Here is a 72,089-nt window from a genome sequence, read left to right on the forward strand (position 1 = left end):
ACTTCATGTTCCAATCTCCAAAAACAAGAGCTTCAGCCACTGGGGAGCTGGAGTACAAGCTAGCTTAGACAGAAACTACTGTCTGCCCCTCCTGTTGAAAAGGTGCATGAAAATACAAAATCTGTTTGATCCTCAAATGAACAAAAGCAAGGGCATACTTCTGAGTGGCTGGCTCACCAGGAGAGTGGCAGAGTTGACCCATGTTCCTGCCATCAGGTCTCCGTATATGACACATACTCTTGCTATGCTATGTGAACTGTGTGAGGAGTCCTGGGTGTGGGGTTGCAATCGCACCCTGTCACTGCAGAGTCAGCCTTGTGGCTCCAAGTCTCTTGAGCACTCATGAGCAAGTGGTCAAAACGTTGTAGCCAGAAGGCTGTTCACGGTGGTGCTGGAGGAAAGAGCGAGCACCCCTGCCTCACATAGCTAATGCACGGGGCTGCACTTCTACAGCTCGGAGGGAGGTGTTTTGGAAGGGAGTCGTTACCCTGCAGCCCCATGATTCCCAGACACGACCAGTTTATCCACACGCGCTGCACCGTGAGGTCCTTTCCAAGCCCCCCATGAGCTGCCTGACTTTGCAGGTGTAGTATGAAGGCTGCTTAGGGGTTTTCCAGAGCTATTGATTTTCCTGTGATGATCTGTTTAGGTGTCCAGGTCCTGTGCTATCTCTGACCCTTGCCATCAACAATTCAGTAGCAAGGGATATAAAGGAAATTTTGAAATAAAACCTGTTTGGAACTAATTTATAAAAGCAGTGAATTTAGAAATAACCCAAAACTTAAAAGAGTTAAAATCTTTGCATATTGCAAACTGAGCCAGTCTGTGGCTTCTCATTCAGAAAGGTCTGTCAGTAAAGCCCTGTTCATATCTCAATCCCCATGAAGCCTTTACCAAATTAGAGTATTAACTTGTGGAGAGTCAAGTATTGGTTTGCATCTTCCTCCTATTTTATTTCCTCTACAGTCTACCTCACACCAGTAAAAGCTCTGTCCCCTGAGCTCGGGAAATACAGGAGTGTTTCTAAAATGGGAATGTTCTAGATGCTGAGCTGGAGTCAAGGGACAGAGACAGTCTTTGCTTATTGAACACTTTTTTCCAACAGTAAAAAAGTAAGCAATTCATGAATCATACAAATGCTGGCAAAAATAAATACACTTGATCCAATAGTGATGAGCTCATTCACTGCCATACTGACACAGGATCTTTTCAGCAGCTGCCTTCCTGCAAGCTGAATCTGTTTGTCTGCAGGGATACCGGGTTGCCTGCAAGGCACGGGGGCCTCTTTGGTGTGAGGTGCTGTAAAGGCAGATGCTGCTGGGGAAAGCAGAGTACCCTTAGCATCCCAGCAGGAGCTACTGTACTGGGGGCACAGGAGATGGGGTTACGGCATGGGACCTGCCCCAGCCTTGGCAGCAAGCCCCCAGAACTGCTCCTCCCAACCCCACCAAAATGTGATTGTGAGTGTTGCCATCACAATGCTGTATAAAAGGCACTCCTGGGCATCTGAAGGAGGCTTTGACATCATTTCACTTAGGAACTCAAAGAGTATCTTCCATCAAAATTAAAAGGGTGGGGAGAAAATGTCCAGGCTGGTAATATATTGATGTTCCTGGTGAAGTGTGACACAGCTGCTTTGATTTGTTAGCATGTATATGTTATTTATTAACATGATATTTATTTGGACTTAAACTATAGAAAGACATTAGTTGTCCTATCATGCAACAGTGATTACCCCAGCAGCATTATAATAATCACGCAAAAAGTGACTCAGTCAGACAAATAAGAAGAAAACCCTTCCCAAGTCTTTATTGTTCCAGGAATTAATATAATCCTAATCCCCCTTTTGGACAAACACGGCTGGTTACAATTTTTTTATTAAATACTGTGTTTGTTGAAAACTTCAGTTTTGGGATATCAGCGGCTATATATCAAATGGGAAGGAGACACACACTGACAGCTGGATTTCAGCATACAAAAAAAATCTTAGCTTTTATTTTCAAGGTGGCTTTGCCAATTTTATCTGAGAACATCTTTACAGATGAGAAGATTTGAAAGCAAAAAAAAAATCCAGATCAAAATATTTTATTTAACTGCTACATTTTATTTTGATTCATCTGGAGAACCCAAAGTCAACTCATTCAACTGTTCTGATGAAGCTGCTATTTTGCTAGAGTTCAGAAAAGGACTGGGATATTTAGGACCTGAGGCTATTGATTCTCTACTTGTACAAATATCCTTACAGTGTTTTCATTAAAGTAAGCAGAATTATTACATAAGGATTGCATTAAAAGCCTTAATTATCCAAATCCTCACTGAGACAAAATACATTATCCTCAGCTGACAGATGGGAAAATGAAGGCAGAAAAGTAATCTTAAGAGAGGGTTGCTCAGGACAAGTGAGTATTTCAGTCCAGACTAGGAAACAATGGCATTCCTGTTTTCACTCTCATACTTTTATTCTTCAAGACTATGACATATCTCACACTGTTATACTGTCCCCCTCTTGAGGCCAAAAGGATGGAGTAAATTAATAGAGCACAGAAACCCCACAATAACAGGTAGAATGATGTTTCATAAGTTTAGTCTGCACAGAGAGAAGAGGTGAAAGCATTGCCAGTGAGCACCAGCTCTATGCAAGAGAAGCTGACAGCAAAATTCTGGGAAACATAAAGAAATGCACTATAAAGGGAAAGCTTTAAAGTCACAAATGTTACTTTAAGCAGAATAAGAAAAGGATGAGTTTTTTTGTTTTCTTTCGATGAAGAGTCTGTTGTGTTGCAAGTGGGTACAAACTCTGTTTTCAGAGAGGAGATTAATTAACCTTACTTGCCTCAGATATTTAAACTATAAATTAGACAGCAAAAGTAAGGGTGAGGTGAACTTATGAAAGCTCTAAGGAGGTTGCGTAATTCAGTAGTATTTCAGAAAACTTATTGATTGAAATTTTCACTAAGAACTGGAGAAAAAAAAAGGGAGCAGCTCTCAGTTTTGATCTCTCTGCATGAGAAGTTGTGTGCTTTCTGAATACTAATACAGCACACATTGCAGTTAGTTTGATGTTGCATACTTTTTAAATGATGTTGGCCTCATACTTCTCCAAAAACTATATGCAATGTGTTTAATATGTAAACTAGTATGAAAAAAAATACATATGGATGAAATTAATTAAATCAAAAAAGGAAAAATAAATTAACTTGTGTTAGTGTGGACATAAGTTTCTGCTATTTCTGCCAAATCAGTATTTAAAAACCTATACAAGAAGGTTAAAAAATGAAGCTAATATTTTTCAGCAGAGTATCTGTAAAGTAGATATTAATGGTGAATGTGTTTGTAAAATGTATTTGATTAGATACTTCTTGTCCTTGAAAGCTTCTTAGAGTGGGATCCTTCTTAGCAGCAACCTCAAAGTGAGGCATTTCATCCCAGGTAGCCGTGTAGCTTCCTCCTGGAGCCAACATAGAGAAATAGTCAGCTCCACAGAATGGCTCATCCACAGAAACCTGTGTCTGAGCTGTGGGGAAGGAGCTGCTCTCCAGAACATCCTTCCCTCTTCTTCACATTAGGTGGAACCTCCATGTTCAGCTTTTACCTTTTAGGCATCAGGAGTACGGCTCTTAAAGAATGAAGACAACAGCTTAATGCTAGCATTTCGTATTTCCTCCTATAATCCCTGGTAATGGAGTGATACTCTTTTTGTAATGATTCTCAAAAAAATGGTTTTGTTTTTAGTAAGGGTAATGGATACGAAATAGAAGGTACATATGAATGTACATCAGTTTAGTGTCTACAATTCCTCTACAAGGACAAATGTTTTTTTACGCATGTTAAACAATGAAGACCCTGTGCAGAAATTTGTTCACAATTCCATTCCAGTTATAGTCAACTAGATAGGCTATTTTCTCCATTACCAACTGAAGGTCTTTCAGGATATCTGGTCTCTTTGCAAAATTAACATCTAGGATATTTAAATCACAAGTCCATATTTCCTTGCACAGAGAAGGAATTTGGTAAGAAAAGACATAACCTAGAAGCTATTAGGTGCTTCTGTAGCTGATGTGTAAATATATACTAACAATGGATAGTTAAAGAAGCCCCAAAGCTGTGGACCTACTTAATTATCTGATTTGAGCTACTCCTATAGTTACAGATATTATAAAGGAGGAGAAAGTCTTTAGCTGACTTCTCTGTTTCTCCTTGCCTTGTGTCAGGGTTTCCTAGGGATAGTCACAACAACCACACACCTTTCACCTGGTGACAATAACTGGGAAGTATTGGTGCTGCTTACATTTTAAATGAAGGAGAGGCAGGTGTTCAGAGTACTTTTTGTGCCGCTGCCAAGGTGTTCTTAGAATCAAAACTAGAGACTTTCTGTCACCTTAGTAGTTTAATCAAGAGTTTTGCAAATACAGTGAATGACAGGGATGAGAAGACTGGAGTTTGTAGAACAACGCAGTTCATGACATCTCCCATCAAGAAGTGATGGAGATGGGAGGCAGCAGTGCCAAAAGTTGCAGAAGTTTCCATGGGGACCTCCACCCCGATTTTATAAGCTGTGGATGGGATAGTCACCTACAAAAACAGAGGAATCCCAACAAATGAAAACTACCCTAGAAGCCAGTTGCTGACAGTTTGCTAACTAGGTTGCTCAGATCCTGTGTGGAAACTCAGCAGCTGGCTTTTTTAGTACAGGTGTAACGACTGGGTGGTTTGGAGAGGTAAGTCATGGACTCTTCCCAAAGGAAGGGCCATCTATGAAGGTATTTGCTTTTTGCCTTTTCATTTATATGTGTAGAAATTCGAAATGTCATGATAGTTATGTTTTGTCAAATGACCTGTGGCCGTCTCTGGTTTGGATAGCTGTAAAGGGAAGTAATTCACCTCACCCGGGCAACTGGAGAATTGGCAGCAGCAACAGCTTCAGAAAAATCTGTGTTCACATTTTACTTCAGGGGTATTAATTCAGAGGGAAGAATAAATGTTTGTGTCATATGCAAATGTTTTCAGACTGATAAAAAGAAAATAAACTATATATAATTATGATCTTATTTAAATTCTAATGACTTTACGAAGTAGATAATAATTTGCATCTGGAGATAGTTTCAGACCTGGAGTGCAAAAACCTGAGGTCCTATATAGTTGGTAAACAAGAAGGAGTTTTTGCTACCCTTTACCCTCCCATAGTTCTCTGTTTTTTACATACTACTTGTTCTCTAATGCCGACAGGTTAGAAAGTTTGTGAAGTTTCCAACCATTTGTTTTCTAAACAATTTACACAAAGGTGCTAATTGTGGTGGCAGGTATCTTGATGCGAAAATCTGGCTCACCAGACTGGGACCTCTCAGCTGTTTCACAAGTGCTCCAAGCTGCTGCAAATTGTCATGGTTTTGTGGCTTTGTGGTTACTTCAGTTACTCATGATCCAGAATCCTTTAAGCCAGTGACCTATAGAGAATGGATATTAATCTCTTTGACTATGATGGACACATTGTCTGTCAAGAGGGAAATTGCAGTGTCCTGATGAGCAGTGGTCAGCATAGATATGTAATGCCATGGTATCACATTGGACCATCCTACAAGATAGCAGATCTGTAAACCAGGAGTTGATAGCCAAACCAAGTACCCCACTAGTACCCAAACTAACAGTTTTCAGTTTCCTATTATTTCCTCTGTATTGGAGCTCCAGGCTTTTTGTTCATTTGGGAATGAGGAGGGCAAATTCCCTTTTTATGTTCATTGGTGACTAATAACATACAAGTGCCTGAGGCAGCCTTTTCTTAGGCAGAACCATGCAGACTCACAGGATTGCCTTGTTTTCCCCAGCTGCCTGTTTCCATTACATTTTTAAGAACTTAATGTTTGTCAAAAACGTATGAGTGTACTCTCATATACAGGCACACACACATGCTTTGTGATTGTTTTTTCCGTTGGAAAAGACGCCAACAAGATGTAGAGATCCTGACTAGCTTTAAAAATCCAACCCAATCAAATCAATCAAATGAGAAACAGACAGGGAACGACAAGGAAGAAATCTGGTTTGGTGCTACACTCAGAGCAACAACTCTGCCACTGTACTCAACAAAAGAAATGGGCCCTGTATATTTATTAATTACGTAATATTTGATGGATAGACTTAAAATTTAAAACTGACATTACATGAAATGCAGATTGGTTTTAAAATAAATACACGTATGCAGATGGAAAATAAATATAAACTTTAGCCTGGTAAATTAAACAGTGTCCTGGAATATACTTGGGCACTGGAACCCGATTGTTGCCTTCTGCTTGGCTGCAAGGTCTGCCCATGCTTGGCATACTGCCAGCCTCTTCCCAAGCAGCTGTGAGGTCCAACCTTATAGGTCTTTTGTATTTATCCTGCTTTTGCAGAGGAAGAGAATTTAACAGGTTTTAAGTGTACTGTTCTCTGCCCTCTGATTAGAAAATGGTTTTGGACCTGTTTGATTTACTATTATAGCTATATATTCCTTTATATACATGCATTAAAATTTTTCGTGCATGGAAAAAGCTTGGTCTAAGACCTGATTTAACTTTGAAGTAAATACAAGGTATTTGTTGCACTGGTGCTAAAGAGGTAATCAGAATCTAGTATGTCAATCTTCAATTTTCCACAGACGGTCTAGATCCTCAGAGAAATCCATGAGTGAATTTGGAGATACCATGGTAGGTAATACTGTAGGAGAAATAAGGACATTTTAAATTTTGTTTTATTTCACTCCACAGGGGTTTGCACTGCTCTGGAAAAAAGAGTAAGTTTTTTCCCAAGAGTAAGATTTGCACACCTTAATTATCAGAGCTGTGTTCTATATACCCTGGAAGGCTCAAAACCCCAAGCTTGTCTGCTATAAAGACTACCAGACCGCAATGTAGCTGCAGGCACTGCCAGAACCTGCGTTTTAAAGCACAATCAATCCCGTGCACTTGAGTTCAGTGCATTGCTAGTGCCCTTCCCAGCACCCTGGGGAGGCACCTGGGAGCCACTCTGCAAATGTGATGAAGGATGAGCTGGCAGAGACAGAATGCCAGGCCTTCTGCTTCCCTTGAACTGCCTTACAAGGTGCTGTCAAGGTCCCAAGCTACCTTCTTCACGTACAAGCACGAACCAGTCTGTCTTCAAGTTGTTGCAGCCAGGTGGCTTTTAGTAGACAGACTTGCTCATTTGAAGTAGGCTGAGCTGCCATTCCATGTGCAGTATGGACTTATCTATGCCCTTGGAGCAAGCACCATGTCCACCTTTGCTGACACGTAAAGCTCTGGAAAAAACCAGCCCAGGGGCGGTCTGAAGGACTCATAGTGAGCTTAAGTCTGCTGACAAAGAACCTTCCCTAGTCACTTTTCACGCATCTCTTAGAAATGTTTCCTAGGTACAGAAAAGGAAAAGTAATGTATTGGCATGTTTATACTTGCTTCTGCAAATTTCCAACCAGTTTTAAGTCTTTGGAAAAGTTTAATAATTTTTGCTTAGTTCTTTTAATTGGCCATTATTTTTTAAATGATGGCATAATACTGACCAGAAAAAGACCTGTTGTCTTCCACATAAATGAAAGGTTGTTTGTAAGTATGAATCCCTCACTCTGGGCCAGTTGGAGAGGCCACTGTCTACATGCTGAATTGCCACCTTCTCAGGACACTTCTCAATTTGTAGTGAACTCAGTGAGAGTAAGTGTACTTCAGGACTTCATAGGATCCTCTCTTTTGTTTTGAAAAAACATCCATATTGTGACATGGATCAGTTTTTCTGAACAAAAAGGTTGGTTATGAATATGATTGATGCCCCAATTTGACTAATGCTTAGTTTAATCTGGGATAATGGTTACACAAATTATAATAATTTTACAAACATCTTCCATCTGTTGCTTACTTCCTTTGAGGATCTTCCACTCCATCTCTGTTATAACACAATTGGGAACAAATCAGCAAGAAGGAAATGTACTCTCTGGTTTAGCTAAAGCTATAGTGTTTGTTAAAGTTAGCGATGCGTGAGTAGTTTGCTAAAGATTATTTTTAAAGGTCACTTCCTACTTGGAAAGGAGCCTGTAATAAGCTTCTCTTCAAGTGAAGAGATCTTTTTCTTTAAAATTCTGGTTTTGGGTGGTCTAGTTTATTCCCAGGTCCCACAGAAGGCTACGGGAAGGGATGCTCCATTGCCACCTAGGGACAGTTCTGGCTTTTTGTGAAAACACACAGTGTATTTCAAGGAGAGAAGGTAAGAATGTAATTATTGTACAGTTAGCACATATATAAAGGGTGCTTTTGCCAGTCTTGTTATAAAAAGAATAATCTGGACCCTTTAATTATGTACAGTCAGAAGAAATTAAATAAATCATTAAGAAAACGGGTGAACTGGGAGTGGATTAGCTAATTATAAGTATTCTTCCTGGTTTATGTGTAGCATAACATCAGGAGAGTCCTGACAGGTGTTTGCATCTTACACTTATTGTGGAAAATGTTACTCAAATTAGCATGCTTGTTTCATAATGAAGGGGCCTCACAAAAACGCATAGCATATATTCAGTGCAAAAAGGAGGGAAAGACCTTCTAGCATGTTTAGATTTGGGAGAAAAAGAAAACCTTCTGAAGAGCATGGACAGAAATTTTCCAGTTAGTTTTTAAAAGAGTCAGAACTGTTGAAAAACCCTTTAATCAAATGTAAAAGCTGAGCTTCAGATCTAGTGTTTAGAAGAAAATTTGGTATAGTTAGGTCACAAGGCAGGGCAGCTAGATCAACAGTGATTCTGAAACGGTTATGTCATAAGTCTGTTGAACAGAAAGGGATCATAAAAGATCACACAGGCTATAGTTTGGGGCCAAAAATGCCATACCAGCAGGTATGAAGCACATGGCAGCTGGGGAGGCATTTGGGGAAGGCAAAAAAATTTCAAGCTGAGTGCAATCTGGGGTCTCCTGCTCCCACCCAGACAGCCGCTGTCAGATGCATCATGGCCCTACGCGAGGCAGCAAATCCTGATCCTGCGGAGCCTGGGCAGCTGCTGCCCGTCGGGGACGGGGACGAGAGCCACTGCTTGGGCACTGCTGCTGGCTAGAGATCCAGCCCCACCTTCCGCACCCAGAGGCAACGCGGCATACCCAGACCATCCCTGACTTACTGTCACCTAATCACTTCTCCTGTCAGGATATTTCACACCTCTAGGCAGCCTGTGGCATTTCAGAAAACTTGTTCTTCCTTAGCCTTCTCCTTCCCCAGACTAAAGAAGGCCAGTCCCCTCAATCCTTGTAAGGCACCGTTTCCTATTTGATCTTTCTTTCCCTTGACTTTTTGTCTTAATTACCTTCTACCTTTATCTTCCCAGAGTTTATCTCCATATTAATCAGAACTAAAACTCAGCTACAAGCTTGTATATTCCTTCATTTTTTGAGGCAAAATCTCTCCCATGAGAAACACAGAAAAAGTTCTTGGGAATGGCAGTTTACATAGGAAAGTGAATGTCTTGCTAAAAAAAAAAAGAAAATCGAAAGAAACAAACAAACAAGCAAACATATCTCTTCCCTAAAAAATCTGAGACTCTTGCTATGCAAATAAGATCCAACCATTTTAGGATGCAGATTTAAAAAAAACAACAACCAACCAAAACACACAGATTTTCAACACTCTCCAGAACAAAGTTACAGTCCTAAGGTGTTATGACAATTTCTGCAAAAGCTGAATTTTCCATGGGTGTTTCCAAAGACAGTTCCTTGAATGCTAAATTAGAAATTGAATCTAGGTTTTTCTGCATTCAAAAATGAGTATCAGAATATTTTCTAGAATACCTTGCTGTTGTTATTGAACAGTTGCAGTTTCGTATCTTTATGGGAAGGTAAAATCAGCATTCGTGTTGCCAGAATTGGAAAGATCTGACAAATAGAAATGTTTAAAAATATGAACACAAAATAAATTTAGGTGGCCTCAGACATAGAAGCAGACTATGTACATTCCAATATGATTTTAAAAGCCTGCCCAGAGTTCTGATGTATTCTGGATAATTATACAGCATATAAGAAGACCTCTCTTGGACTGAAAAATGTAACAGAGGGTCAGACATGCAAATGTTTATAACAATAAGGAAATTCACAGGATTATCGTATTTATCAAAAAGAAAGTATGTCAAAAGAAGAAGGTGTCTGTTTTGATGGTGCAGGAGAAGTTGACCACATCTTAAGCAACACAGGAATAGATTTGTTTATGCTGGCTGAAGAAACTCCAAAAAACCTGTGTACTTGTCTAGGCTGTTTTTCTAACTTCCCCAAATTAGTGTTATTGGAGAGTACCACACAAAAAAGGCAATCCTGCATATCTCCAAGGAGCTTAATGAGCATGAGCATGCAGTCAAGATTTTGAGGTGCCCCTCCAAACAGTTACTATCCTTGATGCAATGAGTTGTTGCAAAATGCCACAAAAATAGTAAAGCATTAACCAGAAAGAATGCAGGTTCAGACTGATCTGTATTTAGCACAAGGTAAATTAAATATTGCTTGATGAAATCTTGTTCAATGGAAAACAAAAACCAGAGTCTTCTCTATTTAGAAGCTCATTTCAGTGTTGATGGATCTTTATAAATAGGGATATGTGTAAAGCAAAACAAAAATTTGACTTGTACAAAAGAAAAAGCATATGACTTGGTATACAAAGTCATCATCAAATGGTGACTTCCCTTCCCAGCAAGGGAAACTGAGGAAGTGCATATGGTACCTTCTACAAAATCTACATAGTAAGGGAGAAAGGGAGTGTGATGGGCAGGAAAAAGCAGAAATAAGTGTTGAATTGGTGATTTTGTCTAAATCTTTTTTGGCAGGCCACAAAAAGACAACGCTGAGCTGGCTGAGCCCTGAGCATGACATGACCAAAGCCACTAGTTTTGTTTGCCCAAGGTATTCATACCTTAGGAGTAACTGCTCTTGAGACTCTGAACATTACTAACTAGTTTGTACTGATTGATTTTAAGTGTTTGAATTTCCATTTCATGTTTCTATGGACTTTTCCAGTTCATGTCTAACTGGGAAAAGAGATGTTATTCCTGTAAAAGCCCCCATTATGACCCCTAGAAACTGTTGATAAGGCAGAAGGGGACCAGTGTTTGGTGCTGATCAACTCATACCAGGTCTTTACTGAGATATATGTGACAGTAATCAATAAACTCTTTGGTCCCGTCAACTTGCCTGATGAAGGCATTAATTAGTTTTTCCCCTCAAATCTCAGGGTGGAAATAGCACTGTTTCTTCCATACCAAACAATCTTGCCCAAGTACAGAAGATCAGTAAGACATTTAAGGGCAACCCTAACATTTGAAAGTTACTTGTTTGAAATCAGGCACGTATTTAAGCCTTTAGGTAAATCAACCATTTGTCTCATGCTAGATCTATATTTTATATGCAGTTTGGACTCAAATGATTTTCTGAGAGCTCTGCTCTTTGAATCTCACTGTTTTATGTGAGCGATCCCTTTGCTTTCCAAGGTCCCGTTCTCTCTTTACCATGCATATTCACATTAATGCCAAGATACAAGTTGCCCATGTATCATCATCATAATATTTGCTGCAAATAATGTGATGTTTGTGGAATTTCTTAAAAGAACATTACAGAATTTAAGCCACCCAGTGTATATCTGTACATTATGCTCAAATTGTCGGGTACTGTGACTAGATTTTCATCAACAAAATGTGTCAGAAGACTCCTGGTTTGCCACCAACAAACCAAAATAAAACCCCAACCCTCCAAAAAAGAAATCATGGGGAATCTGCATTTCAGTACTCCCTTTTCTTCAACGGTAGTTTCTGTATTACTCCTTCCAATGAATTGAATATTGTGCATTTCTTTCGTAGGTGTTAGGTATTCAACTCTCTTCAACCACTGTACAGGAAATTTTCATGCCTCTTTCAGAACAGGTAACGACTGGCAATTAGCTAACTTTTTGCACTTGTGAACCTGAACATTTCAATGCCTAAGCCCATTTCAGACCTAGCTCTGAGTAATTTTTAAAAATAGGAGTCAAGTTACTTGTCTGAATGTATTATCTTTACTCCAAGAGTTTTTAATATCTAAAAAAGCTTGATTTTGAGCTGAATTTTGAACTAAGACATTTGTACTTGCACAACTTTGTGCTTGCAATTGTAGTTACAGACATAGTGGCAAAGCTGTTGCAATAGAGAAGCCTGAGTCTGCAATGTGTCCATTTACTGAAATTACTGAGTTTTTTGTGCTGTGGTTTAAATCATGGATAAGACACTGGATCAGGCCCTTCTTACTTATGAAAGACAAATGAACCCATAAGCTGGTCTTGCAACATCAATTTTAAAACTTGTTCTCAAAAACAATGCGCTGAATGTGTGAAAGATGGGATTTATCATACCACGCTTCCCAGTCCTCAAAAGCTCTCGCCAGTTCAGCCAGTGTGTTTTATCACTGCTAAACGTACACTTTGTGTTGCTGGAAGAGGAAATCCAAAATGGTGATCATGCTTAGCATGAGAATATTACATGTTTGTTCAACCATGCTTCAGTCTGTAACAAAGCTTTTGAAGTTTTTGCAGTAATAAAATTATTCATAACTTTTTTGACAACAGGTAAAACATTTGGATAATATGAACTATGGAATATGCATTATAAAATCAGTGGCAAAATTTATGTTGTAACTTTATCAGTTTTGCTGATGTATTTTCGTATTGTTGATTTGTGGATTATATAGCAAAAGTCATTATGTATCTTCCATTGACATGGGGTAGACTTTTGAAGTTCCCACATCTCTTTTACACCTCTCCTTGACCAATATAATTGTAGATACTGTATTCTCAGGTGAAATTCACAAACTTTTGGATATAAGGTTGTTGCGATGGTGGTCATAACATTATAAAATGGAATGAAACACATAGAAAATCCCTGTTCAAGTAATGTTTAGTCTGGGATATAAAGTATAGTGTTAACAGAAATATCCCCAGGTTTTTTAATTACCTCCAAATGCATTGCCTTAAGAGTATGTGGGTTTATACACCGGTGATGCCAGAGCACTTCACTTACAGACCCAGTGAAATGAGTACCACATACAAAGCATCCAGTCCTGTGAAAACATTGGGAATCTACTGTTTTGTTAAGCAGGAGAAGAAGTTTTATGTAAAATTCCTTTATTTCCCATAGTGCATTTGAAGTCTGACAGAGATGTGTTTCACTCAGGGATGTAGCTGAGCCCCTGAAGGAGGTAACCTGCACAGCAAGCTCAAATACAACCATGGGCAGAAGGACTTGCTGAAAAACAGGGAACTGCACTGTAATACCAAACCTGCACAGCACTTGGCACCAGCCCAAACCTCTGCATATGCCAGTAATTCATTATTTCCTCTTGTCCTTCCTGCCCCAAAACCCTTAATCCAGACCATTCGCATTCATCAGGCAGGAGATTATTCCTAGTCTGCACAGTGAGAAAACCATAAATAAAGCTGACAAATGACTAAAGCTGATTGTGAAAGTAGTTGTCTAAGCCTTTTCACCATTTATTACACAATAAGAGGATTTTACATCAGTGGTTCACTGCATTTTGTAAGCTGTTATTATCCCTCCCCTACAAATCCTGTACCTAAGAAACGCTTTTCCCCAGATAGGTATAATGTATGCTCAAACATGACAAGCTGCAATTATTAGCAAGTGAATTTTACTGTCTTCACGTTAAAACAGCTGAAGGTTATGGAGAGAGGTGAAAATCAAATGCTGTCTTAGCCAAGGCTGTTGTTTCCTTTTTTCCAAGAGTATAATACTCGAAGATTATTTGAATACATTTGAAAACATTGTATAAGGTATGTGTATTACTATCCTCTCAGATTGTAAATATCTGCCTTCACATTTGTCATGAAGAGATTTTTTTCATATCTAACTCAAACTTAGCAAATAGTTTAGATCAGTACATTTAAGATATTTTTTTTTTACATGAACATTCTACAAGAAAAAAAACAATCTACTGTACTGGTTCATCCACACCTAATATTTATAAATCAGTATAAGAGAGATAAATTCCAGCCCTGCCAGGGGAACATGATAGGGACCCTGACAAGGACCTGTCATTCACTGTCAACTAAATCACCCCATTAAATGTTAGGTTTTTCAGTTGGAGGAAATACTGAGCCATAATAAACAGCTAACATCCCAAGTGTGTAGGAGGTAGACTACTTCATGTCTTAGTCTGACAGCTCAAACTTTGGACCTGTGAAAAATGTAATTACTGATAAAGAGCCACCAATTTTTTCCTGCATCCTCAACTTTCCCTCTCTCAAAGTGACAGGTTGCCTATTAGAGGCAAAAACTTCTGTGACAAAATCTGGATTCAATGAATAATGATGAGGTACCAGTTCTTATTGTTGCCCAGGCTGACTGCTTTTCGAGGTAGTAATTTTTATAACCTGACCTGCAAATTTCTTAGGGTCTTTGCGTAGAAAGCAAACTTCAGCAAAGAGATAAAGCTCTTCCCCTCACTTAAATGGTCTGACAGGACCGAGAAGCAATCTGCATTTGATGAGGACTTGAGCCAAAAATCCTGGTGAGGGATAATTGTACTAAACATTGTCAGCTACTAGATCTATTTTTTTAATTATTATTTTTATTAATTTATTTATTCTTCTAATCAACACTTCTTTGCCAGCAACCCTCCCGTAGTCTGTCATTGTCAGGGAACATGAATATCTACCCATTGTACTATGGGTGCTGTTGCCACAGCGGCTCTGTGCAGGGCTCCTCTGTTTTCATCTGATATGAGTCAGACGTGATTAGTGCAACCAGAAAGGAGCCTGACAGCTTGCTGCTTCCCGAGGGGGCTTTGAACTGTGGCAGGAGAAGCCTACACCCAGACTCTGCAGGGGAAAGCAGAGCATTAGAAGCGATGTTATTCATTTCATGCACTTGCGGGCAAGCCAGGAATTGTCTTGGACTGCCCTTAAGATTAGATTTTTCCATCATAATGCAGGGTATTGTGGCAATTCGATTTCCTTATATAAAGTTGTGAGGATTAAATAAATCTGTTTTTCTGCATCCAGTTTTTAATAAAAGAAAAGGCTCTGGAGTTGGTGGACATTATTAGCAGCATAATAATAAAAAGACATTGACATCACCTCAACTCCACCAGTGCCTAAGTGAAGAAAATCATTAGACCATTTTAATACCAGAGTTCAAAGTACAGTACATGTGAGCTCTGCAGGTTCAGCTGACAGCAAACATAGCCTGAGTGTATCTGTTAGGGGGAGAAGCAGCCTGCCACAGGGGATTAGCTTGCCAGCAGTGAGCAGGCTATAGCCAAACAGTACGTTTCCTTTCACAATGACCAGAGGGAAAGGATCTACAGCGTGGGTAGCTGTGTCCATGATCTGGTGCAGGTTAGCATGTTGTGGGTCAGACTTCTCCCTGCTACATGACACTGATCGCAGCAGGCTGCGGTAATGGGGAATTCCATCTTGCTCCTCTGGCAAATCTGTCTGCTGAAGGCATGTTTTTCAAAAACATGCTATAAACATCCACTTTTCAGTGTCTGCTTGTCAGTAATATAGTCCCACTTCAGAAAAAAAGAAGGGGTGCATGCTTTACGTGTTTCAGTTCCACACCAGATTTCTTCAACGCTCTAATCAAAGCCATGTTACTGAAGACAGGGAAGTCAGCCTTTTTTTTTTTTTTTTTTTGGTACCATTTCCTTAAATTCTGGTCATTTTTTATTTAAGTAAAAGTAGGTGCATTTTTTTTTTTTCTGCCTTTTGAATTGCCATTGCAACAAAACACTTTTTAACCACAGAGATCCAGGACTTCAGTTATTTTTTCTCTTATCTTACAAAACCTGACCCTACAGAAAAGCTTTAAGGAGTGTTCTAGAGAGGAACCAAAACATGGAGGAGCAGAACTCTGAGCAAAGTGCACCCTACAGCTTTTTCCTAAAGCCAACATAAATAAAGGATGCAGGGTTAATCATGGACATATCTCAGTTTGGCAAAGGAATGTTCTTCCATTTTGAAAACACATGGCGTAAAAAGAAATAAATCTAGATTGGAAATAAATATGGTCTCCACCTTGAGTCTTAAAGCTAAGAGGTCCTCTAAGAGATCTGAGCTGCAGCTGGCTCTATAGAGTCCCAGGGATTTACAGCTTGATCAAACTGAGTCAAACCATATTGTGTCCAACCCTACAGTTTCATTTTCATAGTACGGATGCTATACTGCAAATTATACAATTTATCTCATAAATCATGGATTTTATGATGATTCATAGGCACTGGAAGGAGATTAAAGTCTTCTTGATAAATGAATTAATTTTGTAGGTTGCTAAGAATTTGTGGTATAAGAAGTTTGAACCTGTCATTTTGTTAACTGTGAACTGGTATTTAAAAATCAATGTGTGTATGCAGACAGGACATCTCAAGTGAGGTTTTCATGATTTTAATGGTGCCCCTGGCTTTGTGGTTAAGGTTGAGTCAGTGTTTCCATCATGAAGTGTATTTCTCTTGTATGTACTTTGCCACAAAAATTCATTCTTGAGTAGATTAGAGTGTTTCTAAATAATAATAGTAAATTAAAATCTTTCTAAATTTTAGAATTAAAAACGGATTTTTAGGAGTGGATTTCCCAATGGAAAAGTTTTCTGGAACTGGCATAGCCTTTACATACAAGATACTGAATTCAAAGTTTATCATTTTAGACACTTTATGACTCTGAAATAACTAAAAATGAGTCCAATTTGAAATCATATTTATTAAGTCCATATGGTCTAATCCATTTGGTGTTTTCAAAACAAAATATAAACACAATGAAATAATTAGACTTAAATATGTACTTTTCTTCTTCATTCTGTTACAGACTACAATCTGGCCAAAATCTTATGGACAAATCTGATCCATATTTTAGTGTTACTGATACATTACTGTTGACTTTTGTGCATCCGTATGGTGATAACTTTCCCTTAAGGATATGTTTACACTGCAGCCAAATGTTTAACCACAGAGTTTATAGAGTTTAAACTCTCTAGCCTGGGGAATAATCACTGTATAGTTGTGGCAGTGCAGACCTCTGCTCATGTTAATCTTAAAAAAACATGTATGTAGAGATAGCTTTGCCATAGCCTATGAAAAACCATGCAACTGCCAGATACCCTGTTTCTCACACTTGTTCTGGTTGATATAGACTGGATGGGTCTACAAACGCTGTATCCAACACTTTGATGGAAACGACCTTCTAATTCTATTAACAAATACCTCAAGATACACTTTAAGGAATATTTTTATGCAAGATATTGCTCGGCTATTTCTGGACATGACTAAATTGTGCAAAGTATAGGATATGTGCATGACTGTTCAGTTATAGAGAATGGAGGGGTTATTAATTAGTCATAAATATATTTCTCCAAATATGCATTTAGCTTTGGTATGAACAATTAGAAATATTAAGGCATTCTTTTTAAAAATCTTAATTTTAATAATATACTTTTGAAAATGGCTTGGAAATACTTGGGGAAAAATATTACGAGCAAGTGGTTTATAATTATGATACATATAATTATACCTATAATTATAATGGCTGTTAATGGCAATGAAAACTGTTCCTATTTTCCTAGTAACTACCTAAATATACAGAAAATGACATCTTCTACCTTAAAAAAGGTTATAATTCAAATAATGTCAACCTTATTCTCCATGGTCATGTATTCTGTATGGTCAAGCAGGGGTTTAAGAAAGTATTGTTCTTTGAGAGCACCTCATGCTCTCTTCCTGTATCCGTAATGTACACACAAGCGTGTGTAGACAGTCAAATCAGGGGTATTTGTATAAATACATGTAGTCCTTTCAAATAGTGTGTGAATTGAAAGATGCTTGCAACACTATGTTTACTCATTTTTCATTGGTAGGACCAGGATGGTTTTCTAGGCTTGTGAAGGATCATGCGACATCTTTTTGTCTGAAACAGAGATAACCTGAGGCACTTTCCATTTCTGTGAGCCTCCTCTAATCATGTCTGGTTAAGGCAGTTGTTCTGCTTAAGGGAGCTTGGCAAGTGACTGTGAAGCAGCTCACTGGGAATTTAGGGTAGATTAGCTTCCACTGACACAGGTCAATGTTGAGAGAGTTTCATGATACCAAAACACTGATGAATTTTACACGTTAACCACTTCATATTTTAGCATCCATATTTTTAATTTCATCAGCATTTATGTAACTTTTCCTGGTCACTCCTTGACAGTTGGAAGAGTCTGTCCTGTCATCTCCTACTGCTTTTATTTCCATATGGACTTAGGAGATGACAGAGAAAGAAGACAGGTTCTTCATTCAAAGTTTTCAATCTGAGATTCAGGGATCCCCTCTAGAAATTCAGAAACTGTACAAAGGTAATTCTACACATTACAGATGATGAAGAGCTGCTCGACTCAGGGAGAATTTTGGCAAGGCAAACACATTAAGTTTGTAAGAACAGGGCGTTTTGGTTTTTCTGACAAAGTTATTTTCTTATCTGATGGGATCTCATTTCCAAATAGCTGCCAAAATCTGGGTATGATCCAAACTGAGTTCTCGTTTTGGTGGGGTCTAAATGCAGATCTAGACATTGCAACTTTTGCCCATTGCTAAAAATGTTACATATTCTTCGGACATGTCTGTGTGTCTTGGAGAGAGTTTCTCACTCCTGAAAATCAGGCCACTGATATTTGGCACACACACTTGAGAACCTGGGCCAAATTATATCATTACCAATCATTATCTAACGCATTCAGTGAGGAGAATAAGTAATGGACTGGGAAAAGTTAAGCTTTCTCATTTCTTGTTCTTTTTATAGTCAATTTTCTTATTCCATATCCTGTGCTAATATTGAGAATCAGCACTGGACATAGCCCACATACATTTGTGTGTGAGAATAAGAAGCAATTCTGGAGCAGATGGATTTATTTAGAAAACTTATGTGTCCTAAGGAACAAAATAAATAAACAAATAAAATCTAAGACAAGAGAAAGTCTGGGGTGGGGAAAGATAACAAGGGAGAAAGAAAGAATATAAGTATTTCCTGGCTGATATGCCCATGTTGACACTTTTTTTTCCATGAAATGTACTTCTCTTTTCCCTCTATATTCAGATCAGCTCAGTATAATACTGTGGCTTGCTAGAAATGTTAATGTACCTGACTTTTCCAATGTAAACTATGGTAGGGGTGACTCTTTCCCCTCAACATCCTAACGTTAATTCAACAGCAAGGTATTATTCATGGGGAAATTCCTCCTGCCTTTGGATTCTATAATTGAATGGCATTGTTAACTGCATGATTTAGCCTCTTAATGGATATTTGTCTTGGTTTCAAAGAATTCTGATCCACGAAGCCTCTGGAGTGTATCAAGGGTGCTAACTTAATGAAAATACTGCAGAAATTGCTTTCTATATGAGAAAAATGTTGTAGTACTTCAAAACATATTCTCATATTAAAACAATTTGCAGTTCCAAAATGCTTGTCACTTTCTGGCCTTCTCATTTTATGTAATGTCTCAAAGTGATCTTGTGTGTGTGTGGAACTCCCTTCATTTAAGAATGTATCATAACTGACACAAGGTACCAGGAAAAAAAAATCAAACCCAAACATTTCACCTGACCTTTTTGCAATTAGATTTTGCTTATTTCTTTTCCAACACGCTACACTCAAATGAACAAGCAAAGCTTTGCAGACACTGTCACCACCTGCATATTCAAGCTAAAGACTGTTAATATTTGCTGTGTGTGTGCTTTCTAAGATACTTGAATTACACAGAGAATGACACTTCTCTGCTATAGAGCTAAGGTTACAACAACCACTTATGAGGAATGCAAAATACTTTTCCCTCAGTAACATCAAGGATACTGTATAAAATCTGAGTTCTGATATTTAATGAACACAGGGAAGGATAGCTTCTGTCCATAACAGGAAAAGATTTTGTTGTCCAGATAGATAAGTAATTTGAAAAAAATTTTAGTTAAGGCTCTGTATTGCCTTTTTTCTTTAAATATTGAAAATCCATTTGTCCTACCTGATCTCACTGATAGCACACACTCAGATTCACACTTGACCATATAATTTATCCTTTTCACACGCCTAATTTCTGAACTGAATATCAGATGGACCTGCTGTGAACAGCCAAAATCTGATGGTTAAGGTCAGCAGCAGTTTATCATAGGCTGTGGGTTAAGATCTAGCATAAACTACAAAATTTTGGAAAACTTGTATTTTTATCACCATTTTTTACAGCTTTGAATGAACATGTTTGCCATTTCTTAGGATGAATAAAGACTAGTTAATTCTGAAAACTTCCAGTGTCAGAACAGTCAGAACAATTTATCACATGATGACAAGGATATACAAAAGTGAGGAAAAGCTACTTTTTCCAGTTAGGGCTCAGAAGGCTGCTAGTTGTGGACAGATGTTCCATTTTCATTTACCAAAACAAGCTTTTGAGACCCCCCTGCTTGACCCACAGCCGTGTTTGGTTGAAGATCAGAAAGGAGCTATGTGTGCATTAGCCAGTGTTACCACCTTATTATGACAGAAGAACTCGTTATGTAGACCAGAACAGAAGCACTAGGAAAAAATGTGTATTTACAACTCTGCTCTCCTTTTGATTTGTTTTGTTGTTTTTTTGTTGTTGTTTTGGGTTTGTTTTGTTTTGTTTTTTTGCTGGGGGAAGTATAATCTACTACTACTAACAGTGACTTTGGGACAAAATCTTCCTCAGGAAATTATCTGACAGCAACTCTGGGTTGGAACCTCTCTGGGTTAGCAGCCCAGTTTCTGAAATTTTATTGTCAAATTTGTGACTTTATTGGCTCACTTTGTGGTAATAGGTTGCTCCTTTTCATTTAAATGGTTTTCTTTGCAGCATTTCCTTCAGGGGCCACAGCCTGCATTGAGAGTATGGAAACTATTTCCCCAGATGGAGCCAATGAATGTTCTGAGGCCTAATAATATACATATCCTCTTGCAATTCACAGCAGATTCCAGTAAACACTGGCCTTCATTTGAATGCTTGAGTACACCACTTTCCAGAGCTCTTGGCAAGAGTGACATGGGTGTGAGGGGAGCATATCCATATCTTGTCATTTATCTGAGCGGGAGGAATCTGTGCTGATTTTCTGAACCTTACTTGACCACTGACCACAACAGATGGTTTTGTATTTAACTCTGCCAGAGAGCTATAGAGATTAAATACTCATTTTTTCATCTCTTTTTTTTTTTATTATTATTTTTTTCACAAGCAGTATCCAAAATCTTCTTTAGCTGCTGGATCCCAATCTTGCACTTTGTGCTTTATGTTTGGGTACACTGGCAGCAGTAGCAGTCTTAGAAGAGTGATGTGGTTTAGATAGCACCATGCTGCAATTCTAGCTCTGACTTGCAGATGTCCAGGTGGCCCAGAATGTCCTTTGCTTATGGTATTTTGAAAGGAAAAAGCTCACAGTGACCTAGGTATCAAGAACTGGATGTATTGCACTAGGTTCTCACCTATGGAAGTGTAAACCAGAGCTTATTCTGGCCTGGACTCAGACATTCAAACGAAACCTCTCAAAGGCAGCTAAAACATCATAAATTTTCATTGGAGTAGCCGCAGCCCCTGAAGGAGGCTTTACTCTAGTGCAATACCATGCATGCAGAGGGAAGAATTATGTATAATTGCCTCCAGATAGACAGTGCTCCGTGTCCATGGGCAACAGATGTGCAGGTTTCTGAAGACAGGTCCAAAGGGAGAAATGGATCAGAGTGTGACAAGCCACTGTCCAAGAGCCCCTGCTTCAAATAAACCTGATATGGTTGGGTTGTGGCCCTGAAAATGATCCAAATGACTTGCTGCTGATACCCTTTAGAACTGTGTGGTTCTGCTGTTTGTAGCCCCAACATTTTATTTCATTAAAAATTACAGAGACAGAATATTGCATTATCGAGCTCTTAAAAGCTCAGAGAATTTTCCTAAATGGCACCTTAAGTACCGATATAGGATGTGTGCAAAAGGGTTTACACTTAAATCCAAATTTTGGGTTGGTCAGGTGGCCAGTTTACCTTTCACAAATCATCCTCTGTTGGTTAATAACAGAGCTACAGACTGACTTTGTCAAAACATAAGATTTGTTTATCGAGGTTGTACGTGGGTGGAACTGCTGAAACTAATTCACTACAACTTGTGAGTGAGGTATGCTATTTTATGCAAATTGCTCTGTGCTGAGAACCTGAGTCCATTTTGCTGGTGGAGAAGTAAATAATTTCTGCTTTCAGACAAGTGCCCTCAGCTTATGTCTAAATTCTTCATTATGACAGACCCTGTGGTTTCAATTAACTTGGCAGGCTCCTTATTGTCTATGTAGTTTGCCTTTGGCAGAGTGCCAGACTTCTCCCTAGCTGTAACCTTCCACCTGTCTTTGTGACAACTCTCTCACCTTCTCATTTACTCTTATATGCAGTACCATTGAATGTAAGTGATGGTAAAGTGTTAAAGTGATGGTGCATGTTAGTCAGCTTGCAGTGTAATACTGTAAAGCGTCTGATGGTTCAGGGGTTGAGGATGCTATATATTAGTAAATCAAATGAATGATAATTAATTGACTCTACTTGTATACATGGTCTATTCCTTTTTTGCAGAGAGGAAAGTAAAAATAGCAGATGGAAGTTCTATATAAGAAGAGTTTATATTGGTATTTCATGGTAATTTTCATAGTGTGGTGCCATTTCTGTCATGTCTCTTTTCGTTATATTAAAATGAAATACTTGAGTGTAATATAATGTGTAACAATATAGTTGCACCAAAATAGATGTCTCTTCCCATTCAGTTTAGATATAACTGTTGCCTTTAACTGTATTATCATGATAGTGCTAGATCTTTATTTGTCTTCCTGCTCTGGGCTTCAGTGAAATGAGTTCCTGTATTTAATGACTTTGCAGGTTTGTGATATTTGTTCAGCATGTTTGCTAAGCAAGGAGCACTTAGCATTTGTCATCTGTCATCTTTCAATTTCTTTCCCCAGAGCACTTTAAAAAGGCTGCATTTTGTTTGGGGGTGGGGAAAAAAGACATTGGCATATTTTGTGTACTTTCAGAGATACTCTGCATTTAGCCACACACGTGTGTGGGAGACTCTTGTATGTTTAGCCTGTTGCAACAAAAGAATAGATCTTCTCTCTTGTCTTCAGCCATCATAGTGAGTAGCAGTATTATTGAATAAAATCAGAATAAAAAGTGAATGAATCAACATCACCACTCCTGTTGTCTGACAGCCGTCAGAGCAATGTATAAAGTTTGTTTTAAAGTAATCCCTGGTACCTGCACACTAAAAAAATGAAGTCAGTACTGGCGGGACATCTGTTCCTGTGTATAAAATAGCCATGCCAATTAGCCACAGTTAATGGTCCAAAGTCGGAGCTTCCATGAGACTTTTCATTTAGGCTGGCACACCTGGCTCTTAGGAACACTGCTCATTAATTTTATTGTGCGGAAGCTGACTTACACTTTAGAGGACTATGGACACAGTATAATTTACAGCTTAGGAAGACATTAGAGGAAGAGGGAGCAGTTAAGTGTATGCATTTAGGATCATCTTACGTAGGAAACAGGTAAACAGACAAATGTAGCTTTTGAAGTCCATAAGAAGGCATACTCTTGCTACAGCCGGTGCTTTGTAACTGAGTTCCTTTTTACAAATATAGGAAAAATGTTTTTTGCTTTTTGTTTACATTGATTAAAAGTCAGAGTCTACCTTTATGCATTTCCTTGCACTATGTTCCTTGATCACACACGGAATGGGATGATGAGGTCACCGAGGGAAGATTTTTGTAATTTTGACTGGATTTCTATTGGTTTCAGAGTGGGAGTTACAATTGCCTTTACAAGTCCCTGCTTTCTGTGGTCCAGATGTTCTCTGTTCTTCAACCATGCACAAAGCACAGGGTCAAAATCTTAGTCCTGCTCACTGTTAATGGCACCGTGGGTTTTGGCTTCTAGATCAGATTCCTGGATGAAGAAAGTGTGCTTCTGATTTTGCTTCTAACTTGTTGCTCTTAGTGTCCTCAGGCTATCGACAAAAATGCTCAATGTATCTTTATAGATTAAGACAGTCCCTTGCAGAAGAATACACCACATTGTACAGAGGACCGGCAGTTTTATAAAATAATTTACAAATTAGATTGGAAAGTCAGAGGAAGATCTTGTTCTGTTGATCATGGGACAAATGAACTTTCTTTTATTTGCCTTCACTTTTCTTCCTTCATGACAAACGAAAACTTCCATTCCCAATACTGCTTCCTAGACTTTCCAGATGTTTTCTTCCAGCTCTCTCACTTTCTTATATGAGCATTGTTCTTGTGATTCAGATACTTGAAATGGATTGAAAGGAGTCTGACTCCAAACTGCTAGGCGTGTTTTACCGATCTCTAGACTGCACCCTTATGAGTGGTTAAAAACATAATATTTCCTTAATTCATAAAAAGCTAAACATAAATATATTAATGTCTGGTCAACTTTATTTTGATCAGTCCTTCTCATTAAATATTTTTATCACCTTTACCTCCAAGTTGCCCTCTGCTTTGGATAAACTGTGCTGTAGATTTTGGAATTTGTGGGGAATTCACAGAGATTAATTGCATGAAGACTCTCTTCTCACAGTTTTCTGACTTCTGCCTGAAGGGAAATATAGACCAGAGTTTCCCATGTTTCCCATGTTTCCCATCTCCAAACCCTGCTTTGGGCTCTGTTTCTTTCTTCTGAAGCTGTCCAAGACAAGGTTAAAGTATAGGCCTATTGATAAACCTTCCTTTAATTCTTGGTAATTACAATTTTGAGTACCACTTGTTGACACTGAGCCTAGGAATGGCATGCAAGTATGCTCTAAAATACATATCCTCATTTAAAAAACCCCATAAATTAAAACCTGCAGGATGTTTGAATATACTTTTTTAATGTATGAGACAATGAAGGTATATTTCTATGAGAAAAAAATGAATGTTTCTGAAAACACCCTATTGTATAGTTTAATGTCAAATCATACTTGATTGTCAGCTTTGAAATACAGACCAATTAAAATGAGACATCATTATGGTGAGTATTAAGTATTTTACTTTTGCCATCCATACTGTGCTTTTTCCATCTGCTTCTGCTTGTATTTTGACCTATGTTTCCTGTAAAGGAACAACAGTTGATTAACAAATTGTGCACAAGTTAGAAGTATTTTTATGGGAAGAAAGCAATGGAATTAATTCAGGTCCTTGGTTTTAAAAAAAGAAATATCACTTGGAAAAAATGTCTGATGGGACTAATGGTTTTACAGAATGGAGCTGAACACCTTAGAGTTTGGTCCTGAACTGCTTTTCACCTCTCTCTGAAAACTCTTCTGTGGTCAAACAACATTTTATCTGCATATTTCATAACTAGTCTGTCTGTACTTTTCACCACTTTTTTACATTTTGATCTGATAACTCCAGAAGCAGTCTGGTTTTCTGGGGTTACTGTGTTCCAGCTGCACTTTGGCAATGGGGAGTCAGCCCTGTTTCTTGACTTATCAGCCATTTATTTTAGTTGAACCCAGCTGAAATGAGTACCACTGAAAAGCTGTTCAGCTGATGATGTAAGTTTAGAACAAAAGTAAATAAAGGTCTTAAGCAGGTGGCTGCAGGTCAGCCCTGGTGCTGCTCTCAGGTACGTGGGGTGCAGAGCAGGCTGCCTGCACAGAAGATGGGTACCCACATCACCTTGTCTACATCAGCCTCCTCTGGCCCCTGATCTACCTATGAAGTTCCCAACATTGGCTTTTTAAATCCCAGAGAAGTGTGAGCTAAGGGGAGTAAGACTTTAAAGCAGTTATATTAAAATCCTGATTGCCCTGAAGTCAGCAAGTCCTTTGACTCCCTGGCTCCACAGAGGCAGGGGGGTTCCTGCACTTTTCAAACTGCTAACCAAAAACCTGACTGAACTCTGGGATCTTCATCTATCTGTTTCTTCTCAAGCACATGCTTAGATTAACTTTTACTAACAAATTGTAATATATGAAAATATTACTGTACATATACCTGGATAGGCTGTACCTAGGGTTCTTCTCACTTTAAAAAGAAAACAAATATTCCAAATATCTTTTTAGGGAACTCAACTAACTTTGGAATTAACAGATATATTCAGTACATTTTGAAAAGGTGTTGTTTTACAAGAGATTTGTCAGATATTGAGAGGTCAATACTTCTGATGTAAACATAAATAATGGCAAACAGAAAGATACTTAAACTTGACTTTAGTTTTACAGGTTGAGATAATCTATATCCCTAAATATCCCATAAACTGCAACACAAGCCATCTCCACTAGCTTTCGTTTATACAAACACTGACTAGTTTTCATAGATACAAAGAAAACTTCATGGATCTAATGATAATATCCTATTCTATACTAATTAATTTTGATTTGGTTTAGATCATTAAAATCCCACACATAAAACGTAAATCCTTCATGAACTCTCACATAAAAATCTCACTTTCTTCAGTTTGTTTGAAATTATTCAGAGGGGTCAGACCACTAAACAACTGCAGTTTTCTGTGTTGCTGACAATATTCTACTTTGGCTGAAAAAAGTGGAGTCCTCCCAGTTCTCAATTTTTTTTGTTAAGTATTTCCGTGAGATGATTTCATTTGAAATGCACAAAGATAGCACAAAATCTTGACCATATACAACCTGCTAAACACTCAGAACAATCAGTATTTGGTTTCTGGTTTGCAGCATGAAAAATGTGTAGAATAATCTGGTTTGTGTATTCTTTCATCCTTGAGCATTGCAGCACATAGTATCTGTTGAAAGCATCGAATCATGAGAAAGTCTGAAACACCATTAGCAGTGAATCCCTGCTAGTGCTAATTTGAAGTGCATGCTCTAGAGACTTCATATGCTTTTCCATGGTATTTTGGCCCCCTTGGGTACACTCCATGCTAGCTAGCTTGCCCAAAATTGAATTTCTTCAATCACTCTTTGAGTGCTCCAAAGTACCTACAAGCTATTTAGCTGTTTGTGATGACTTCTGCTGCACAAACTCTATACATAATGAAATACAGACTTAACATCTGGGAATCTCTACTTGTCATACAATTAGAACAATATGATGGTTCACGGCAAATGGGGATAGGGTCACTGAAACATAAGCTATATTTCTTTAGAAAGTTTTAAACTCTGTTAACATCTTTTTTCACAAATTGTGGCATTTCAAGTTATAAATATTACAAGTAAAGTAAAGGACATGCAAGGACTAAGGTAAAATCTAAAGTTTTGGCTTCCTTGTGAATATGTTTATTTTAATTAGATGAACCCAGACTATATTTCTTTAGTGTGTAAGAACTTGGGGGGGGCGGGCGGGGGGGGGGAATAAACATTTTTGTTACCTGCAGTCTGGAGATTTTATCATTTTTATTTATTTCTCCATCAGCTAAAAACACATTCTCAGATATTTATCTAATTCTGATAAAGCTTCAGTGTATACCACTTTTTAAAGAGCCAAATGGTCTGAAGAGGGCCACCTTCTCCATAATGGCATGACACACATTCAGATTCCACAGTTGAGGTTAAGTAATTTTTTGGACATTTTTCCAATCAAGAAGAAAAGTTCACATTTTTGTAGAAACTGATGAGTCTGTCATATTTACCAGATGGCTCAATATTCAAGAATTTAGTTTATCACCCATCACTTTTCAAAGAAGAGGTCAAGAAAGAGTAGTGGATAGGTTTAATGATAAAGATTTTCCACTCTATTTTGATATATGCATGATAAAAACTGTGCCATATCAGAATTCTTCAGCACAGAAGCTAAAAAATGTAATACATCACTGGACCACTGTAATTGCTAATACGTTTTCCAACAAAATAATATGGAATGATTGCATACACTCCTCATCGGATAACTTCTATCAGCGTTCTGTATTTCAAAATCAAGGCACAAAATTTCACTTTTCAGGGTCCTGTTAATATATCCCTAAAGTTTAATTGCTGAGATCAGGGAATCACCGTTCCACCTTTTGACCTCTCCTGCAACTTTATTGCTTGACATTGGAATTTTTTCAGGGAAGTTTTAAGGATACCATTTAAACCACTACTTGATATCTTCCACTCATTGCTAATAGTGAGAGTCTACAAAAATGTATCTTGTTCATCTTTGGCTTTCTAATACTAGTTACTAAAGCAATACTTTATTATTTTCCCAGTCTTCCATAACAGCTCCTGCAACTTCATCTGCCTTATGATTTTGGTTTTGAGTCCCAGGACTTATGTTTAGGCCCACAGGCATGTGATATAAATTAAATGGCATTAATACAAATTACAGGGTATTTTGTTTTAAGGGAATGTGATAGAAATATAATTTTAGGGAGGGGAAGAAAAAGAAAATACACTGGAGCTTTTCTGAAGCTGTAATAGCAGTGGCAGAGCCATTTTCTTAATTCCTTTTCCTTTGTTCAACTCAAAGACATGTTCTTTATCTTACCCTAAACATGGGGATGAATAATCTCCTCCTGTAATGAGGTACATGTTTGTTACTCATACTCAGCCATAGGCAAGGCAAGAATAACTCTCAGGATATAGGGGACATATGGAATTTACCTCCTTCCCTTTGGTGAGAGGTATTTCTATGGGAAGAGTTGCATTTCAGGGACTGTGGACACTGTATCTCTTGGGTTACCCAACAGCAACACAAACATTCATTGTGGTGTGGCCCTAAATTCTGCAAAAGAGTACAGAAGCCATTGGCAAACAAAAAATACATTATTCCTATGTAGGGCATGAACAATAGAATTAGACAAAAGTTCTAATGGATTGATTTTCCCTGGAAAATTCTGATTCAGTAAAATTAAATCATTTTGCAGGAACACATCAATTTTGCTGAAATCTCTGACAGACTCCAGTCTGCCAGCTGGGCAAACTGCACCTCCCTGCTGGTTTATGGGGCTCCCCACTCCGAGGAGCAGCTGAATCTATGGTCTGGTGTGATTTCTGTCTAAGATATTTAGCCAGCTGGCTTTGTGGCTTGGAATTTTTTAAATATTCCATTTCATTCTCCCAAAGCAAAATATTTTGAAAATTTCCGTTCCATGGAAAAGCTCAAATTTATGAATTTTGTTCTGATTTGGGGTAAACACCCTTTTGCTGAAAAGGAAATTTGTTACTGAAAGGGTATGCCAATTCTCCCAGAGCCCCCCAAAACAAAGGGGCTTGACTGCAAGTGCCATCAGGTGGCAGATTTTACAAATCCCTTACCCAGCTTTATTGACAAGATGCATACTTGTCACCACTGCATAATCCTGTGTTGAATTTCTGCCTATAGCTTGAAATAAAATCTACTCAGAGGAAATGCAAATGTAGACCTGGGAATTAGTTTCCACCTTTCTAAGGAAAAGGAGTGTTCTCTTTAAATATTCATCTTATAAACTGTACTGAAACTATTGATGTTCTCTTTTGTTTCTAATATTCCCCAGCTCTATTTTATTAATCCCATGTGGAGTGAATAGTGACATTCAGGAAGTAGCAAAGCTTTTGCAGAAAATCCTTTATGGAAAGCCATAAAAAATACTACTCCAATTGGTAAGTTTGACAGCTGAGCACTGAAGTCCACAACATCATTGTAGTCTATTCTACATCAGTTGCAATGTAATAAGCTCTGCACTTTTTTCAGTGCAGTCTTTCATATGTTGTAAGATGTGGCAGGCTTCCTAACACATGGAATTCTCATTTTATCTTTTCTGACAAATAATAATAATAATAATAAATATATATACATAGAGACAGTCCTACGATAAAACCAATGAGATCTGAAGTTATATCTCACACATCTAGTTTTATCTATTCCTTTAGAAGACACAGACCAGAACTGAAGATTCCAGACTAAAAAGTAAAGACTAGATGTTAAAAAAAAAAACAACAACAAACCAAAACCAACAAACCCCACCACACCATCCTAAGGTGATAGAGAAAATAATAATAATAATAATAAATATATATACATAGAGACAGTCCTACGATAAAACCAATGAGATCTGAAGTTATATCTCACACATCTAGTTTTATCTATTCCTTTAGAAGACACAGACCAGAACTGAAGATTCCAGACTAAAAAGTAAAGACTAGATGTTAAAAAAAAAAACAACAACAAACCAAAACCAAAAAACCCCACCACACCATCCTAAGGTGATAGAGAAAAATAGTTAATGAAAAAAGTGAAGAACAAACCTAGGAAAACACTTGCTGTATTTTCAATCCTAACAGAATTCAACTTCAAAGTTTTTCTGGTGGTTTTGTGGATGGGAAGAAATACCATATCTATCTGAGAGTCTAGTTTTTTGTGAGAATCAAAATTAGCATTTTCACTTTGACAATAGAAAACCCAAACACTCATGAGAATATTCTATGAACACAGAACTGTAGTTTAATTAAAACAACAGGAGAATGTTACCCGGAAAGCAACAACAGAAAAGTTTTAATATTTGCCAAATTCTATTCCCCCTCTCCCCAGTTTATCATAAAAAATATCAAGATGTCAAGCCAGATTGTTTTGGATGGCTTGATAAACTTCCCGGTACTGTTCTCCATAATCATAATGCAGGTGGGAGTTCAATCCCTGAACAAGATGTTGTGATGCTCTGGTTCGCAGTGATCTGAACATACCCACCCCGTTGACTCCTGTGCCTGGTTAAAAACCGTTACTGCTTAATTCCTACAAGAGCTCCAGCCAGACGCAACACATCCCATCCTTCCTGCTGGGACCTGAACTCAAACAGCTCTGAAAAAACAATAATAGGTGCCCACCCCCATTGTTAGGCATCTGTTACAAAGTTCCCAGGTATATAAGGTCTCCTACTGCTTTAGTGTTTGCATAGATACTCTAGAAAGGAAATCTTTGGACTCAATTTAGACTAAATAGCACTGGACCTGCATATTCTGAATGCAAATATTATGAGAGATAAACAGTGGTGGTGTCTTTTCTGTGAAGTATAGAGGGAATTGATAAGGTATATATTTAATGAAATCTCCTCTGGTAGTACTAGAACCACCATTCAAAATATCATTTAATATACACACACTGTTGCCATTATACCACCATCTGTGTCAGATATGATAAGAACAATAGTTATTTTACTAAATAGTGAAAAACAAAAAACTATTTAGAAGTTGAGAGGCATGGGGTCTAATTCCTCTGTCATTAGTACGTACAAACCCGCAATGCAGTGCTGCTGACTGTTTTTCCTTGTGCACTACAGTAGAAGTGTGAGAAGAATATGGCCCAGTTAACCCATCATTTCTCTTTGTTGCTTCTCCCCTTTGGACCAGTTATAAACAAAGTCTTACACATCTGCTGTAATCTTTATAACCTTCTATTGGAATGGAAATACACAAAGCAGAAATGCATTAAAGTATCAAGTCTAGGAAAAGAAAGGTAAGGGAAAGTTTGGTTATTTTTTAGTAGCTTTGAATCAGTTCTTTTCTCTGATCACTGGAACACTTTCTACATCATTAGTGCAATAGGTTTTGAGCTGTTTCTTTTCAAAAATACTTTAAATGTAATATGCTGGAAAAAGGACATTGTGTCAATTTAAGCAGGAGTGGGTGTGTTTAAGATTCTGGGAATGTATCTGTTGTTTGGGGCACATTAGAGCTTACCTTGTTAGTGCTTGTTAAAACCGGAGGTGATGTCAATTTTGGAAATAATTACAAAGCTGACAAAACAAGTTAGTAGTCTCTGAAATGATTCCAAAATGAGATATTGGGGAAAGATCTTATTTATAAAGACAGTAGAAAGAAACTTCTTTATCATAAACAGGGAGTGTGTGTGGATAGTCTCTAATCTCCTTCAGCATTGTCAGTAAATTTGTTGCTCTTTGTATCTTTTTTTTCATTCACACATTGCTATCTGTGTATCTTGGGGTGGGGTGGGGTGGGGGTGGGGGGTGTGTGCCTATAGGTTTCTTGCTATTACCTTCAATCCTGTCAAGAGCACTCCCCTGAGGAGCTATGCAGAAGGCTTAATGCTTTCAGTTCGTAACTTATTACTTGATTTGTGAGTTTTGTGCCACTTGTCCAAGATAAATTTTCCTAAGTTTCAGACAATTGGCCTGCTTAATTCTCTTGATGTGTAATGTGTTGTGACGAAGGTGCAACTTCCTCTGCTGATACGAGTTGATACTCAGGGCTACTAGAATGCCCCAGATGTCCTTGTGGATGCAGACAGATGCCACATACTGGTTTTACCTAATCCAGGATTCTTTGTTATCTTTGGAAATTTTTCTCTTCACAGCCCACTGTCTCTAAAGTCAGGTATTAGGGTAGAATACACTATTTACATGTACTGATGATGTAAAGTGTCAATTAATCGCAATTCCCATGTTGATAAACACTGTACATGCCTGACCCAGGTCAGAGGCATGCAGAAAGGCAGTGTTACAGAATCACACAGATTGGTCAAGGTTGGCAGGAACCTCCAGAGGTCATCTTCTCCAACCCTTCCTGCACAAGCAGGGCCACCTAGAGCCAGTTACCCAGGACCACATCTGCATGGCTTTTGAACATCTCCAAGGACAGAGACACCACAACCTCCCTGAGCAACCTGTCCCAGTGTTTGCTCATCCTCACAATAAAAAAATATCTCCTGATGTTCAGACAGAATCTTCTACATTTCAGTTTGTGCCCATTGTGTCCCTCAAAACCGTTCAATGTCAAAGCTTAGCACTTCTCTGCGTCATTTATACGGCTTCTTTTTGGCAAATTGTTCATATCCCTTAGCCCAGAGTAAAGCCTGAGGAAGGTGTCAGGAAGAGGAATTCTGGGAAAAAAGTATCAAAGGTAGCTTTAGCTCCTCTAGGCAGAAGACTTCCATAGCTCTTTTCAACCTGACGGTGATGAAAAACACGAATATGTTTATTTGTGGAGGGTTGTACCACATGTGCAGTATCCCTTGTAAAACACAATTTCCAGCTAGGTTGCCTGCTACATCAACAATTAAACAAGTGTCCACTGGAGGTGTGCTATGAAGTTGATCTGTGTAACATATCTATTGTGTTTAGAATGTACTGGGTGCACTGCTCACTAATTCACTATTTTTGTATCTCACACACTCCTAGCTTTTATCGGGATTTCCCAGAAAATAATAGAGAAGTCTTAGGTAGGAGCCATATTTCACATAGGTGACAGGGATGCGTCCAGAAATGGGGTGGCGGTGCAGCAGCTCTCTGCTCCAGTAGATGAGGATCCTGGTGCTGTGCTAAATGTACCTCATCCTTCAGACAGCTTAAACTAAAAATGGCAAGGATACCTAGAAACAGAAGTAAAAAAATACTTGGCTGCTGCAGTCAGGGTTGCTTTACAGAACAGAGCAGCAAACTCCATTGTTATGGCTGGCGTCCCGTGAGCCACCTCTGGGAATCAGTGCTGCCTACTCTAGAAAATTATCCATGCTTTCTAGTGATAACCAAAATATTCCTTATAGTAGAGAACAGAGCTGGACAAGTTAATTTGGAGGCTGCATGCTATAAGCATAAAAACAATGTGTCAGTTAATAAGGTAAGAATGGCAGTTTCACAAGAAGTGTAGTAAATCTGTGTAGTTTACTTACTATGCTTTTGTTAATTGATTCTCTCACCTTTTCACATTGCAAATAAAATTAACAAAATGGATCAGGGCTAACAGTACAAACCCAAACTGTCAGTCAACTTTATCCGTAAGTAAAAAGAATTACATTTTACATGTAATATGGTACCTGACAGTCAAAATAGAAGCAATTCTTCCTGCATCTAATCATGCATTTCCTACTGATAGGATTTGCTGGAATTATTTAGTTTATGTTCCTTTCTCACATGCATCACATTAATTTTCTGCGTACAGAAAAATATGCCAGCCTTATCAACTTTAAAAATATATATGTTTATGCAGATATATGTGTGTTTTGAGATTGTACCCCATATGTGCAATTTTCAGATATTGCTGTAACCTTTAATGGAATCTGGATATCTCTTTTCATTTTCAAATCACTTCCATTAACATTATTCTGCACAGCAGATGCTCAAAAGCAATTATTCAAGAAGAGCAAGAAAAAAGTGTCTTGCTTGCCGTAAGTCATGCTACAGTGCTCTGACCCTGGAATGCACTGCAGCACAACGTGATGTGTCTGCATCCTGAAGGTATAAAAGAAAAAAGCTTCAACAAAATGGTAAGCCAAGTGTAATGATGAATTGTGATGATAGGAATCTCTCTGATTCATGTCTTCAGACCCGCATAAAGCCCCAGGAAAAGTCATTCAAAGTCCATTTTCTCTCCACAGTTTTGTGGATTCATTTTTATCAACAAAATTTACATTGAGAGAAATATGAGAAGGATCTTGGAGCCAACTAAAAGACCAGAAAAGGAACAGCTCACATTCTTCTGTGTAGTAAATGTTAGAAAAAAACATAATTCGGGGCAAGATGTTTCTTAAAGCTACTGCTTAATAGAAGGTTATCCAAAACATAGGTGCTGAATGTCAGAACAGGCTGGTGTCATCGAAGCATGCCTTCTTTGAAAGGGAATGGGTAAACGTTTGCTTCATCAGTATGTTCAGCAAGCATCATAACTGTGGCAATTCTTGTCTGCCCTTGTAGTTGACTGCCAAGGATTTTTAACATAGATGATGAAAGCTATAGCTGGAATTAGATTGCTCCATGGGTGGAAAATGTCGCTTACTGAAGGACCGGCTGGTGAGAGACCTGTTTTTCTGTTTTGCCAGGTTCTCCACCACAAAACCAGGCTCATTTCTGCTGCAGCTGAAAGAATTTGCATTTCTAAATTGTTCTGTGCTGATAAGAGTGAGCCATTGGACATGGGCAGGCAGCTTCTGCCAAAATAAATCTCTAACCAGTCCTTTGTCCATCTCTGAAAACTGAAAAATGCGACCATTCAACAGTCAGTTTACATTCCTCTCTCCCTCTGCTTTAGGATCACAGGCAGCTTTGCCTGCTATAGAGGCTTTTATGTGTTGAGCTACACAAGATGAAGGAATCACTGCTGAAATACACCTCACTTACAGAAGTGATCAAATTTGAAGCACCATGTTAGGGCTGTGGCTGGGCAGATGGAGAATATATTTTTTCCAGGACCTTTGTGGGAAATCTGTGGATTTTAATGAAAATCCAACATAAAACAGAAGCTTGTTGATCCCATAAATCAATCTTTCCTCCCTATTTTATAGAAATAGGAGGTACACAGTCCATGCACCCTAATGTGTGTACATGGTTATAGTGTAAAAAAGAACAGAAAGATTTCATGTAACCTCAGAAGTTGGGTACATCTCACAACTGAGTAGGAAAGTGTAACAGGTAAACGTTATACTGAAATTAGGAGCAGGGAATAGAAAGGTGAAAGTTTTCCCTTCTCCTTCACCCATGGACACTGAATCAACAGACATTTCTAAAATATCACTAATTTATATGGCCAGGCCTACAATCTCAGCTTCTTCATTAGAAGGAGGCATTGGTGCTTTTCTAAAACGGAGCTCCCAACCAACTTACTCTGGTTGGCATTGGCTCTGTGCTGTCACCACAAGGACATATAGGGTATATCACGTGCATTCACATTGGCTAAGATGAGCCTCTTCTGCAGCCACACAGGTCAGGGCATGCATTAGTCAATGCTAAATTGTGGCACAGTCTGAAGGTTTAAGGTCCTCATGTTTTTCCAAATTTGCCATAAATTATGCCTGAACACAACCCTCCATCCCACAAGAGTCAAGCACTTGGAAAATGGGAGACTCATAACCCTTCTGCAGCTTTCCCTTTCCTCTCTGTACATTGTTATGAACATGATTTATTGTCAGTGAAGTTCTCTCCTGGCAGCTCCAATCTCCAGTTTCTAGGGGAAGAATTAGCAAAAAACTCATCAGCACTGTAATAGCTAATTAACAATGAATGACAGTCTAGAATAATTAATGTCTTATTTTAATCTGTGCTGTAAAAATGTTGTACTGCTTCAACAAAGGGAAAAATGTATTGCATTTATCTCCCATGTTGTACAATTTACCCAAAAAATATTGCCTTTGGAAGGTATCATAAAGCTCTACATTGCTCCAGGATTACATGGCATTCCATGATTAAAGTATTTTAAATCTTCTTTTTAGTTCCTTTTCTGTTTTTGTCAATATTTATTTTCCAATCAGCAGATTAGCTTTGTTCTGAAATCACCCTAATTTGAATCAAGTTGACTTTGTTTCCTTTTGCCTTCTGTATCTTTATGAATATTGACTGTGTTTACTGACTATGTCTAAACCTCCTATTAAGAAGAAACATCTGGAAAAGCTGAAAGTTTTGGGAGAAACTAATGTTTGACTATTGTTGGCAGCCAAATCTGTTTACAGATAAAAGGCATGGGTGTAACTTTCCATATAAAATTCTTCTCTTAACTTATGAAACTTAAGACAGAACTATCCCACTATAGGAGCATAGTGATCCAGGGATCTGATTCAGAATCACATTTAAGATACAGTATGTGGCACTTGTTCTGCTAGGCCTGAAGCTAATCCAACGTCACAGCTCCCACAGCACTGCTACATCCCAGTGAATTTTTCTTGTAGATTGCCCAGATGCTTGCCCTCCATGATAACATCATATATTCATGTTAAGCATGTCCACAGTGGACACCTGAAGGGAAGGAGAAGTAAGCAGAAGAGCTGCAAATGGCTGGCTATCTTTTGTCCTTGCAGGAGAAAAGTGTTGTGCATGTCTGGGCTGGTTCCTGTTCTTGTGCATTGCAGCTACTCATTATTCCTTATGTACTAGTGTCATATAGGATTTGGGAAGATCTTAGTTTCTGTGCTCGGAAGTCCTGTTTGTTACTCAGAAGCAGCATAACATTTGGGAATCAGTCCCAAATATCTTTACAAAGAGCATGTTTTTCATCCCAAAATACTATCTTTCTCATGAGATATTATTGAAATTGCCCTACAATCGTCCTGCACTTAACATATAAAACTGAAACTTTCATCAGGGCAACATACGAGCTGACTATCTGCAGACTAACCAGCTAGTTACTTTGTCATTTATCTCTCTGAAGTTAGGCCTTGCTGAACCTAAATTTGGCAATTATTTTTTGTTCCTTTCAACCAAGTTCTGCATCCTGGTGAAACAGTTGCACTATGCTGGTAACCTCATGGCCAGTTATTTGGTTAGTATGAATATAGTTAGAAAAAACCCCACAATAAACCACAACACAAACTTTTATATGTTTCAGAAAAAAACCCTTGTTTTTCTAATAATCTGCTTATGTTGCCTCAAACGGTGCACCAGCTTGTTGTGAAAAGACAAAACTGAATGGTATGAATGAATTCCTCAAATCTAACAAGGCTAACATTCAGCTTTGGGAATACGTCATAATTCCCTCTCACACTAGACGAACTTAATGTAGTTATTTTCCCAGCTTGTACTGCTAAATAACTGAGGTTTTTAAAATAACAATTCTGCTTTTAAACTATTTTTTTCCCTGATAAGATGTGATTTTTTTCAAGTGAAGGTTCATTTTACAAAGCCATGTCATAGGTACTTTACTTAAACCCCAAATCCAATCCAAACAGTGGTTCAGACAACTTCACAGCTCAGATTTTAATGCTAGTTGAATTTATTTTCAGTTAGGCAGTAGTCCTCAGAGGACTCTACTTTCACACTACAGTAGTTTGTATTACTTTTTGTAGTTTCAGCCTCCATTTTAGGTGCAGGTAGCCCTCTAATCAGTAAGACTTCAATAAGCAGAAACATGAGAAAGAGAAACTCCAACATATTGTTTGATTAGACAATTTGTCACTTATATCTAAATATCTTTCACAGGTGACAGAAGTGGAAGTATCTCCTCAACTGTTAGCTGAAGCTCTAATTCAAGTGAATTTTTGAAGAACCAGAGTATATTCAGGATAAACAAGGAAGGACTATCAACATTCAGATGTTTCCTTTTTTTATTTGCAGTCATTTCTGTGTAGATCAGGGAGCAAGAAAATGTAAGGAAAAGAGGGAAAGTCTTGTGGATAAGACAAGGACAGGGTTTCTGGACACTTAAAGATTACCTTCACTGCCAAAACAGACTTGTGTCAGGGGAAATTAATTCAAATTACTGACAAAATAGATTTGGACGGTGAGAGGCAATGGCAAGTATTTAAACACCTTTCCCCTGCTTTCCCTTTTCCCAGGCACAACTTCACGCCTTTACTCCCAGCTCCTCTGAAGCTGCCCTTCAGGGGCAAGCTGAGGGGTGCATGGGGATGGGGAATGGCAGCTGCAGTCAGTCCATAACAGCTCTTCCCTGCCACTCTCTCCGCCTCACACTTGTCCCCTGCTCCAGCATGGATTCCCTCCCACAGGCTACAGTCCTTCAGGTTAAACCGGCTCCAGCATGGAGTTGTCTCCACAGGCTGCAGGGGAATCTCTGCTCCAGCACCTGGAGCACCTACTCCACTCTTTTTCCTCTGACCTTGGTGCTCACAGGGCTCTTTCCTATACTTTTTTTCCTCACTGCTGCACAGCATTTTGCCCTTTCTTAAATACGCTTTCCCCAAGGCCCTACCACCTGAGCTGCAGGACCCGCCGTGCCCTGCGGGGGCGGGCTGGAACCGGCTGGAACCGGCTGGAACCGGCTGTGCCCAGCCCGGGGCAGCCCTGGCTGCGCCTCACAGGGCCGCCCTGCAGCCCCTGCCAGTGCCTCACCGTGGACACCCGGTATATGAGCAAATAACTGTGAAGATCTGTTAAGATTTTTACAGCTTGGAAAAGAGAAGACAAAAGTGATAAAAAGATTTAAGGAAAGACTTTCCAAATGAAAAGTTTGAGTGATAAATACAGATTTTGAAGAGAATGGTTACATATATAAAGGGGGGAGGGGGGGGGCAAAGAAGCTACAAACGTTAAGACAAGGGACACAAATATACACAAACTTCTGCAAGGGGTTACACACATCGTAAGCTCTACAGCAGATAGAAAAATAAAAACAGAACAACAAGAGGGGATGAAAAGTAAAATAAAAAAGTGGGAGATGGCTCTCTAAGGAAATGGAAAGAGAGTTCAGGAAAGGATGGGAGACGATGCTGAGAACAGCCTGAAAGTACCAAATGCTACAGAAATGGGTGAAGCTCTGTGTGTCCTAGGACATGAGGGGATTTGTTGAGCAAAGTTGAAAAATCAAGGCAAGTGGGAAGGAACAGACACAAATGGGAAAATAAAAGAAAGAAATCAATAAAAATTCTGAGGAAGAAGACAGCAGAAAGGACTTCCCTCCTCTCCCACCAAAAACACCTGTAGCAAAGATTTCTTCCTTCAGAGGGATAAAAATTGGACTCAGATAGATGTAATTGTAAGAGACAAGATGAACCCGAAAACACAGGCACTGCTTTAGTCACTGTTGGCCTGTATATGTCATATGATACATTCAGAAGGCCCATTTTGGCCCTAAAAGCTATGAATCTTCACAAGATGTGTAACTTGACGACAAAAATAAATGCCTATTTGCAACTGTTAACAGCCTTTTTAAACATTAGGATGTTTCTTGACATTTGGTAAAACAATTGTCCTATTTTTAATAGAACAGATATTATATGTAATTCCATCTAGAAGCAAAACAAAATAGATACCTGTAACCTTAACAAACAGAAATGGTCATTTAGCTTCTCTGCAATGTTATATCTGGAAATCTTTGAAGCAAAGCAAAATACCAAACACCACACAAAACCTCTCAAAGAGAATAGAGATCTGTCTAGTTTCCAGTTGCAGAAATAGGCTTTTTCTGTTCCTTTACACAATTGGTACACAATCTCATTTGCATATTTCAGAAGTTTACTAAGACTGTCTCATCATTTGCTCTAGGACTGCCTCTTTGGCTTTTTATTTTTTTCTAAAGATCATGAGTTTCATAGGTTTTATGCATTTCCAACAACAACAAAAAAAATCAGTAGGCCTTCAGGCAAGGGTAGCCCAATGTGCTGGGAAATTTTATATAAACTGAATTACACATAACTAGGAGCAGAGTGAAATGGCCATATGTATGTAATATTGGCATGGGATTAACAGAAACTCTGTATAACTGTGAAAAAAGTGACTGCATGTCTATTGTTTTTATTGCCTTAAATTTGTTGCTTCTCTTCCTATTTGCCACTTTCTTCTAATTTTTAAGTGAAATGTGGCAGTGAATTCTCAGGTCCTTTTGCCTTCCCTGTTGGTTTGCTGGGGGGGCTGGTGCCTTTTTTTTTTTTCTTTTTTTTTAAATTTCCCTCTACCCTTTACTGTCCCTTTATTTCCATTTTATTTTTCTATGCTAACAAAGAAAGCTGCTGAACACCAGAGAGTGTGTTAAAGCACTTGTCTTCACATATAGAAATTTTCAGCTTACTTGAACCGTAGCTCTACAGAAATGCCAGATAAACACTCAAAATCAGAATTGAGCCTCTGCACTGAGGGGACTTCAGCGGTACTCACAGATCAGATATGAGCAAGGGCATCTCCTGATATGGATTTGTTCATGTATTGATGAATCAGGCAGAGATTTACTCATTTTGTTTTTCAAACACAGTAAATTAAGCACCTTGTATTTCACCTGCCCCCTAGAACAGTTGCAAACTGATGCAGGACATGTAAATACCTCTGGTTTCCCCACAACTTCTTGTAAAACTCACACAGGCAGTGAGTAAAACTGCTGCTTACATTATTTGACCCCCAACATAATCTACATTTTACAGCTGGGGGTGTGGGGTTTTTGGTTTTTTGTGGGGTTGTTTTTTTTGTAATGGCTGTTTATTTTGGTTTGTCCATTTATTCAACAATGTTTAAGCTCTTTTACTTCTATGAGAGGAGTACCAACATTTGTGAGTTATTCATTGTGGAAAGAGGAGCGTATGCATTAAGCAAATGTGTGCTGTTAATATTAGACTATTGCCAGCCGAAGTTAGCTAAGATGTATGATTTCATCTACAGTTTGTAGTGCTTGTTCAAAGACATGAAGATTGATTGCTTGTTGCTATATTTAAATGGATTGTTATTTTTCCCGTTTTTGTTGTTATCAAAGCCAGTAATACTCAGCATAGTCTGGGTACAGCTAAAGATTTTAACCTCTTATATGATCCTTGGCTGTACTTTTTCTAGTTCAACTGCATTGTATTTGATGCTGTCCTCAAATTCCCTTTTTTTTTTTTTTTTTTTTTTTTTTTTTTTTTTTTTTTTTTTTTGTCAGGCATCCAGTTAGGTTGCTGGTGTATCTGACATTTTCCTTTTTCCAGAGTGTGTGTATCCTCATGGAGACACGGATGCGTGTGGAGATCTGGTGTCTGTGTGGGCTCAGGCTGCGAATATTCTCACAGTTGGGAGAAATATCCTTAACTCCCATTGACCTGAGTTCCTGCATGTGTCTGAAGGCCAGAGGCAGTACAAGGCTTCTAGGAAATGGCAAGTTTTCAAGAGATAAGACACTCCTGTGTTTGAAGCCATAAAGCTTGCTTTCACTAGGGTGAGAGGCAGAGATCAAATGTTACACATAGTTCACTGTTCCTGTAGTCTGAAACCATGTGAATGCTTTAGATCCCTAGAAACTTAGTAATTCCCATGCAAGGTGCAAAAAAAATTTCTGGGTTTGATGGATGCTTACCCATTGTCCTTCCAGGATCCTGGTATCAAAGTCTAAACTAACTTTGACATGGATGTGAGGAATCTTTCTCCTTTTTTCTTCAAGCTGTCCACATCCTTTTAAAAATTACTTCTGGACTCAATCAAAAATTTTAATTGTTCTCCTAAGGAAATGGAGTTGACAAGAATGAACTGTTAGTCTGTCCATTTATCAGCCTCTTTTCTGGTCCATTTGTAAATTTTGTCCAAATCAGATAAGGGGGAAGTCTCAGAGATGTTCAGATGCTGTGATTTTAAAGAAAAAACATCAGCCTGAATACTGAAAGCACATGTTGCTCTTGCTTAGACGGACAGTTGGAAGTCAGAAGAGGAAACTGGGATGTTCTGGTCAAAGATACAAAAGGGAAGTGATAACTTGTGTATGGATTTTTAAGGAGTTTGGTGGAAAAACAGACAAGATGGACAGTGGATTACTGTAGTGGTACATGACAGTACAGATGTCAACAAATACATAGGATACCCAGCTTTATCTGTTCTGCTCTTCATGGAACAATTTTCTCTTTAATGTTAGCAATGGAAACATATTTTAATTAAATCCCCTTTTTCACACAAACAGGATGCCTTTTAAATACATATCCATGTGCAACACATTTATAAATGAGTTTATCAGAGTAGACACGCATAGAAAAGGGAGCTGAATCTATCAACAAAGTCAGCTGGTCTCTTCCAGAGGGATGTGGTTCTAATATTAATATTTTTTTCATAAATCGTTAATAAGATAGAAAGATACCACTGAATCAAAAGCAAGGTCTGTTTGTTTTGCACTGCAGCCTCTTAGGGTAACACCTTTCAAGCCAATATATTTTCTGTAGTGTAAGTCCATGGTAAATTATGACAATAATTAGGGGATTAAGGCCTCATATTGTAATTTCTTGTAAAATATCTGTAAATGCACTTAATGTTAATTACTCAAAGAATAACTTCTTTAAAAAAGCAAATTGTTTAGGCAGTTTAGCAATGGATCTCCTAAGGATGAAAGTTTTACATCAGAGATACTAGTTGTAAACTAGGTATTCTTTTAGACTCAAGGATTGAATCCTTTACCCTGATGACTGACTGAAGGTAGGTTTCTCACTCTGAGCTCCACACCGAGAGTTTCGGGAAATCATTATTTCATTGCATTTTATTACATCTTTAGAAACTAAGGCTCATCTGCAATGGTGAACCACCATAGAGCTCAAAGAGTTGAGAATACCATACTCCAAATTACTCAGAACTATTGTGAAAGTCAACTGGATAGTGAAAGTATTTGGTCACCAGATGGCCTTGTTTGTTTGCCGTGTAAACTGGTGGTATGACACAAAGAATCTTTTTTTGTGTTTTAGTGTACATTGCATGGATGCCATACAAGCCCTAGGTCCCATGGCCAGTCTATCATGCAAAACAACCGCTTTGTTACCTCAGTCTATTTCCTTGCATTTTCTTTTCCAGTTAAGTCCAAAGTCAATTTCCTTTTTGATACGTATGTCCTATGTTTTATTACTTGTTCATAGACATCTCAAATAGCTAGAAAAAAATATAGGTCTGTTTTGGACTAGTCAGATGGGATGTAACAATGAACAATGATTAGAGAAGCACATTAACATCCCTTATAAACTTTCTGAGTTATATAACTTCTTCTATTGGAATGTCCATTTCAGGCAGGGCTTCCGAGGTGTCCTCCATAAAGTACCTCCCAAGAAGTACCTGCCAAGCTCCACTACAGTGAACTTATACTAATATATATATATATATATATATATATATATATATAATTTAGTTTCATAATTTAGGGGTTTTCTGCTACAGTCTTATATTCTGTGAATCATTCTTTTGGCTCAACAGTTTGTCTTGCTCACTTCCTATTCCTTATATGTTTGAATATATTATAAATTCTTGTGCCTTCTGCAAGTTTTTTCCTCAGATGCTTCTTTGATGTGCTATATTCTGATGTGCCATAGCCTGCTCGAGTTTATGGTTCTTTCTTTTTCCCTCATTTTGACACAACTCTAATTTCTATAAACATACTTCCTTAGTTCTGTGGCCCCCTTACCTAGCCACATTTTCCTTTTTTCTTCCCTCAGCCCTCCACCCTCACTCCAGTTTGTACACCTGTGCTGTTTTAGCTGGAGTAGTAAGAAAAAATGATTACAATAGAAGATATTGGTATGAACAAAAGCTGTCACAGTTCAAAAAGAAAACATATGCTAGACATGGGTAGACTGGATGGGGATTCATTTCACGTAACTGTGACTGTCAAAAATAAAGAGTCTGGCTTGCTTGATCATCTAGTCTTCCTCTATAGTCATGGAAGAAAGAGAATCATCTCCACATGATCCTTCTCACCCAAAGAGAGGGGCCTTGGAAGTGCATACTTCTCTTCGTAAACTAAGGACAGATTCTAGGAGAGTGAGTTGCAATTGGGGTTTAATAATTGGATTGCTGAAGTTAGGTGAGATATGGGGTCATGACTCACAAGTATCAGTCACTTCTTTATTACTGTCCTTGGATTAATTCGGTCTGAGGAATGAGCTGAATATGTGATTTTCATTGGCTTAGGTAAAGTTATAGAGTGAGAAAATACAATCTTTTCTTCTCTGTCTCTTTATTTTCAGCAGACACATCTCTTGTAAAATAGGTAATTTTAATACTTCAATTTTATGAAATTATTTACTTATTCAATCAGTCTGCAGGTTTAGTTTCACTGCATATCTCCTGGTGAAAAATTCCTTGGCTGTTGCCACAGATGGGAACAATGCAATTCAGACATCTTGCTAAGAAAAATGGGCACTATTTCTGTCAGCTGCCAAGACCTCGTATCATGAGTAAATACTGAGGAGGAAAGTTTCCTTTCCACCACTGCTGCTAGGTGTCTCAGATTCTCAGCCTGAGAAGAGTTTCTGTTCTCTGGCTGTGTTATGTAGTCACGTCAGCTTCATACCTACCAGCGAACAGAGAACCTGGGTACAATGAATCATTCATCCCTCTGTACAAGGAAGGAAATACTTGGATGGCTAAAGGCAGGACAGAGTTTCACTTAAAGCTGAATGAATTTCCCTGAAACGTTCTTAAAAAAACAGTGTAATGCTGTTTTTAGTGTGCTCTATTTGTCATTCAGAAACACAACACATTAGCAGCTTTGAACTCCCAGGCACTAAAAATATTTAAGTTACATAAGCAGATTGAGAGAAGGACTGAATGATGCTTTCAAACTGAAAATATTCTTAAGCATCTTTCCACTGCTTCAGCTAAATAATGCAGTTCTTGTAAAGGGCAGAGCTATAGACACTGAGACAGCCAATCTATACTAGAGAGTAAAGAGGCAATTGAACCAAGATAAATACTCAGACAGATCTGCCAGTTCAAGAAGGAAGAATTATTTTTTTTCTGGAATAAAATGTATCGTTGAACCTAAGAATTATTTTTTTAAATTTCTTTTTCTTTGAATTTTTAGGTATTTGCATAGGCTGTTTTATTCATTCTTCATTTTTCACCATTAGTAACTTGTTTCAATGAAAATCTTTTTAGCTGAATTTTCACTAGCATATAACACCAGGGAAACACTGGCGTAATATGTCAAGGATTTTATTTTAAAAATGCCAATCATAACAAAATCTTTGAAAGAGATCAGTTTCTTAAACAAAAATCTGTGTGCAGTATTAAAATACATGCTCCAAAAGGGAAACTATAATTGAAATAGATCTTTGAGCAGCATTTATGGGCCAACCAAATAAAGTGAATGTCTGTTACCTCTCTCTAAATTTAAACCAGCCTTCGTTCATAGTTTCAGTCAGAAAAACCCCAAACCTCTGCTAGAGGGAAAAAAAACATATGTAGCCAAATTAACATGAATAGCTATAAAACCAATATACAAAAGAAGGGCCTTGGAGAAAAGTGATATGTGAAGTTTAAATGTAAAATCTCCAAATGCAAACAAAAAAAAGAAGAAAAAAGATGGTCCTAATTAACAGCAGACATAGACATGAAATAAAATGCAGAGGGGCACAGGATATAGGAAACTATTTCAAATATGTTAGCACTTTAAAATGTCAGACAGTTTGAGACAGTTATGGAGAATTTATTCCTTGGTTTGGAAAGCCTAACAGACATGCAATAAAATTCACAGGAGCACTACTACAACAGAGAATAGCAGGAAGAGTCAAGGGTAACAGTAGTATAATCCAGCATTTAGTAATTTTGTACTCCTATAAAGAGGATGATCAATGTTGTATTTATTGGTTTGTCTTTGCATTTGCTTTTATATACATACAGAAACGTAGAATCCATATACAGACCAGAAAGTCCGTGTAACAACGGATTTAGGAAATCTGCTCTATTAGAAATTAAATCAAATAACCAAATTTTCTTAAACCTCGGGGGGGGTGGGGGTTGGGGGGGGTGCGGAATGAGGGAGAAAATGTCAAAGGAAATATTCTGTTGTAGTATTAGCCTGGTAATTGCAATTTCTAATTTTCAAGAACAACTGCAATAAATCTCAAAACAAACCAAAAACATTCAAAATTTTTAAAAATTAGTGAATGCTTCACTCTGAAAATCCTGAGAAAGAGTTGTCAGAACACTGAGATATAATTTATCTCAAATAGTTACACATTGATGTTTACACAAAGTCATTATCTGTAATGTAATACTTGAAGAAGCCTGCAATTAGATTTTAATATAAGTATTCACAGAGATGTATGAGCAGAATGTATATACCTATATATCATCGGTGTGTTACATGCTGCTATAGCTCATTCATCACTCTGTATATGGGCTTCTCTCAAGGCTGTTAGAGATAGGAGTTAAGGAAGGCTGAGAACTGTTTATTGCTTTGAGAAGACAGAATTTTTGTTCTAATTATGGGATGCTATCTCTAAGCACCAAATACTTTTTACCTCTAGCATTTTCCTTTTTTTGTCTAGGGTAAATTGAAAATACTTCTCTCTCCTTCCTTTGAATTCTGGTATCTGGCAGAAGCAAACCATTTAACTTAATGACCCCAAATACTTCAGACACATGCAAAGAGCATAATTCCCTGCAGCTCCTGTTTTATAAGCAAACCCTGTATATCTGTGAGCCAACGAAGTAAAGAGGTGGAATTTCCCTTGGGAAATATAGTTGGCTATACCACTGTAAGAACATCTTAACTCTGTTAAGGAAGAGGGTCCCTGGGTTTGTTTTGTTTATTTTTTCAACTTAGAAATGTGGTGAAACATTTCACCCGGACTGTGGATCCACTTAGCAGCTTTCCTGTTCCCTGGCTGTTGTGGGAGTGGTCAGGTTAGGACCACTACCTGTTCTTCCATTACGACATGCACTGATTTGTCCTGTCCTTTATTTCTGCAGGTTGACTGGGGAGAAATTTGTCAGATGGTGGCAGATCCTTCTAACCATCACCCAGCTCAAGCTGTGAAGCTCATTAAGGATGGGATCTTTCTAAACTATCTCAGCTATTTAGGAGCATGGATTTCTGTTGACTTCTGATGGTTCATGCGAGACAGAAGTCATGTGTATACCTACAAAAATTGTTTGCAGAATTTTCCTGCCAGTAGCCGAATTTAGCATATTTTAGATGTAACTTTATTGGCAAGATTATTCAGGGTAACTAGAGTTCACATTGTCACAGCTGAAGTAGACGTTTAACCCTTCTATGCCAGGTTGTATATCCTTCCTGCCTTATATCAGTCATGAGATAAATTATGTTGGTGTACATACAGGAACTGGTAAAATCGATGTGAGAACTTTGGAGAATATATGGAACACCTGCATGAAATGAAGATAAGTATCACACATTAATCAAAAAGAAAGAAAATAAAAAAGAATATAGAAATTGCATTGCTGAAGTTCCTGGTTTAGCAGTACTCAACTACTTTTGTAGCAAAACTGGTTTCTAGGAGGAAGGTTTCTGAAAAATATTTTCACTGTGACAGCTGATGAGGCACATGTAAGTCAAAAAGTGCTCATGCTTCATCCTCCGAGCTGAACATTGGAGACTGGGTGAAAACCTCATTCTTTCAATGGTAAAATTCTCACTGACTTCATCATAGCCAGGTTTTCACCTGAAGTTCTCACTGAGCACAGACTGACCAGTCATGCACCTCAGAGCTCATTTATTAGTCTTAATTCTCACAATATGTACTGCAACTGAAATACCCTCAGCTTCCATTTCTTTTCATCTGGGATTGCCTTTGTTTAGGTTTCATGGCATTGAATAGCACAGGGTCATGGAAACAGAAAATAATTTTTGATGCAGAGCCACAGGAGAGGGATTTGGCTGCTGCGGTAGTAGCTTTGCACAAGCCTTGTACATGTGAAGCATGTTCTTCAGAAAAAGTTGGTACTCATTGCCCATAATACAGGGCTGTGATTAATATAATTAATATTGAGTGTAATGATTTAAGGTTTAAATCAACAAGCAAATTTTCACCACCAATATTGTTTTCAAGTCCAACAAAAAAGCACACTTTTCAGTGTGCTGGGCTGCACTGATTAGTGTCATTTTTTTCTTCCTTTAATCAGAATTTCAGTATGCTTCTAGCAAAACATATTTTAATATGAAAAGCTGACTAGCATCCTGTCAGCTAACAAGAAGCTGAACGTGGCTGTGGTTTTTTACTGCCTCTTTACTCTTCCTGTGGGAATAAATACTAAGTATATAAGTTAGGCACTGTACACAAACTGTTGTCTTTTTTGTAGTTGTATCTGGCCTATGGCATGTGAAATCATTGCAGCTCACATGCAGCGCAGCCACAGCTCCCATGCCACAGTGCATTTCTCTGGGGGAAAGTGATCTGCAGGATTAGGTACAGCACCAGAGACTCAGCCCAACGTGCGCCATAAGCTGTCCTAGAGTAGAAGGTAAGACCAGGCAGTGCTGTGTCCTAAAACTGACTTGTGGATTTCTTTCTGCTCTGCAAGCCTTCCAGCTCAAAGCACAACAGAAGTCTGACATGTCATTCCTGAGAGCGCGTTCACTTGCTCTTTAGGGTATTTGTGACTGGTGAAACCCTTCTGTCCTTATGCTTCCTCCAATATGTTGTGTATTTAGAGGACTGTGTCTTTGGGCAAGGGTCTCTCCTGAAGGATCTGAACAGATCTGTTCCCAAAGGGAACAAGCAAGGGGAAATTTTGCCCTGAGGACAGTCCCTTTGATAATCACAAAATTAGTGCCAGGCAATTCTGGGGCTTCTTTGATCCATGACGTGACCCTGCTACTGTATTCTTGATGACAGAGAGACAAGAACATTCCTAGGGGAAAAGAAAGCCAAATAAATAGTGAATAAAGTACAACTTAGGAAAAGAAGAGGAAAAAAGTGCCTATTAATTTTGACTACTTGCAGTTTTCTCCACTCCTCCAAGTCATCTTCTATGGATTTGGTGTCCCCAGATTTCCAGGTGAAACTAATAGGAAAGTGATCCTGTTTAGAAAAACTTAGTCTAAGTGGAAGTTAATGAGGTAGAAATTAGTTACTTTCAGCAAAATGTTTTCCAAGTTTTCATTTTTACCAGTGAAAATGCTACAAAGCAGTATTAATTAGCCTAGAGGCAGCTCTGCTACTGCAGCTCTGCAGGGCTCTGAGCCAGCTTGGGCCTCTGCACAATCTGCTTCAAGTTGCGTAGACAAACCTCTCGTCCAGCTCCATCTTGGTGACTTCCACCACGGTGTCTCACTGCACAGGAGTGTGTTTACCTTTGTTGTCCAGCCATGCCACCATGGCCCTTCAGGATCATGGCAAAAAAAGCACCTTTTAATCTGACAGGCAAATTGTGTTGATGGCCTGGGTACAGATTAGAAGATACATCCAGATTTCAAAGATACTATCTCACATCAGGTTCTGGGAAGTATGTGCCCTTTGGTAATGGAACCTTAATGGTGGTGCTTTTAATGCATTATGCAAAAAGGCAAGCATGCCCAGCACCTACAGACGCAGGAAAAAGCTGTGCCAGAGCACTGGGCCTTCCTTTGAAAGGAAGCATTGTCCCTGTCCTCGCCAAGTCCTTTCTCAGCAGCTACTGCTATTGCTGGCATGAGCATTAAGGAGTCCTCGCATTATGGAGGTGCAAGAAACCTTTCTGTTTTCTTCCCTTCAGATGCCTGTCTCTGTAGGGCTCGTTCCACATAAGCCTAGGTTTTTACAGGTCTGATCCTAGCCCAAGATTGCAAACATTATACAGGCAGGTCTCCATGGAAGTCCAGTAACAGGCTACTGGCTGAACCAGTTTCCACTTGGAAGCTGGTGTAACCATGGAGCAGGTGTGAATGCAGACATTGTATCCACCAGAATGAGGAATATGCAATGCTTTCTTTTTTTTTTTTTTAAAAAAAAAAACAAACAAAAACCTAATATGTGGCACATAGGGCTTTTGAGACATTTTCTTTGCAGATTCTGTAATACATCTAACCAGATTGGAAAAACGAAATAAAATAAACAAACAAGTAATGAGAAAAACAAAAAACTACTGTAGATTTCAGCAACCTGTAGGATTAAACGGGTGGTCTCTCCTTTCATCACACTGCCCACTTCAACCTGCTTGCTCAGTGTCTGCCAGGAAACTGTTTAAAGTTCCTGTGGCTTGAGAAATGGCCAGTCTTTACAAAGAAGGAGATTTTTATCTGACCAGCCAAGATCTTAGAATGTCAATGCTTGGCTCTGACTAATAAATAAATAAACAAATATGCATGCACATACACACATCATCTAGGATGGGTAGCTAGATTTAAGTCATAAGGAATTCAATTCCTGTTTTTTTTAAAAACTGAAAGTTTCTTCTCAGGCATGGTTATTACCAATGATCTATTAAATGAAAGCTTGCTGTGAATGTTTGTCATACTACAAGAAGATTGAACTGTTATCTTATGATACAATTCAATAAGAAATATAAAGATAAGAAAGAAAATTTTCTAGACAGATCTCAGGGAGCCTGCAGACCTTCATCTTTCTGTTGCACTTACAAATCCAGCAGATTATGGCCAAGATGATGACTTCTGATCCACTTCCTAAATGACTTGTGTGCTAGCTATGATTTTCATCCCAGTAAACACCTGTGGTAGAACTCTTCTCACCCATCTTGCAACATCTGTGGTGTAGCCATCTAGGCTTCTTTTATAGGCACATGAAGTGAAGTAGAACATGTTCAGATCTGTCTCAACAGTGTCCTTAAGATGAGGTAATTGTACTCCAGGAGGTAGTATCCCCTCTCCAGGAACTCTAAACAAGGAAGCTTCACTCTGAAGAATCCTAAATTTAGGCAATGATCCCAGGAGACTGACTGGTCATAATGATTGTTAATCTATTTCAAGGGGAATCAATGAAGCATTGAAATGTCCATGGAGAATTCATCTGGGAGCAGAACAGTTTACCTGTCCAAGAGATAGGGGTTTACCACTGCACAAGTAACCAGTCTTCCCATGCCCTGGAAGATTGTCAGGGACAAGGAATAGGAAGAATTTTATCCTACAACTCCTCCACTGAGCTGGGAGAAAGGTTGAAGCCTGGACTTACCACACAAGGATATTTATTTATACAGTGATCCTGTCCTTTCACTAATACTCTTTACTGTATTTTTTTTTTTTTTACTTTATTTACTATTTAAAATTTACTGTATTGCTCTAAACTGGAGTTCCTTACTCCAGTTTAGCTTCCACATCTAAAGCAACATGTGTGACAGGACATGTGGATGCTGAAAAGCTCAGTTTTCTCTCAGTTGCATGTGGAGGTGGGTAACTGAAGAATTTTAGAAACTCACAATTTGAAGGCCAGGGGAACAGAAAAGATTTTCAGATTAATTTTGGAGCTTTCAGAAGTGAAACAGCTTTTAAGGGAGACACCTTAAAAGAGTCATCCCAAAACTCAGTACTCAGTAAAACAAGGAGACTAGCATAGGAGCCCACCTGTCATGTTGAGCACAAACATAAGGTTTGTATTACATAGGGGAAGAAAAAACATGCATTGCCTTTCCTTCAAAATGCCCATCAAGGAGCGGCTCGGTCCCAGGATAGGCAAGGATTCTCCTTGCATTTTTTATGCAGTCCATGGCACTCAAAGGTACTGCATGTTGGAGAGACATCATGGGAAGAATAGCACAGTGGCCCGATACGTGCTGTTCCTTTGGATAAAATAAGCGCTTAAAGCAATATTACTTTCATTGTATTAACAGAAGCAAAACTATGCATTTTGAACCTAATGTAAATATTTTCTTTCTGTTCCCTTCCCTTTGAAAATATTTAACATATTAAATGGGAATATTTCAAAATATAAAAATAAAATAAATCTATTCCGCAAAAGCAAAAAAGATGTTTTTGTACTACTCAGTGCTGATGGCAGAAGGGAGTAATTCTTCACTTGCTCCTGCCTCACAGTTAAATCTTTTGAGGCAGCAAGTCTTCCTTAAATTAGAAGATGAAGCACACTCTAAAGGACTGCTAGTTGGCAGGTCCGCTCTGTATTTGCAGCACACTTAATCTATACTGGGAGAGAAAATCTGGAGACCAGTGAATGCTCCTGTATCCAAATCTCTTCAACAGTGTACAGCTACAGCAATGCTATTTGAAAAGCAGAACTGTCTTCAGAGACCAATTGCAAAATTTTGCAGGGTACCCATAGGAGCCAATAACATTGGCTGCTCTTTAGTAATTGCTTCTCCAAGACGAGAATGCACATGACCTACATCTGTCTTTCAAAAGCTTTACTTCTGATTTGATGTCTTTTCTTAATCTGGCTTAAGTTTGCACATTTGCATTCAGACTTTGCCTAATTAAATTTTGAACTCTTTTTGGTTCCATTTTTCTGCTGCATTTTTTTTTTTAATCGGCAGCTGTTCTGCATTAATCTAAATAAAAAACTTTTTTCCCTCTGCTTTAATGATGTTCAGCTGATGTTTTTGATTTACCTTCTGCTTCAAAAATGCATCAGTGTTATTTTAAATACCTACATTTCCCCAAAATATTGTTTCCTTGTAATATGTATTTCTTAATTCACCTGGCAGCTGTTTCTCCTGCACACTTACATAGAAGTACCACTTGCATTTCTAAGGCACTTATTATGTGATCTGAAAACTCAGCAGCTAATAAAACAGTCAGTTTTGGATAACGATCAGTCCAGAGAGGCCATATGGGGACACTAGGGGCACTGGGGAATTTTTACTTCTTATGGAATTGAAAGAAATGGAAAAGTTGGATAACTACTAATTTGAAATTGCCAGTGATAAATTAGGTTACATTCTGGGAGGAGATGACAACATTTTGTCACTTCCATTGTGATAGTCAGTTTTGAAGTGAAGCACAAATAAAGGAAGAAATTCAGGAGATTAGTCTCATATGTGCTTGATATGTTTCTGACACAGGAATAAACCATCCTGCTTTGAGGGTGGTGTGTTTCCATCAGAGAAAGGCTGTCAATTTTTATGACTTCCAAAAATACTGAAGCAGCTGCCGACACCAAGTTTTCAGCTCCCTTTGTTTTCTTCAAGTGCTCTTACCTTCATGTGTTTTTCCATGATACTCCCAATGGAATTAATTCCTTACGCCTGAACTCGAAGATCCTTCTTTCTTCATTTAGGGTCTGATTCAAATCCCATTTAAATCAATGGAAAGTCTTTCACTGACATTAGTGGGCTTCGGACCAATTGTCACATTCCTCCAGAATACACTTTTCCTTCCATGGTGCTTTCAGAAAATAATGTCAGTTTACCATAGTCCAGAAAAGCCAGAAGAAATGCAGGGGGCCCAACCTACATAGAGAAGCTGACTTAGCATAGATGCATTGAGGAGGACTGTTAGTACTCCTCAAGAGCTAAGTGTGCATACATCCTATTACAGGGCGGGTGTGTGTGTGGGGGGGGGGGGGTGGGGGTGGGGGGGGTGGGAATCACTAATACTTTTTTTCCTCCTCAAGTGTTAGTTAATCAGTTCTGGTTATGCTGATCAATCAAACTAAGCAGGAGAGCCTCAAGATGTCTCTTAATGTATTCTTACCAGTCCTTTGTTTGTGTTTTTTATCTTATGCTCCATGGGCTTTCTGCCTTGCGAACAGTGAATAGTCGAATAAGAAAACATGGCAAAAGCCTACACTTTAAGGGAACCCTTACGTAACAGCCATCAGGCTGGCTGTCTTCTGTAGTGCCAACTGGTGCTTGATGGGATCTTGGCCACTGACTGGTTGCACAGCTGCTTCAGCAAAATGCCTATGTGTGTATCAGTCCATCCTTTCTCCATAAGATGATGCTTTATCACAGATCCAGTGACAGCACTTGTGGTCCTACTGAAATCACGAAGAATTTGGGAGCTTAAAGAACAGTGGAGCAATGTCCAAGTACGTGCAATTGCACATCCAAAGTGGAAATGAAGACCTCAGAGACACAGTGTGGAGGGTAGGAGGTAAGAGTAGGCAGGTGTCAGCGTCTTGCTAGCAAGAACCATTATGCACAAGCAGGTAGGCAGGATAAGAGTACAGACCTAGGAATCAAAAAAAAAAACCTTCTGTTGGATGTTGTACTTTATTTCTGGAGAAATAATTTTGTAGGCTTCAGTTGGGGTCAGCCTCTAAGTTTTTGCCGTACTGATGATTTGGCCAGAGTTTTTGTGGAAGTGGAAACTCAAGGCACCATCCAACACACTTCAGAAGTGCTACATTTTGAGCAGGAGGAGGGAGCTGAACTCTGCATTTACTGACTTCCAAAGTAACTTCCTTATGATAAAACTACTTTGAGACTAAGTAACGCTGCATATATATTAATTTATTGGGAACAATCAATTCATAATAAATCAAACTATCTCCTGCTGGAATTGTTCATCAAGACTTCAGTATTTGCACTTAATTGTTCGACTTTTCACATTGAGTCATAGCTATGGAAAAGAAATGTTTCTGATCCATTATTTATTGTTCTTGGAAGATAAATAAGGATCTACATTCTTGTTAGATAGCTCAGTTTGCATATTGTTCCCCTTATTTCTGCTTCAAAAACTGTGAGATATTTGTTAAAGAATTTAGAAGAAACTTAATTTCTTATTGCAAATCTGTGAAAAGTGATGGCTCAAAGACAGAATCACAGGCAGTATCATTATATATAACTGGTCCTGAAGGAAATGCACTAATCTTATCAAAGATATGTAAAAAGTAGATGTAGTTAGATATAATATAAGCCATCTTTGATGACTGCCAAGTATTATATAAACAAGTACTGAGTCATCAGCTTTGATACTGAAGAAGTGAAGACTATGAACTTATATAAGAGCTAATTTAACTTTATCTCATGGCAGTGACTCACCTTTCGCCCACAAAACGTAGTGGCTTCTAACTCTCCTATTGTTTTGTCTTTGTACAGTGAGTGGCAAAGAAATTTACTACTTAAATGTTTGTGCTTTATGTTTATAGAAAACAATACAATGAGGAAATTGTTCCTGAACACATTTCCAAGGGCAAGGAGCCAAGAGGCACAAAAGACATTTTAAGGACACTGGTGTTTTAATTTCAAATAATTTATTTTATGTTAAAAAACATTCTGAATATTTCCACTTCATCATCACACTTCACAACTCCTCTCTCTGTTGACATCAGAAATCTTAGATGCTGGAGGGAGGGCAGTAGTGTTTCCTTCAAACACAGCATTCTTCACCCAGACAAGATCTCAGTACCTGTCTCTAAGAGGTTCACTTCAATGTTTGTCTTCAGTGATGTTCTCACTTGAGTCTAATTCATTAAATACCTCTTCACTCCATTCTGTTTATAGAATTATCCTCCTCTTTTAATCCCTATTTGTTGGAATGCTTTGGCATAATTTCTCTCCATACCTTTTTTGTGTTCCTGCCTCTGTGGTATAAAAATCACCACTCTCTTCTCAGTCTCCTCATTGATAAGCAAGCTCCTCACCATTCCTCAATAAAACATTTTAAGTAGCAGTGCTGAAATTCACCCTTGCATCACCTACGTACGTACTTACCAAATCTGATTCTTACCTTCCTTTGCATTTGTTTGCTCTTCCTAGTCCTGCTGAAAAGTAATCTTCAACATTTATTTCTTTCTTACACTCAAAACAGTTTGGATTGCTTTGTCATTCTACAGTTTCTACATTTTCTAACCAATCTAGACATTTTTTGTTTCCCCTGCAGTTTAAGATCCTTCTTGTCCACTTGTTCATAATAGCTACTTTTGCTCAGAACCCAGCTGTAGAGATTCACAAAGCACTTTTTCTGTCTATGTTTTTTCCCCATTTAGTCATCTTGCCAACACCATATTTTCCATCTTTTACTACTTTTACTATCTGTTGTGTACCCTGATAATCATGTCTCAGGCACTGATGATGATAACCCTTTCTTTGACTCACATGTCCACTCCCCAGCACTGTGCCTATAGCTCTTGCATTCATGACAAAGCCTCAGCACCTTTCCCCTTGTGCTTGTTGCATGTGGTGCTCATCCTGAGCCACAATCCACAGGTCTGCTGTTGTGTTGGCTGTTTGGGATCTTGACGCCATGGCCCTGTGTTGCAGCTGGAGACAAACATGGCTAATGCAGCAAGGACTCCTGCTAGATGTGCGCCCTGCAGGTTTTTGGGTGATCCTTCACCCATTCCACAACTATGGACATGCCTTGTCATAAATTGAAATGGAGTGAAATTTGTCTCAGTATATTTAAACATCAACCATGCAGATGTCTACACCTAGGCTAGCCACTCAAGACTTCCTTTATAAACACTGGTGAGAAACAGGCACCTCTCAGGCATAATTGTTATGGCATATTTTGGACATCTGCAGTAGGATGAGATTACTCATATCCTAGAAATGCTTCTCTAGTGACTGTAAAGAAAATTTAGACAACTAACTTCCATATGTAGACATCAACATTATAAATATCCACACCTCATCACATTAATTTTATTTATGAAGTCTCAGACTCTGAGGTTGGTGAAGATGAATCTCACCCCTGGTTTAGAGGAGTGGCTCCACCAAAAGCTGAGTGATTAGCCTCTCTGAAGGACAGAACCACTGTGCTATGGAGTAAAGCAGCAGTTCTACATTTTGAGGTTTGAGGTTGTTGGATTTGCTTGAGGATTTTTTTTCTAAGTCGGACCAGTACATTTCAGCAAAATAACTACTAGAAAAAAGGACTGTGTCTCCCACAGATTCAAACCGCAAGTAACAGTGGGGAAGGTCAGAAAACCAGACTTTCATAATGTCCCTTTTTCCCCTGCTTTCCACACAAGAACAGTCAAAGATATAGTAGGGAACATGCTGAGAATCTCAGCTCTGGTGTTTAGCCATGTTTATGAGGCACAGCAAACACTGGGCAAGACTTGATATAATGGAGGGGCATAGTGGGAGCTGGCCAGTCAGGAACATTTCCAGTTTTCTGTATTGTTTGTTTGATTATTTTCAAAAGTGTAGAATGCTTACACAGAAAACAGTGTATTTCATCTTGGTGGCTGGAAAATTCACTGGACTTCACTTTGAATTTTTATTCTCCAGATGTGCATCGTTTACTTAGAGGGAAATACAACTTTCCTTTATGCTTATACTATGCACTTCAAGATATGACTTGCAATAAAAGCGGTTACAGATGTACATATCACTGTTAAATGAAACAGGATGGTTTACAACTCCAAGAACTGCAAAGAGAGACTGCTACTGATTTATACAGCATTTGGGTTAAATTCTGTGCTTATTAACATCAGTGACAAAATCCCAGTGACTTAAGCAGTGCTAGAAGTTCAGTCCATATTACTTTGTCATTTGTTGTCAGAAAAGGATTTGCATCACAGTCAAATGTGAATGCAATTTAAAGTTCTGCTGTCTGATGCATCAAAAATGCCCTTTGACTCAGAGCACACCATGTGAGAATGCAACCTGTTTACTCAGGAGGATCTTACTGAATCACAAGTCTCACAATTGGAAAAAATACCGGTAGGTAACATGATACAGACCTTTGTGACAACATGACCATGCGAAACATGTAGTTTACTACAGGTAGAAAAGTATGTCTTTATCTACCAATGGCATAGCTCTGTTTAGTTAACATATGTGAGGTACACTACTGTAAAATTTGGACCCACTGTTAGGCTGACTTACCAAAATTTCATTCTCACGTGATGCATTAGTCTTTCTACATTGGTGCTGTCAATAGTGTTGCAGATAAGATGCATTAGCAAAGAGCTGAGGAGCAATTTTTAAATTGCTCCTTAGCTATAACTGATCTGAATGAGCACTGTGATTTCTTCTTCCTGAATAAAGCCAAACAGCTTAGCTTAAAACTGACATCAAAAGTAACTTTATCTCACCTGTGTGACTTTGTCCTGAAAGGGATTAGGAGCATGCACACCATCATTTGAGAGGTAGTTCAAACACTGACTTTTTATTCTTTCATGAATAACAGGTCTAGCTGAGATGCAGTGGCTGACCATTAGCTCTTCTAATGCCTGTGCCTCTGCTGCAGGAGTCCTGGTTTGTGCTCTTGACCTTGATGAAGATATGTCCTTAGTGAGTGAGAAGCCAGTCTTCATCTACACTGGAATGACTAATTTCTGGATTCAGTGTATGCTGGTAAATTAGTAAACTTCATACTATGGAAAACTGTGTAGGAATCCAATTTTTTTTTTTTTCCCCAAAAAACTCAGACTTGAAAATGTGCTTCCTCATTACTATGGAAAATGAAATGTGCATATTGTCTGTTTGTAGAGCTGCTTAGACCAGTTACTGGAGATGACTGAAAGATAAGATCAGAATTTGTATGATATGTTAAAGTGATTTTATTTTTCTCCAGATTTCAAAATTCACAAATATTAAAAATAATAAAAAAGCAGCCATTTTCAAATAGCTCATTATTATAAGGCAGGTTATTTGCAAAACTTTCTATTAAATAGTATTCAGAACATCATGTATTCAGAAATTCATGAGTCAGTACGTCAGCAGGTAATGATAAAAGAATATGAAGACAATCTGACATTTTTAAATCAGGTACTCTTCCAGCTGTGATAAGGAATGAAATTTACCTGTAAAATTAGTGTGCAGCGTTGGAATATTTTTATAAATAAAATTTTATTTTGCTTTCCCTAGATTCTTGACATCTATTTTCTCATAATTCATAGTCTATTGATCAGACTTTGGACTGTCCTTTCAGCTTACAAATGAAACAAACACCAAGATTAAAGCCAAGTCTTCCAAGGGGCACATATGCAGCAGTGCTAGCTTTAAGGCCAAGGTTGAGGACCTTTCCTATTTATGCTCAATTTTAAACATGGACACAAGTGCTTTACTGGTCATAAAGAGCAGGAGACTAAAAGTTGTTGTGGTGCATGGGTATTTGCAGCCCTTGTGAAAACCAAAATAGTTGTGTGAAGTGCATTTGTGACACAAGTTTCAAGGGATCTTGCCAAAATCTGTAGAGTTTCACAGGGCTGAATGTATTCCAAAATATTTGTCACAGTTGATCTCAGAAAATAACTTGTCTCACTGTGCTGCTTCTCTGCTAGCCTGTTTTACATTGATCTCTAATAGGTCTTTTCCAAACAGAGCTTATGAAGTCAGAGAAGAGGAATTAGGCTGCTTTGCAGGCAATGCAGTTGATCTGTATCTGCAGTAATGTATGGAATGGCTGAATGTGCATTTGCTGCCACGGTGATGTAACAAGCAGACGTCCCCCATGACTGCCGTCGGACCTGCAACCGGGCAGTCTCGCTGAGGTGAGCGGGGCTGCTCAGCTCCCTGGCTTCAGACCAGCGTGCTTGTTATTCATGCACAGCAGGATGTTTGCTTGGGAAAAGGGGATACAGTTAGCAATGGATTAGATTAGCTGAATGTGTCAGCAACTTTTTTTGCAGAAGAATACGATGCAGAAAGTATTGTTTGATCAGAGCTCTGGGTTTCATGGCATTCCCTCTTGAATTACAAAACTAACATATATACTACATTATACATCTACATGCATTTCTGGTGCTGCTATGGTATTGGTTCTATGCATAGCTATCCCCCTCAGCTCTGATTTCTTACATGTTAGTAATGACTTTGGTTTGAAAATTCATTTTTACATGTTCAGCTGCCTCTGAGACAAGAAGTCTGCAGTGTACCTAACCCCAGCAAAAGAGCAGACTTTTTCAGGCAAACAACTGTCAGTAATTTAGGTATGTCTTATACAGCCTTGGGACCACTAGGTAAAATAAATGACCGCTTGATGCCTACCACCCTGCTACCATTTTGGAAACAAATGTATTATGACATGTGCTATGGCCAGGTTCTCAAGCAGTGCAGTCCTATGGAGTTCCCTTAGCGACCTTATGCTGACTTCTGTTATAGGCATATGGCCTGGGTCTGGCAAAGCATGCCATGAGGTACTCCACTTCCCTGTTAGGGAAGTTGGAGTCTAAAGCGGAATCATACATTTTTAACTCACTACTTGAGGATTATTAATTCCAAGGTTTAGGCCAAATCAACAGGCGGTTACAAGATTTACATATGCCATCGTACTCGATGCAGACAAACCTTTGTCTTGTGCTCTTAGAACTAGTACTCAATGTTCAGCTAAGGCTGAATAAACTTATGTTAAATTATATGGTCTCATGTATTTCAGTTGCAACACTGCTTGCTTCCTTCTGGGAAAAGCAGAACAAAGCAGTCTGGCTGGGATCTGAAAGCAAGGTACGGACAGGCTGAATTTACATGTTTTATATGTTTGGTTTCATGATCTGGCCGTTGGCTAGAGACTCAGAGGCAAGGGTTATCCTGAAGTCTTTTCCTGGAAGGAAGTGGTGCTTTTGAAAGACGGAGGCTATTAAACAGACATACTCCTGAGAAAAGTCTCCTGGTGCCCATCTGTATGTTGCTAGATGCATACCTGGGCACTGCACTGACAGTACTGTTGGGTACCAGGCTGCCAGCACTAGGTACAAGCTCTGCCTGGCTAGTGCAAGAGATATACCCCAAGCAAGCCTTGCACAAGCCGCTACCAGAAGTGCTGATCCCCTCCTGCTGCTCCAGTTTAATGCAGTCTTCCTTCAGGTCTCAGCTAATGCCTCTGCCTGATTGCTGTCTTCTGAACTAGTAAGCTCAAAGTTAGTCAACTGGTGTCTCTTCCCCTCAGAAAGGGGGTACAAGGCACACACCTCAGTGTACCTTAGTAATTCAAGAAGGTCGGGGGGGGTGGGGGGTGAGGTGTGAGTTGTTGCAGTGGCTTTTGTGAATCCCCTTCCTGTCTCCGAATCCCCTCACTCATGGTGGGGGCAGACAGGTCCTTCTCAAGCCTCAGTTCCCTTGGTAAATGAATCTTTTTGATCACCATGACAAGATTTTAGACCTCTCTTTCTCTTTACTATTTCCTATACTACGGCTTTCTGATGCTCTGCTGTATCTTTCCTAGAGCAAAAAGGAGAGTGAAGAAAATCCTGTTTCTGAAGTTCTCCCGTTCTTAGCTCTCCTATGCAAATGCTGCCACCTCTTTCTTAATTTCACAGCTTCTGCCTCAGGGAATTTATTTTGGACTTCTCTCTCCTTTTTGCCAAAGAGTTCACTGTTTCCAAGCAAAACAACCTCCCTTCATGACCTCTTCAGTCAGGACATTAGCTTTCTCCTGAGGAATAATGTTACTTGCTTGATAACTGGTCTCCTTCTCTGGTTCGTGCTGAGTCTGCCTTATGTGCCTAGCACACTGCCAGCACCCTTTGAAGAGTAATTAAAGTCAGAAAGAGTTAGCAGAGTTTATATGCTATGAAGACCTTAATGGATCAGGACAACTACTCTAAGCCATGCTACTCACACAGTTCGAGTCAGGGGAAGCTTTAAAATGTATGTATTTTACTAGTGCAGTTTCTGTGTCAGTCACAAGTACATGCTTGAGTATTTGCATGTCTTGTTAATAGCCTTAAATAACCTAACACCCAATCCATGGCTTGTTAACAACTTCCTTGGAATAATAAGAGATGAATAAATCACTGTGTTTAGGTAATCATGTCATTAACCTTGAAAACAGAAGGCAAAGCAAGAGAGACAGGAAGTCACAAAAGGCTTTGCTGCTTGAGAATGTGACACTGGTATAACTTTAGGTGTGAATTTACATAACAAAATTAAAGCAATGCAGTAAGCTGCATCCTTTTTCACACCTTATTTCAAAGGACCAGCCACATTTATTTGGATTGACTTTAAATCACTTAGTCACAGATTAAACTGAATCAAAGTTAAGTCAGTCTTATTCTCAGATAAGAGAATGAACACAGACCATTTTATTAATATAAAGGTTGATTGGAGATATATTGGTCAATCTTTTCTTGCCTATGAGCATTTAGAGAAGGCAAATGAGCACAGGCACATGTGACAGCAAAGCTGAAGCTGAAGCAAATTGCTTATTTATGGACCTGTTCCTTCCATGCTTTTTCTTGCTGTATCCATAATACTGTTAGTAAAGGAGAAAAGATCAAAGCACAAATAGTAGCTAAGTAGCAGCAAATGGGGGGACAGCAGGATGGGAAGAAAGCATTTCACCATTTGGGACTGAACACAGGCTGGTTCAGATTAGCTTGCAGTAAGTGGCAACATGTTGGCAGAAAGTCTGCCAACTCATTTGGCTCTCTGTCTGCATGTTCTTTCTGCCATCCCCGGTACTAGTGACCAGAATTTATTCTGCTGGCAAGTGTAAGCATCTCTCATACTTTTTCTTTTCTTTCAGGACCTCTATAAGTGTATAGGAACCTGTGTAGTTTGTGGATTTTTCTCTTTCTGTGAGTTATAGTGTATGATGAAAATGAAGAAAGATTTATTATTACACAAACCTTAAAAAGACATGTAGGTTCAGGTATGTACAACTCTTATCTGTGCGTACTAACCTAAAGTACCGCAGGTTAACTTGACAAATCTTTTGTTGGCCTAGGTAAGAGTGATTAGAAACAAAGAATGGCTCTTCCTTCACCTCATCATCATGGCCTGCCAACATCCCAAAGAACTGCAATAAATGTATTGCCTCTGTTGTTTATCACCTCTCTGTGCCACGAAGTAGGTCTTGGCCTACATAGACATAAAGTGTCAGCTGAAAGTCTGAACTCTCCAGGCAGGTTAATATATTTGTTCTGTTTTGGTTGCCTGAAAGGTAGTGTTATGGATTTGGGTACCAGAACACTATTCACAGATGCATGCAATTTGAGGGATCACAGGACTTCCCTGTCTTGCAGAGTGCAATTTGAGGGATCACAGGACTTCCCTGTCTTGCAGAGGAGATGGAGCAGTGAAGGAGAGAAATGGAGATGTTTAGCATAACAGTTTCTTCCATGAGCTCCTTGTTCTGCGTGTGAGATGGCACAGTCCCAGAGGCAGGTTGGGCAGGTCAAAGTGATGGCTCCTGCCATCCTGTACATCATCCTAGCACAGGAACATGGGCTTTCCTAGGCTCTTTCCCTCCTCCCTGACCCCCTCCCCCACCCGCATCCCCAACATCTGGAAAGGCAGTCGTAGATCTGGGTGCACAGTTGTGGGTCCCCCCACAAAGTCATCAGGAACTCCTGGGAAGACCCCAGTATTCACTCCTAGGTTTCCTCAGTTGTAGGACTGGAGAGGAAAATACCCTGTTGGTGATTTGTCTGATCAGCTTGAGCTGATCTGTTGTCTGATCTGTTGTCACCACAGCTGAAGGCATCCACAATCAGTTTGTTCCAGACATATTCTGTAATCTTCTGTAATCCTTAAAGATAAGCATTTATTTGCATAGTTTCACTCTCTGTTTCCCTGAGCACACCAAAGACTGCTCTGGTTTTTCAGGGCATGTAGTTGATCATATTTAATCTACTACAGCAGTAATTCGGTTAAAGTTCATGGTCTTATGGTAAGAACTATGCTAACTAGGTCTAACTCATGCTATCTGATACAGATGGTTGCTATCAGTTAGCCACAAGGTTTCACATATTTTTGATATTTATGAAGAAATTTCTATTTTGGTTACTAGGCTTTGCAGGACTTGTCTAGACATGTAAAATAATATGTAAACGTTTTCAGAGCTAATCAAAATGTTCTTACATCATTTTCATTTGTTTTTCACCTGATGATAACCCAGTTTGAGGGGCCAAAGTTACAGGTTAAATGGATCAGTACATGTGACTTTAGCAGTCAAAAAGTTGAGAATTTTATACTGTTAGTGCCTGGCTTATGACAATTTAAAGTATGTGTCCTAGTTTTAGGAATTAGATTCCTATCAAATGCTGAAAAAATATCAAATTAAATTTTACCTTGTGAAGTGTCTGGGAGTGGGAGGAGGGAAGAAATCCTACCTCTTAAAGCACTAAAATATCACAGACACCAGAGTTTTAAAAGATGTAGAGATAAAGGAGTCTTCTCTCAACTGCAGACTTCATGACCTATATGTTTTTTCCTCTTACAAGTTTTGTGATATCAGTATTAAATACCTTTGGAAAATGGAAACTTCACTAATGTGATGCTTTCTTCTGCTGACAAATGACTCTGCATAACACCTTTCCCCAGCAGGGAGTTAAAGCAGCTGAATGGAGGCTGTTTTCTCCATGTAAGTTTGCAGAAACAGGATGTCTGCCAGCCTAGCTAGATGTGTAACAGAAATTGAGAGAAGCTTCCAGTTAGCACCTGTGCTTCCACAGTGAAGATCTTTTAGCTACTTAGCTGCCTTTTATCTGCAAGAATGAGTTTCTGGCTACTCTTGAGAAGGACGTTCTGTAGCAAATACAATTCTGTATTTTGCAGTTTGTCCCCTCTGTTTGCAAACTGCAGATGACATGAGGTAAGAGATTTTTATTTTTAATCTCTTCAGGGCTTTGAAGAAACCAAAAGCACTGGAGTAGCAAACATGCCATGCCATCTAGTAGCAGCAAGGGATCATGTCTACCCAAGCTAACAGACTACACAGGAAATAACTAAAAGGAAGTTTCAGAAGGTTAATAATCAGATATTGCAAGTTATCAAGCATTCTTTGTATTATTGGAACATTTTAGTAATCTGTTAAAATACTAAGATTAAAGTAGCATCCATACTGCCAGTAGCTGACTAGGGCTGGTGACATTTGTGGGCTATTACGTGATTTTCTGTATTTCCTATAAACTCGTCGACCTGCAGCAAAGTAAGTTAAGATTAATAGAATAAATATTATCTGGAATGACCCATATCACCCAATGCTTTTCAAGAATATTTTCTGGTAAGGACTAGAACAATGCTAAACAAGATTCCACAGAATGTCTTGTCATTTTATAGAGAATACCTAGATTTTTGTTGGCCATTAGTAGTTGCTCACTGTCTTTGCATGAAGTTTGTCTGAACTGTAAACACAGCTAACCTTGTACAGTAAATGCAGCTACTATATAAAGACGCCCATTAAAAGCTCATGATTTCTTAACAGCTGGTGTCCTGTCCGATTTTTAGGTGTGGAGTGTGGGACAAAAAACCAGTATTGCTTAAAAGCTAATTTGTGTTTAGATAAGGTAATGAAATTCAGATCTGTATGGTGATGTGCTATGGTTAAGTACAGTACTTAGAAATGGAAGTGGTAAGGCAAATAAAATCTATTCATTGACTCAACTATATTGCTGTTAGGTCCATAAATTTTTGCATTCAAATTGCTGGTTTACATCTCTGCTATTGCTAATACCTCTGGTAATAATTGATTTCCCATCTTTGTACAATATCATGAAGCTTTTTTGTACATAGTAATCTGGTCACCCTCCCAGTCCCAAACTCAACAGAAACAGCATAGATCAAACTACTGTATATATAAAATAGAGATGGGTTTGTTTGATTTGGTTGGTTGGTTTGTTTGTTCTTAATGAAAATTTAGGAACAAACTTTGTACATATCACTTGTGAAAATCCTGCGGTGTTTTATGTAATAAAAAACCAAACAAACAAGAAAACCCCACACCTATTGTGTATAACCTAAGATACAGTAGTTTCATAAGGAGAGAGTTAATAGAACAAATTGTATCCCAGTACTTTTAAAGTCTGGCCTTTCTTCTTAATTGTTACAATTAGACTCTTTCCTTCTGGGAGAGTGTTGTGGCTAACAGAGCTCACCTATGAGGAATGAACAGGATTATGAGGTCTGAGGAGCACAAGACCTCTCCTTAGTGTGTGTATGCCTACAGGTCTAGCATATATATCTCATTTCTCTTTCAAGGGTTCTACCACAAATTAATAAATATGGTCCAGCACAACCAATTCTATGAGACAGTTGTGTGCTGTTGCCTCTATAATCATATTTGGATGCCTGTTTTATGAGGCTGAATCTAGCAATGGGTGTGTTTCATCTGGCTGTCAGTAAGTACCTCAGAAATGGGAAGATGCTCAGGTACTCGGACGGACATGGACCTGTTGGAGCGAGTCCAGAGGGCCACAAAGATGATCAGAGGGCTGGAGTACTGCTCCTGTGAAGACAGTCTTACAGCTGGTGTTGCTCAGCCTGGAGAAGAGAAACTGCAGGGAGACCTTATAGCAGCCTTCCAGTACCTAAAGGAGGCCCTACAGGAAAGCTGGAGAGGGACTTCTTATAAGGGCCTGTAGTAACAGGACAATGGACAATGGCTTTAAAATAAAAGAGGGTCAATTTAGATTAGATATTAGAAAGGAATTCTTCACTACAAGGGTGGTGAGGCACTGGCACAGGCTGCCCAGAGCAGCTGTGGGTGCCCCATCCCTGGGAGTGCTCAGGGCCAGGCTGGATGGGGCTTGGAGCAACCTGGTCTGGTGGAAGGTGGAAGGTGTCCCTGCCCATGGCAGGGGGTTGGAACTGGGTGATCTTTAAGGTCCCTTCCAACCCAACACATTCTATGATGACATGATGACTTCAGTGGGAGCTGAACTTTGAAGTAAATCGAGTAACTTTTAAAATACTAGTTAGACTGTGGCTCTCAGAAGCTACTAGTCTCTGATATTAGAATGTAAGGTGAAGGTGTACTGCCAGAGGCTGGAAGGAGAAAACGCTTGCAAGCTTTCAGTGTTTGGATGGTTACGGCTTAGCATAGTTACATGGAAATTAATATTTGGGAGTCCCCAGTGGCTGCAGCAGGCCATAGCATGAACATTTGATTATATCTTAATTAGATGTTAGTAATTTCTGACCTATGACCTGTTCCGTTTCTATTAGGTATTTTCTGTGCATAAGTGATTAAAATAGGGAGATTGTATACACACCTGAATGGCTAGAGGCTGTTCGGATGAGATCCAAATCCCTTAAACTCTGTTACCACATTCCATTAATGCTATGAATTCTGTTTAGTTGATGGTAGTGTGGTTTTATTCATATTAAATTTCTCAAAGTTTTATTTGCCTGTTTTAAATAAAAATAAGAGTTGGTATAAGCCTTCCAAGAAAGATCCTTAAAAGTTTCAGTTTTGAAGTATGAAAAGATGAGGTAATTTAAAAATAAATTAAAAAAAAAAAAAAAGAGAGAGAATATAAAAAGGAAAAAAAAGTACCTAGCTGTTCCAGGTTATCCCATTTCAAGAAAAGAAAAAGCCTGCAAATATGATACCCTCTGAATTTCCAGCTTAATTTTTGAAGCCTCAGCTGTGAGGCCTTGTATTTAAGCTGAATGTTTTATTATTCATTCAGTCAATATTTTTTGAAGAGACAGACGTAAGCTGAGATCAACAAGACTGTATCTGGCTTTTTATTTTCCAACCAAAATTGCAGATTTAGCTCAACTGAAATATTTAATATATCTAACTCATTTTCAAACAATTATTCTAAAAAAAAAAAACAGAGAAAAGTGTTTAAAGTATCAATTAGATATTTAAAAATCAGTAATTTTCTATTTCATGCAGAAATAACTCTCCATTTTGAAATTTGCTGTGTTTTGTGACGTCTTAACATACTAAATATTTTTCAATCCAATACAATGCTGTATTCAATCTAGAATTACTGTTGTACTGTTTTGATCACCTAAATATTCTTACTGCATGCATTCTTCAGAAGCAAGTTTTCTGTAACCAAGTCACTTTAGACCAATATGACTACTTCTGTTTTCCAGCACCATAAGCTATGAAACTCTGTCCCACCTTGGAACCACAGTGATGGGCAACTGGACAAATACTGACTAGCTGTGGATGACTGGAGCTCTGGCTCCATCCCAAGGTCAGGCTGAGAGAATTTGACATAATTGACAAATTACCTGTCTTTGTATCACTGTCCATTTTACTGTGTAAGAGGCAGCTGGGAGAAGGGGCTGCCTGGGCCTCGGGGTGGGTGAGAACTAGCATCACCATGGAGCCACTGGGGAGGGAGTGAGGAACACCTTGCCCTTTGCTGAGTAGAGCTGTGCAAAGTGACCATTACAAGTGCTCTGCTGCAACATGTTTCCAAAGCAGTGAAGAACCACCAAAGTCATTTTGGCTTTTCAGAGCCATTAGTAGTAGTGTAAGTAAATGAAGCAGCATGGCAAATCCCAGCTACCTTGCCCTCCTGCGTATTTCAGGTGCAGCACCCGTGTACGACTCCCATCTCCCTCTGTTACCATTAACTTAATTACTGTGGTGAAACATTACACAAGCAGCAGTACATTTCCCATTTGTTAGTCACAATGATCCTCAATAGCAGAAGTGCAGGAATGCAAGTATCAAAGGCAAGAGCATTTGCAGTCTTCCAATGCACTAAAAACTAAACTAGGCAAGTCACCAAAACTTAATTCCTGCATGATTTTTTCTTTAGTTTCCTCAAATAATACACCAAAAGATCTAACTCCATTGTTTGTTTTTCAGCTTTGCCTCTGTAAGATGCTTTGGTGCAACCCCCGCTCACTAACGGGGAAAACTCTTGTGTACCCTGCACTGGAGCTAAAGACCTGCATTCAGCTCCTGGAATTCAGCAGAGCAGTCTGACTGCTTCCCAAAACAGTTCCCATTCCATCAGAAGACTGACACTTAGAGAAAAAAGACTAAGTATTTCTGTGTTTTGCCTCACTGTGGATCTTGAAGCACAGAAACAGAGGACAGCTCCATCTGAAATGGAAGGGCTGTGTGTCCCTGGGCATTTGCTATGGAAGCATGCATGGTTCTGGCTGACCTGGGGAGGGGAAGGTGAAGAAAAGGTCCAAAGTCCCTTTTGTTAGCCTTCCTGCCTCTAAGGAATGGGGCTGTGATCCAGTCCCTAAGAAAAGTCCTGTCCAGAGCATGCAGAAACACAGGAATGTGAACATGGTTGCACCAGCTTTCACTGCTTAGGCTATTGCTGGTGAGGAGGACAAAAATAGTGTCAAAAATGACAGGTGAAAGAAAGCTACCAAAGTCCTCACCGAGGAAGAGGAACCACTGAGCAATCACAGAAATCAGAAGAAACCTGGATCCCCTTTTGAGCCTTATAATGCTTTGATCATTCATTGGCTTAACTTCCTCATATTTAAAGAAAAAAAAAAAAAAATTAGTTTTCACTTGCCCCTTTTTATTCTCTTCCAGCTTCCTTGCAACTGATGCCAGACTGAGCTATATGCTTGAGTGTGCTGATGATTTTTTTTTCCATTCCAAAACACTTTTTTTTGAGAGGAAAAAAAAAAAAAAAAAAGATTTCTAAATTCATTTTCTTAAGCCTCCCCAGGTGTTTGAAAAGACGTTATTGGAATCACAAGATATCAGAAATACTATATAGAAAACTGTACTCTTTTATTTTTTCCCTTCAGTATGTCTTTATCATTTATTTTTCCAAATTCATTGTGTAGGGATGATTGTCAGACTGTGCTGACTAACAGCAATACCTAATGGATGCACTGTGCATGCCAGTAGTTCAAAATATGAAATAATTTCCAGCTGTCTTTTCTGGAATATGAACAGTACCTGCTTTTCTTCTCTATATACTGTATTTCAGATTCTTGCCTGAACAGCCCAAATATACTCGTCCTTAAGAAACTGCATGAGCAGTAAATCTTCAAATTTATTTCTTCATTGCTCAGTTGAGTCAAAACTTTACATAATTGCTCAGATGTTATTTTCTTAAAATGAATGTGAATCTTGAAGAAAATGTCTCAGTTCAAAGTCTACTTGTCTTCCAGTTCAAAGGTCTTATTGAGTCCATTTTCATGTTGTGGGGCCAAGAACCCCTTCATATGCTGACTGTTGACTAACACATTAAAAAAAACCTTTTAAAAATGTTCCAATAATATAGTCAAATCAACGGAGTGGTGCTCTGAATCTGTGGAGGTTTTTTCCAGGAAGAAATTCCAGACGATACAAAACCAGTTTTCTCTGTATGGCAGGCCAAGTGAATAATGCATCAAAAGATAGGATTTTCTTTAATTACTTTCTAAAATGGCAATCAACAACAACAACAACAACAACAAAATTCTAGAAAAAGCTCCTTCTCCAAAACACTTCTCCACTTTAATGCAGTAGACTGGATCTTCTTCTTCTAGAAAATGCGTGCTCGGTGGCAGGTCTTTGGGTGATTTGTAGCCAAATTAGCTGTGGAGATTACTGAATATCCTACAAAGCCTTGCTTTTCATATGAGCCAGTGCCAAAGTTGAGGTCTTAGTGGGTTCCATAAAGGCAGAAGTGTATCAATGCTGAAATGAGGTAATTATCCAATCTCTACAATTGAATTAATTGGACATAATGTCACTTCTGCTGATCTTTCTTTCCCATATTTTCTCAAAGTTTCCATAACTGCAGGTGACCATTAATAATATATACAACTACCAAATAGACAGGAGCACTCTTTGACTTTTTCCTGAAACCTTTTTTAGGGGACCTGTGTCAACCCTGCAGCCAGGATTATGACTGTAGCTTGGGAAGCAGCAATAAAGTAACTGTGGCGCGCTGTAGCACTGCATGAGTTAGTCATTGGATACCTATCAAGGTCTTGAGGATGTCTATGTGAAATTCTGTAGTGTCTGGGAAAGCTGGTATAATCTAAGCTTCTGATAATGGCTGTTTGGTCCATACCTACCCAAGCATGAGTGTTTCAGACTCTGTAACAAGATATATAGATATGAAGTTTGCGTTTCCACATTGGGTCATAGAAGCAATGTACTAAAATGGGAGGTAGATCAGAAGCCTGTCCACTCCAGGGAATTTAAAGAGAGAAAGCATGAGCACGCATTAGCTATCCTGCAGAATATGCAGCCTTCATCACTTCCAGACAAAAATCTAACCTTCTAAAGAAGTATCCAGCTGTATATGAGCTGGACAGAAGACATTACTTTTACCAGAATCACGAGAATCCAGGGAAGGACTTAGAAAGTTTACAGAAACACAGGTAAAACTGGCAGGGATGTGGGAAGAAGGAAAATATTATCACTGCACTTCTTGAGATGTAAAAGTAGCCAGTGGGGACTGTATGTAACTGGACAGGAAATCAGTGAGACGTCTCAAGTGGTACCTGCACTACATGTCATTGAAGATCATAAGCTCTAGAGCAACTTCCCTTGCTGACAAGTAGGGATGCTGGTGTAACTAACAGGAGGGAAGTACCATCTCAAGGGATCACTGTGGAAGGTCTTAAGCCTCCACTCCTCCTCGAGCTTTTGGAAAGCAAATAAATTGCCAGGGCTTGAGCAGCACCCATGGTGAACCTGCCTAGTTTTTTCCTCATTTTTCCTCTTTGTATTTTAACAGTAATCTCGAGGCCTAAGGCTCTGCTATTTGTCTAAAAGAGGTTCTACCTCACTGATTTTGATATTGCTTCTTCATAAAGATGTTCATAAGCTAGATCAGATGAGGCCATAAAAGTTAGCATTCCATCTCCAGCAGAGCTGCTGACAACAGAAACTTAAAATGGACAAGCTCCAGCTTAGACAGATGAAGAAAGATCTAATCTTACTCCTTTTGAAAAAATCATCCTATTTTCTCAGCTCAGGATACTATTTTTGTCTTGGAAAGGTATATTTTTATCATCTTTAGATGCACTTTTTGTTGTTATAGATATTAACGCTGGATTCTAGCCCATACAAATTTTATTCAAAACGTCTACAGTACCTAGTTGAATCATGCTACAGTCTTGACCCAGGCACATCCCATAGGAATGGGCTACGTGTCTACTCATCCAGTATGTCAACATTTCATTTCAAGAGTGCGATCTCAGCGCCTTGTTCCTTGTCTGTGGATAGATATGTCTGTATGTTCAGAGTACACAAGGCATAAAAGGATACCAGTGATGCAAGTAAAGGCACAAATTTGCTTGAAAGCATTTTATACTAATTCTGTGCAAGTGTAACTGAAAAAAAAGATACACAGGACAGTTTAAAAAACAACATTCTCATATTTGCACTGGTCGTGTAAGTTACACCACTTTTTATTTTACTGTCTACTCTCCCAAATATATATGTAAAGAAAAGCAATAACTCAAATAGTAGGCTTCTGCAGCAGTGTAAATGCGTTACTTTGTTCATTACTATTGTAAGAGATCCATCCCTTATTTCAGCAAAGTAAAACTGCCCTTGACTAGTAAGCAAATATTGTGTTGAATTCAGCACCTCTGTACCAAAAATGTCTCTGCCACAGCTCATCTATCTGTCACACACATCATCCAGCATTTAAAATTATTTTCTGAAAGTGGGAAGGCAGAGC

The sequence above is a fragment of the Falco biarmicus genome, chromosome 6, assembly GCF_023638135.1.
Source record: "Falco biarmicus isolate bFalBia1 chromosome 6, bFalBia1.pri, whole genome shotgun sequence".
NCBI lineage: Eukaryota > Metazoa > Chordata > Aves > Falconiformes > Falconidae > Falco > Falco biarmicus.